Source organism: Vulpes lagopus, chromosome 3 (assembly GCF_018345385.1).
Source record: "Vulpes lagopus strain Blue_001 chromosome 3, ASM1834538v1, whole genome shotgun sequence".
Classification (NCBI taxonomy): Eukaryota; Metazoa; Chordata; class Mammalia; order Carnivora; family Canidae; genus Vulpes; species Vulpes lagopus.
Window position 1 is genome coordinate 127,135,639 of NC_054826.1, and position 64,458 is coordinate 127,200,096.

Consider the following 64,458-nt stretch of genomic DNA (forward strand, 5'->3'; position numbering starts at 1 on the left):
ACCAGTTTGGCCATATTTCATAAAGCTAAAGAGCATAACCTCTGTGGTAGATAAAAGACGGCTGCAAATTCTTTGTTACTCCTCCCATTGAGAGGTGGAATCAAACCCTTTCCCCTGCAGCCTGGATTGGCCCCAGTGACTTGATCAATAGAATGCCACAGAAGTGATGCTCCTGGGGCAGCCCCGGTAGCGCAGCGGTTTAGCGCCGCCTACAGCCCAGGGCGTGATCCTGGAGACCCTGGATCAAGTCCCACATCGGGCTCTCTGTATGATGCCTGCTTCTCCCTCTGCCTGTGTCTCTGCCTCTCTCTCTTTCTGACTCTATGAATAAAAAAATAAAATCTTTAAAAAAAAAAAAAAAAGAAGTGATGCTCCTTGAGGTTGAGGTTCTCAGCCTCCAAGGCCGAGTCTTAAGAAGCATTGCAGCATCTTCCCAGGCCCCTTGGATCCTTATGCTGGGGAAGCGGCTACCATGTAGAAGTCTGGGATAGCCATACTGTGAGCACATCCATGCAGGCCACAGGCAGGGGCCATGTGGTGAGGGAAATGCTGACTGGCCCCAGTTGATCCAGTGACCCAACCATCCAGCCCAGGTGCCAGATGTGGGAGCCAAGAAGACTTCTGATTATCCTGGCCCCAGCCACTATTTACATACAGTTGCATAGGAGCCCAGCAGAAAGAATCCCCAGCAGAACCCTGGCCGCCCTAAAACCTGTGAAACAGAAAATCAAATAATTGTTTTAAGCCTTCTAAGTTATGGGATGGTTGTTACACAGCAGGGGAACAATGGAACACCTCCCCTCTACTGATTCCACTTCTGGTTGGGTAAGAGCATAAGACTCCCATCCATGTTTCCATGGAAGTCTGTGTACAACGATGTGCATTAGAACGTTGTTTAAACATTGAAAAAGTGCCAAAAGACTAAGTCCTTCACTGATAGAAGAGTAGAGAAATAAATCAGGGCATAAACATTGGATGAAAAAACCATACAGTTAGTAAGAAACTACATCCAAATGCATCTTTGGGGATAAATCTTAGAAACATTCTGGAAAACAGCTGCCTGGAGTCTTTTTTATTTTAAGATGCTTTTATTCTTAAGTAATCTCTACACCCAACATGGGGCTCAACTTGACTCACAACCCCAAGATCAAGAGTCACACAGTCCATTGACTGAGCCAGCCAGGTGCCCCATGGAGTCTTTAAAAAAAGAAAAATCAGGGCATTTTTAAAAAGATTTTATTTATTTATTCATGAGACAGAGAGAGAGAGAGAGAGAGAGAGAGAGAGAGGTAGAGAGAGAAGCAGGCTCCACTCAGGGAGCCCGATGTGGGATTCATGCCCTGGGCCGAAGGCAGGTGCTAAAATGCTGAGCCACCCAGGGACCCCCAAGGGCATTTTTATTTTGGGGAAATTTCTTATTTAAAACAATCCTATCATTTTGGGGTGCCTGGGTGGCTCAGTCGGTTAAACATCTGCCTTCTGCTCAGGTTGTAATCCCAGCGTCCTGAGACTGAGCCCCACATAAGGCTCTCCCTCTGCTTCTGCCTCTGCCTTCTACTCCACTTGCTTGTGCTCTCTTTCTGTCAAATAAATAAATAAAATCTTAAAAAAAAAATAAAAGAAAAGAAGAAGAAAAATCAATATCCTGAAAGACACATAAAAAAGTAAGTAGAGGGATCCCTGGGTGGCGCAGCGGTTTGGCGCCTGCCTTTGGCCCAGGGCGCGATCCTGGAGACCCGGGATCGAATCCCACATCAGGCTCCCGGTGCATGGAGCCTGCTTCTCCCTCCGCCTGTGTCTCTGCCTCTCTCTCTCTCTCTGTGACTATCATAAATAAATAAAAAATTAAAAAAAATTAAAAAAAAAAAAAAGTAAGTAGAGGGATGCCTGGGTGGCTCAGCGGTTTAGCGCCTGCCTTTGGCCCAGGGCCTGATCCTGGAGTCCCAGGATAGAGTTCCACATCGGACTCCCTGCATGGACCCTGCTTCTCCCTCTGCCTGTGTCTCTGCCTCTCTCTCTGTGTGTCTCTCATGAGTAAATAAATAAAAGCTTAGGAAAAAAAAAAAGGTCAAGTAGACTCCTTTTACTTTTGTTTTTTAAGGAGGCTTTACACCCAATATGGGGCTCGAACCCATGACTATAAGACCAAGAGTTGCACACTCTATAAACTGAGCAAGCCAGGCGTCCCAACAAGCGGACTTTTTTTTTTTTAAGTTTATGTATTTATGGGACACCTGGGTGTCTCAGTGATTGAGGGTCTGCCTTTGGCTCAGGTCATGATCCCAGGGTCCTGGGATTGAGTACCACATCGGGTTCCCCACAGGGAGCCTGCTTCTCCCTCTGCCTGTGTCTCTGCTTCTTTCTCTGTGTCTCTCATGAATAAATGAATAAAATCTTTTTTAAAAAGTTTATCTATTTAGGGATCCCTGGGTGGCGCAGCGGTTTGGCGCCTGCCTTTGGCCCAGGGCGTGATCCGGGAGACCCGAGATCGAATCCCACGTCAGGCTCCCGGTGCATGGAGCCTGCTTCTCCCTCTGCCTGTGTCTCTGCCTCTCTCTCTCTCTCTCTCTCTGTGACTATCATAAATAAATTAAAAAATTTAAAAAAAAAAGCATTAAAAAAAAGTTTATCTATTTATTGAGAGAGAGAGAGAGAGGGAGAAAGAACAAGAATGCAAGCACAGTGACAGGCAGAAGGAGAGAGAAGCAGACTCCCCACTGAGTGTGGAGTCTGATTGCAGTTGGGGAGGGGGCGGTGGGAGCTCTATCTCATGATCCTGAGATTGTGACCTGAGCTGAAATCAAGAGTCAGGCGCTTAACTGATAGAGCCACCCAGGCACCCAATGGACTATTTCACAGTAAAGAAGACTGAAGAGAAATGACAGCTAAATATAGTATGTGGTCTTTGATTTCATCCTGGATCAACGAAAACATCATCTAAAAAGGGCATTAAAAAAAAATAAAAAGGGCATTACTGAGAACATTAGAACACGGGCTGTGGGCAGCCCAGGTGGCGCAGCGATTTAGCGCTGCCTGCAGCCCAGGGCATGATCCTGGAGACCCAGGATAAAGTCCCATATCAGGCTCCCTGCATGGAGCCTGCTTCTCCCTCTGCCTGTCTCTGCCTCTCATTCTCTCTGTGTGTTTCTATGAATAAATAAAAATCTTTAAAAAAAATTTTTTTTAAAAATGGGCTGTATATTAGGTAGATTATTGTATGTATTTTATCACCGTTCAGTTTGTCACGTGTGATAATGGTACATGATTACATAGAATATCTGTGCCCTCAGGAGATGACAGTTGAAGTAGCCAATGGTTTAGCAAAATGTGTGCGGGTATGTGCCGTGTAAGAGAGAGATAAAGCATATGTGGCAAAATGTTCACAATTGTGAGCCTACGTGGAGGTATTCTTTATATAATTCCCACAATTTTTCTTTAGATTTGAAATTTTTCAAAACTATTGATTTCACTAATACATACAACATGGATGAATCTCAGAAACTAAGAGTTCTGCTAAGTCACGGAAGCCAGGTGCAAAAGATCATGTACTATACATGATTCCATTTAGAGAGCATTCTGGAAAAGACAAAATGGTAGGGACAGTAAGCCAACCAGTGGTCGCCGGTTGCTAGGTATGGGAGAGAGGTTGACTGCAAAGGGTCATGGGGCTCTCTGGGATGAAGAAAGTGCTCCCTACTATGATTGTAGAAGGAGTTATACCATCACAGACATTTGTTAACTCATCAAATGAGGACACTAAACTTCGTGAATTTTATTCTATAAAAATTACTCCTGGGCTGCCTGGGTGGCTCAGTTGGTTGAGTGTCTGACTCTTGGTTTCAGCTCAGGTCATTCATGATCCTAGGGTCCTGAGATTGAGCTTGTGTTGGGCTCCTTGCCCAGCAGGGAATCTGTTTGGGATTTTCTCTCCCTCTCCTGCTGTCCCTCCTTCCTGGACTTACGTTTGTGTTCTCTTGAAAAAAAAAAAAAAAAGGGGATCCCTGGGTGGCGCAGCGGTTTGGCGCCTGCCTTTGGCCCAGGGCGCGATCCTGGAGACCCGGGATCGAATCCCACGTCAGGCTCCCGGTGCATGGAGCCTGCTTCTCCCTCTGCCTGTGTCTCTGCCTCTCTCTCTCTCTGTGACTATCATAAATAAATTAAAAAAAAAAAAAAGAATTTATTCCTTGTAGTGGGTTGAATTGTGTTTCCAAACAACAGATGTCCTAGTCCTAATTTCCACTCCCCGAGAATGTGCTGTTGTTTGGAAATAGAGGTTTTGCAGTTGAAAGTTAAAGATCTCAAGGGATCCCTGGGTGGCGCAGCGGTTTGGCGCCTGCCTTTGGCCCAGGGTGCAATCCTGGAGATCCGGGATCGAATCCCACGTCGGGCTTCCGGTGCATGGAGCCTGCTTCTCCCTCTGCCTATGTCTCTGCCTCTCTCTCTTTCTCTGTGTGTGACTATCATAAATAAATAAAAATTTAAAAAAATAAAAAAATAAAAAAAAAGAAAGTAGAGAGAGATCTGAGACCCAGAGACACAGAGACAACCCGGAGGGGGAGGCCAGGCCATGTGAGGAGGCAGGCAGAGATTGGAGCGGGGCCCCAATCTGTGGCCAAGGAACACCGAGGACCCCCGGCAGCCACCGGAAACTAGGAGAGGCATGGGACAGATTTCATCCTCAGAGCCTCTAGAAGGAACCAACCCTGCCCCCACTTTGATTTTGGACTTTTGGCCTCCAGAGCTGAGACAATAAATTGCTGTTGTTTCAGCCACCCGGTCTGTAGTACTTTGTCACAGCAGCCTTAGGAAACAAATACCTACTTGAATGAAGCTGAATTTTTTTGTGTGTTTTTTGTGATTTTTTTTTTGGATGGGAAGAAACTTGGAAACATCAGGTTAAGTGGAAAAAGTAAGCTGAGGAACAACGCATCCAGTGTGAAACATTTTATATAGAGGTTTAAAACACTCCAAACAATACGACTAATTGTTGGTGGACCTTGTCTCTGTGTAGAAGCCTGGAGGCGCCTGGGTCTGGACCTGGGCCATTCCCACGGGCTTGCCTGCGTGGCGGGGTCCTTCTGCCGGCCTGGATGCCAGCCTTGGCTGCCCCAGCTCTGCGAGGTCTGCGAGGGCCTCCCGAGGCTAGAGGCGCTGGAGCCAAGGCTTGGTATGGCAGTGGCCCAGCAGCTGGGGGGAAGGGTGTTAGGGTGGGCATGGGCCCAGAGGCTGCAGGAAGCTGGATGCCCGAGCGCGGGCCTGGAGACCTGTAAGGCTGGGTTATCTCCCCTGCCCTCACTGGACGTGTCCCAGCCCTCCTAGGGCCTCCCTGGGGCCACTCTGGCCCTTTTATCCATTTCCTTCCTGGAATGAGCAGGGAGGCTGGGGGAAGGCGGGTAGGGAGCGGGCAGGGAGGCCAGGCCTCAGGTCCAGTCTGGGCAGCTGGGTCCAGAGGAGGCAGGGCGCTGATCCAAACGACCAAAGAGTGACTGGGTCTGCCAAGCGGGGCTGGGGCCTCCGGTGTGGACACAGGTAGATCTCTGGGTCTCCATGAGCTGGTGTCTGCTCTGCGAACCGTCGGACCTCACAGGGTGGCTGTGAGGAGGAGCTACACCAGAGCACGCGTGGTGAGTCACCTCCATGGGCCTGCTCTGGCCCTGCTGAGGGCCACCACCAGGACTCGACCCTTCCTTTAGCCCCACAACCCTATAAGTTAACAATTATTATCACCCCCATTTTACAGACTGGTAAAGTGAGGGCTGCGGAGGTTAATCAGCTAACCAACACAGGTGTGCAACCAGACTGGGATTCAGCCCGAAGCCAGGTGATGCCAGTGCGCACGAGCCAAGCTCCTTTGCTGTGTGTACTGCTTTATCGGTCTTTCTGGTTTATAGATCTATGCCCCACCCCCACCCCAGCTCCTGGGTGGCTTTCGAACCTGGGAGTAAGGCCTTAACCACTTCATCACCAGGTGAGTCCAGCCCCCTACCTGGCAGAAGGGGGGTCAGGGAATGTGTGCTAAGAATGTGTGTGGGTGGGACTCATGGTGATCCTTGCATTTCAGGGGGTCAGGTGGTGGCACCAAGGGGAGATGGAGGCATCCCCAAAGTCCACCCGGCTTTCGTTGCAGGTGCTGTGGGAAAACATGGTGGCCTCCCTTGGCCCTGCAGCCCTCAGACCTCTTTGCAAAGGTAACTGGCACCCCTACTCTATGTTGGCAGGAAACCTTGTCCCAGCCCTCCCAGGACCCAGAAGTCCCAGCCCCTAAACCACGCATCCAATGAGTCCTTGTACCGTTTTTCCCCAGGTCGGGAGTTCCAACTCCCATCTTTCTTATTTCTCTAGGACCAGGCAGCAAGGCCCCCAGACCCCCCAGACTCAGGAGTCCTGGTGCCAGCCAGGGGTGTATGGGAGCCAGCCAGTACTGGCTGACAAAAGCCATAGTACACATCTCTGCCCAACTTCATGTTCCATAAGGTCATGTCCGTAGCTTGAAGTCAGCCATGCAGGGAGTCCTATACCTCGATATTGCCAAGTCAACAATCGGGGCTTTCTTTTTCCCCTGAAAGCCTGCTATTAAAAACCAGCACACCACTGTTCCAGCCTTCCGTGTGCCCCCGCCCACCAGGCCAGGAGGCCCCCCCCCCCCGCCCCCGTACTACCCCCAGGGAGCCCTGGGAGTCTAGAGACTCCCCAACAGCCACAAGGCCATGGCCGGGGCAGCCCCCCACATGTCCCGGCTGCCGGCCCTGAATCCTCCTGGTCTCCAGCCCAGTCCTCTGTCCTTGGACAGGAGCATGGAGTCCAGCCTCGAGTCCAGTTCGGAACCATACAGGCCAAGGCCTCAGCGAGGGAATCTGCATAAGAGCGTGCACCCCAAAGTCACACTGCTGTGGTTCCCATTCAAGTTCTGCCAGTGAGCCCCAGCAAGTTAGGGCACCCCCTAGCCTCGGCTTCCGCACCTGTAAAATGGGGATCATAGTTCCTGCTTCATTAGGATGTTGTAAAAGTAAAGTAGTTGTGTCCATAAAAGAGCTTCCTTAGCAGGGTGCTTAATATGTTCTATTCGTCCCTGTCGTTCTCATGCTGTCCGATTCCACAGGGCAGTTGGGGGGGAGGGGGCGAAGTCTGTGCCAGGCGCGGGGTCCGCACCCTACAGGCGCTCAGTTCACGGGGCGTGGCTTCCGACGGCAGCAGGTCAGTGGGTGCGGGGGAGCCCGCGGGAGGCCGCAGGCCGCAGCCCGGCCATTCGGGCCGCCAGGGGGCGCCCCAGTCCCGCCCGCGGCACCGCCCCCTCACCTGCGCTGGCCCCGCACCTGGCACCGCCTCCGGAAGAGGGGATCGGGGACTGCGGGGACCTTGGAGAGAGCGCGGCGGCGGCGGGTGAGAGCCTGGGGGGCGCCCCGGGCTGGCAGGGTCGGGGCGCGGGCGCCGGGGCACGGGGAGGCCTGGCCTGACTCCTGGGCCCCGCCAGCGGGGGCGGCGGCGGGAAGGCGGTGGTCGCTGCGCTTCAGGCGCGGGGGTCTGGGGGCTGGGGACTGGGGGGTCGAGTAGCTGGGGGCCCAGATGCCTGGGTCGGGGTGCCCACCGGCAGCTCGGTGCCTGAGGCGGGGGACAGGGGTCGCCCCCGGGACTCCGGAGCGGGTGGGGTCCACAGGGGCCGTGTCAGGGGGAGACTCGGGGTCCCCGCTGGGCTGGGACTACCCGGACCACGGGTCCCGCGGGTAGGGCTGGGCTCGGACACCTGGAGAGGTGAGAGGAGGAGGGACAGGTGTGTGCATGTGTGTAGGGAGTGGGGGGCTTCCAGAGGGCTGGAGGGGGGCCCTGCCCTGGAAGTCTGCTGTGTGGTCTCCCTCTGAGACCCTGGACCGCTGGGCCCTGAGCAGCCCCCAGAGAGTGCCACCAGGCTGCCGTCCCCCGGGGCTGGCTGGGAAGTAAACAGAAACCTGGAGTGGCCGGGCAGCACTCTGCTGGCACAACCTGTTACCTGGCCCTGCCCTGGGCCTGCCACCTGGGCCCCGGAAAACTGGGGCCAACACTCCAGAATGGGAGGACCAGGTCTGCGCACCTGCGTTCCCAAGGCCGGTATTCTTGGGAGGGGAAGGGGCTGCGCTCATCTGAGTCCTGAGTCTCTGAGAACTTGGTTTCTAGGAAGAGTTTCCCTGCTGCTGAGGAGCTGGGAGCCAGAACAGCTGAGGCGTGGGAAGTGGGGGGACACTCTCAGCACGGTGACCTGAGGTCCTGGGGCACCCGGGCACAGTTACCTGGGGGCAGAGGATGTCTGCCAAAGGCAGCTCGTTTCCTTGTGCTCCTTGCCTCAGTTTACCCCGGGGACATTAACGGAGCTAGGTGGCCAAGATACAGATCATTAACCCTTTGTGGCCCAGGGAAGCCCTGGCTGCAGGACGGAGAGGGCCAGGTCTTGACCAGCAGGGGGCAGGTCCCCCTGGCTGCAGAGTAGAGTGTGCTGTAGCTACCTGTCCCCACTGACCCACCTGTGCCCACAGACGCTGCAGGTGCCATGAGCTCCCCCCAAGGACCAAGCTTCCTGTCGGGGCTGCTCTCAGGAGGTGCCTCCCCCAGTGGCAATGAGGGCTTCTTCCCCTTTGTGCTGGAAAGGAGGGACTCCTTCCTGGGAGGGGGCCCAGGGCCAGAGGAGCCTGAGGACCTGGCCCTACAGCTGCAGCAGAAGGAGAAGGATGTGCTGTTGGCCGCGGAGCTTGGCAAGATGCTTCTGGAGCGCAATGAGGAGCTACAGCGGCAGCTGGAGACACTGAGCACCCAGCACGCTGAGCGTGAGGAAGTGAGCTGGCTGCAGGGGCAGGGCCGGGCGGGGGCTGTGGACAGGGAGGAGGCTCCAGGCCGGTGGGCAGGGGGAGGACGGCCAGGCAGGGGATGCCTGCAACTGGATTCAGGACTGGGCTGTCTTCCCGGGAGTATTCTCCATGGTGTAGGACATGGGCTCTGAGGTCAAGTCCAGATGTGGGTTCAGACTCTGCCTGGCTGTGTGACCCTGGGCAAGCCACCGGCCTTCTGTGAATCCTGGGTCTGGCTCCTCAGCAGGATGGCAGAACCCCAGCCAGCAGTTACTGAACACCCGCCCTGCCTGGCTCTGGGTGAAGCCCTTTCCATGCATTACCTCCACCGACTCTCACCTAATCCTGTGATGTAGGAAGAAATCCCCCCTCTGCCCAGGCTGTCCTCAGCCACAGTTATTCTGGGGGGTCACATCTGGCCCCCTAAACACCCCAGGCACCACCGATTCCAGCATCCAGGTAGCCCCAACCACTGCCCCGAGATGGGCCTGGGGAGCTTATGCCCCACACCCCCTCCCCAGGCCACCTAATGGGCATCTCAACATAAGCTGCAATCCTGATTCTCTGCCCCCATCACGTGTGGTCCTCATCCCGGCTTCCTACCTCAGGACCAGAGCCCGAGCAGCTCATGACCTCGCTTCTCCCCCGTGTGCAAGCGCTGTGGATCTTGCCTCTAAACTAGATTCTTTTTTTTTTTTTTTAATTTATTTATTCATGAGAGACACGGGGTGGGAGGCAGAGACACAGGGAGAAGCAGACTCTACACAGGGAGCCCGACGTGCGACTCGATCCCGGGTCTCCAGGATCATGCCCTGAGCTGAAGGCAGCACTAAACCCCTGAGCCACCCGGGCTGCCCCTAAACTGGATTCTTAATCCTCCCACTTCTCATGGTCTTTCCAGCTACCAAGCTAGCCGCAGCCAACATTGACCCAGCCCCGCAGCCACCTCCACAATTGTCCCTCCCTTCCACACTCTGCCCCCTGGAGCCCATTCTCCGTGCTCCATTCTAAGGCAGCCAGAGGGATCTCCAAAAATTGCAAATATGATCACTTCGGTCGTTGCCTAAAATCTCCCGGCAGCTCCCCATCACATTTACAATGACACAGACTCTTCATCAAGGCCTGACAGTCCCCAAGTGCGGCCTCGGCTGCTGCGCCACTGTCCTCCCACAAGACCTCTTTGCAGGGCCTTGAGTAACCTGCGTGTGTTCTCAGGACCTTTGCACTTGCCATTCCTCGGTGTAGTCCTCTTCTTTCCTGTGCTTTAGGTGTGAATTCGAACATTGCTTCTCTTTAAAGGACCCCAACCTACTCCTGTCCGTTTGCCTGTGACTCTCTAGACTCAGCTGCTGGAGGCAGGGAGCTTGGCGGTCTCACTGACTGCAGATAGCCAGACCCCACAACAGGAGGAGCTCAGGAAACACTGGGCGAGTCGCCACATGGCTGGAACCTGGAGACATTAAGGGAGTTGTCTAACCACAAAGCAGCAGCAGAGCGGGGCACCGTCCAGGACAATTGGATCCTGACCCTGGGGAGTCCAATCCTAGAGCTGTGTTGCTCCCCAATATTTTTTTTTAATTTTTTTTTTTTTTAATTTATGATAGTCACAGAGAGAGAGAGAGAGAGAGGCAGAGACACAGGCAGAGGGAGAAGCAGGCTCCATGCACCGGGAGCCCGACGTGGGATTCGATCCCGGTTCTCCAGGATCGCGCCCTGGGCCAAAGGCAGGCGCTAAACCGCTTCGCCACCCAGGGATCCCGCTCCCCGATATTTGCTTAAGAGTTTGGCCACCTGGATTGGAATCCCTGCCTCACTAATTTACTGTGTGTCCTTGGGCAGGGCCTTCAACCTCTCTGAGCCTCAGGCTCTTCATGTATAAAATAAGCACATTAACGATTCTAACTGTGGTTGATTAAATGAAATGATACCAGGAAAACAGTAGCAACAGGCCCGGCAGGAGCGCCTGCTAATAATTGCAGCAGCGATACGGTCAGTACCGTATCGAGTTTATTGAGAGTTTATAGGGGGGGGTGGGCCGAAGCTGCCCCCCCACTTGCTGCCTCCCCAAGCTGGGGACCTGGGCGTGCCAAGAGCGTCCCCCTGCTGGTTGGACAGGTTTTGGGGAGGGCACGTAGAGGCACAGAGCCCAGGCGGGGCTGGCCAGGGTTAATTAGAGGGAGCTGGCCAAGAGGCGCTGGGGGTGAGGGGCTGAGCAGAGGCTGAACCTCCAGAGCCCCTGGAGCATCGGTGTGTGAGGCCATGGGCCGGGGCTTCCATTCTGCCAGACTGAGACGCCAAAAACGACGCCTGCGATCTCAGCTCCAGAAGCCCAGGCAGCAGCCAGAAGTGAGTGGGCATCGGGGAGCCCCGCTCCTCTCCGGTCCCGGTCAGCTCCTCCTGACCTGGAAACCCTCCTCCCCAAGACTCTGCCTTAGGCTCCCTGCCTGCTCCTCCCGCTGGCTTCCCCACTTGGCGTGTCTGTGTGTCTGTGTGTCTCGGCCTGCTCGGACGCCCTCTGGGTCCGCGTGCTTACTGCCTCACCTCCCTGTCCCTGACTCTGTGTCCCTGCCCCACAGCGGCTGCAGCAGGAGAACCATGAGCTCCGCCAGGGCCTAGCAGCCCGGGGAGCCGAGTGGGAGGCCAGAGCGGTGGAGCTGGAGGGGGACGTGGAGGCCCTGCGGGCCCAGCTCGGGGAGCAGCGCTCAGAGCAGCAGGACAGCGGGCGTGAGCGGGCACAGGCCCTCACTGAACTCAGCGAACAGAACCTCCGGCTCAGCCAGCAGCTGGCCCAGGTGGGAGCACGCTGACCCCACGTCCCCAGGCAGGACCAGGGCAGATGGCTGTGTCCCCGTGTGGGGGTGGGTGCACTGGGCTTGGTGGTAAGGCTTGGACCAGAGAGGCCTCCCCCGCCTTCCCCTCTACAGGCCTCCCAGACTGAGCAGGAGCTTCAGAGGGAACTGGATGGCCTTCGGGGGCAGTGCCAGGCTCAGGTCCTGGCAGGAGCAGAGCTGAGGATGCGGCTGGATAGTCTGCAAGGGGAGGTGAGTCCCAGCTGGGGCTGGGGGCCGTTTGGGGCTGGCCCAGCACTTCCCCTCCAGCCCTGAGGTCTTTCCCCAGAACCAGATGCTGCAGAGCCGCCGGCAGGACCTGGAGGCCCAGATCCGAGACCTGCGTGAGGAGGTGGAGAAGGGCCAGGGCAGGCTACAGGCAACCCACGAAGAGCTGCTGCTGCTGAGGCGTGAGAAGCGAGAGCATAGCCTGGAGGTGACCAGTGGGGCTGGGTGGGGTGGGTGCATCTGACCAGGGCATTGACCACTGCCTCAGGGCTTCCTGGGAGATGAGGCCAAGCTGGATCACTGGGAGCCCCAGAAGCTGGGCCAGGAGAGCCTGGGCATTAGCCAAAGGGCAAGTGGGAGCCTCAGAAGGGTATTGAGCAGGGGTGGTATGCTTTTAGAGGGCATCAGAGCCTGGCACTTGGGAGGCCAGGGCGGAGGCTGGGGCCAGAGATGACCAGGACTTGGACTAGGTCTGGGGCAGTGGAGATGAGCAAAAGGAAATGACAAGAGGCACCATGGCCCGATGTTCCAGGTCTTTGTGGTCAAATAATATGGGCTCTTATCCCCACACCCCTTCTTACTATTGTGGGACGCCCAGCCTCAGTTTCCTTGTCTGTGTGATGGGATGGGAATGGTAAAGCGCCGCGGTGAGGGTGAGACACGAGTAGGGCGCTGGATGACCCATTAACGAGTTGGACCAACCGGTTGGGGGAAGGGGAGGGACTCCGCCAGGTGACCTGATGGGGCGGGGCTGGAGGGAGGGTGATGGGAAAATTTAAAGCGAGGGCACCTGTCCGCACCCTGCTTTATAGATGAGGAAATTGGTATCCGCCCCGGGGGCAACTGCGCGCCCTCGGCCGCCGGCGGTCCGGAGAGGTGCCAGCCGGTGGGGCGCAACGGCGCGCGGGCTGCCCGGCTCTCGGTGGCGCGCCGGCGCCCCCAGCAGGTCGAGGTGGGATGAGGCCGCCGGGCGCACGGGGCGGACTGCGCATGCTCCTGTCCGCCTGTCTGTCCCTCTGCAGCTGGAGCGCGCGCGCTGCGAGGCGGGGGAGGCGTTGAGAGCGCTGCGGGGACTGCAGAGGCGCGTCTCGGAGCTGGAGGAGGAGTCGCGCCTTCGGGACGCCGACGTATCGGCAGCCTCACTGCAGTCGGAGCTGGCTCACAGCCTCGACAGCGGCCAGGACCCGAAGGCTGAGGCCCGCGGAGCTGCCCCGGTGAGCTGGCGGCCCCCGGCCCCCCGTGCCCTGCAGACTCCGCCGCGCCCCCTTCGCGCAGGAGGTCCGACACCTCGCTGACCCATCCCTTTGGTCAACAGAACACTCCGTCCCCCGAGATCCAAGAGGCGTTCAGCCACCAGCCTTCGCCCCAAGAGGAGAGCCTGGAGCCTCCCAAGAAGCGAGCATCCCTGAGGCCAGGGGAGATACTAGAGGAGAAGGAGGCTGAAGTGGCCCGGCTGCAGGATGAGGTGTGGGAGTGGGAGCATAGCGCTGGACGCGGAGCCCGTCCCAACGCCAGTTTCTCTTGCCCATCTACACCTCTGAGCCTGCGCCCCTCTACCTGGATCTATCTTCATCCCAACAAACCTGTAGTCATGCTTCAAGAGCTGGCCGTACGCCACCTTTTCCAGGAAGACTTCCTGGACCGCATTCCCCTCCTTGGTCCCACCTCCTAGTGCTTTCCCCAGCATCCTTTCTGCAGACTTACACCACCCAACCGACCCTGCCCCACCTCACCCTGCGCCAGCGGGGGGGGGGGGGGGGGGGCGCTCAGCTTGCTCTCCAGCACAGGCTGCGGGGAGGGTCTGTGGGGCTGGCGGAGGGCCTGGCTGCCCCTCCTCACCTTTCCCTGCCCACAGGTCGCGCTGCAGCGGGCAGAGCTACAGTCTCTGCGGGAGGAGCTGCAAAGGCAGAAGGAGCTGCGGACGCATGGCGACCCCGACGAGGCCCTCAGCGGCGCCCTCTCGGACCGGGACGAAGCTGTGAACAAGTGAGCCTCTCCACCGTCCACCCCGGCCTCCGCACCCACCAGCGGCCCTCCGACCCTGTTTTCGGTGTTAGCCGCACCGCTCCCGTCCGGGTCCGGCAGCTCCCGCCACCCCCGGGCCCACTCTCTGCCCCTCTTGCCCGCAGGGCGCTGGAACTGTCCCTGGAGCTCGGCCGCGTCTCTCTGGAGCGGGACTCGCTCTCCCGGGAGCTGCTTCGCACTATCCGCCAGAAGGTGGCGCTGACGCAAGAGCTGGAGGCCTGGCAGGTGAGGGGCGGGGCCTGGCGGGGGCGGGGCCGGCGCCTGGGAGGGGCGGCCGACACGCGGCCACGCGGCCACGCGAACCGACTGAGCCGTCCGGCCCCCGGCCCCGCCCGCAGGACGACATGCAAGTGGTGATAGGCCAGCAGCTGCGCTCCCAACGACAGAAGGAGCTAAGTGCGGCGGGAGCCGCCCCGCGCCGCGCCGCCACGCGCTTCTCGCTGCTCCTGGGTCCTGGGCCCGCCGGCGGCTTCCTAAGCAACCTCTTCCGAAGGACCTGAAGGCCGGGCCATGGGGGCCGCCGGTGCCTTCTAGCTTCCTTTCCTCTAATGGCCCTGAGCGTCTTCCAGAGGGGGCTGGTGCCCTCCCCACCCCGGGAAGCTGGGCAAAGGCTCGTTGGGAGCAGGGACCAGCTTTGGGGGCCAAGGGCCCCAGGTGGGTGGCGGGGCAGGTGAGGCAGAGCTGAGTTTTGAATCTCTATCGGTCTATATTTTCTAAGGGCCTGGTGCGCTGCAGGGCAGGGATGAGGGTGGGTATTTATGTATCAAGATCAAACAAAGTAATATATAAAAATCATGACACCAACTCAGCCTCCATTCTTGAGAAGAACATGCATGGAACAATAGCCTAAAAATTTACTTATTTTATTAAATCAGAAAAAAAAAGCAATCTAAATCCCTGGGATGGATGGAAAGGGTGTTGCCAGATGTCAGAAGGACAGGGAGAAGGCGCGGTAGCCGAGATTGGTGAAGACATCTACTCGGCAGCTGTTACCTGCGGCTGTCAGGACCTGGAAGCAGGAGGGCAGTGGTTGGCATGTCCACACACACGTGCCCTACCCACCCCCATGGACCCCCACAGCCCCTTGCAGGACCCACCTTGCACTCGGGTGCTGCTGGCTGCTGGTTGAGACTGAGGCTAAGCAGCCCTGGGGAAGAGCCAGGCACCTGTGCCTTGAGCTCCCCACTCAGCTGCCACTGGTTGACACAGCGGCCCTGGCCAGCTGACAGAATCTGGAGGGCAGGGAGGGAGTCGGGAGTCAGGACTGGAGAGGGGTACTGGGCAAAGGTGGCAGAAGCAAGACAGAGGGCCTCACCAGGTCCTGGTAGAAGGTGACATGTTTCTGTGGCACCCGTATGGGGAAAATAGTTGTGGGTGTGGAGGATCGGAGGTGCCAGAGGGTAAGCGCTGGGCCTCCTCCGCAGACCTGGGCAGAAAGGTGGGGGGCCCCAACCACTGTGAGCATAGGCCCTCAGTTGGCAGGGCCCGGAGTGGTCACCCATTCTGCACTTTGCCCCGCTTACCATCCAGTCTGAGTCAGTTGCCAAACAGCCGATCCAACGCCCATTGTGTGGCCTCGAGCACTCCTAGGGATGAGGAAGAGAAGAGAGAAGGAGATGAAGACACAGAGGATGCCCAGGGCGGTGAAAGGGAGGACAGGGCCTGGTACGTGCCCTTACCTCATGCTTATATACCTCGATGGTCTGGACTTCCTTGGCTGTGCGGAGGTCTGTGCGGGAAGAACCATGAGAAGCATCCTGCTCGCCCCAGTCTCCCTTGCCATGTTTCCCTCCAACCAGACACTACGCTAACCTACCCCAAAGTCGCACAGCTCCATCCTCTCCACCTGACAGCACCTCGGGACTCCGCTCCCGCAGTGCCAGGCAGTGGACATAGTCTGTGTGGCCCCGGAGGGCCCGCTGCAAGAGGAAGCCCAGTGTCAGGAGGAGATCCAGGAAGAATGCCCCTACGACCATCCAGCCCTGACCACCCCAGCTCCATGGCCTTCTCACTGTGAAGGTCCCGGTCTCAAGGTCCATCGTATGCAACTGACAGTCTCCCCCTGCCAGGATGAGAGAATTCTCCTGCAGAAGAGGGAAGGGTGGAATCGCAAGTCAGCATCAAATCAGGACAGGGAGAGGGAAAAGGCTTTAAGTTTGGGCAGGGCAGAGCCCCGGTACAAAGGGCTCAGACCTTGGGGATGAGAAGCAAAGCATTGATCTCAGGCACTTCTAGGCTGGTCCTGGGAGAGAGAAAGCGAGGTGAGCTCTGGTGAGGCAGTCCCTTCACCCCCAAGTACCTTCTACCCATTACCCACATGGCCCTCGCTCACCTGTATGGGGGCTGACGCCGCCACAGCTCCTTACAACCCTTGGTGGAGGGAAATGCTACATGAGGTCAGAGGCTCTCTGGGACCAGGCACCCCAGCCCATCCCCCAATTCCACACTCCTTACCTTCTTGAGGATCTCTGCCCAAAGCCAGGCCTTCACTTCCCCATCCCCAGCACTGAGCAGATGTCGATCCGTGGAGACCATGCTGTAGACCGGCCCATCATGGGCTAGATGGAAATGAAGACCCTGAGTGACCCTGTCCTGCTGCCCTCCCCTACCTGGGGGTTCTCTAAGCCAGACACAATGGCAGCACCCACCTTGGAATGTCACCACTGGCTTCTTACTTTCTTCTTTGGCCTCAGAACTCAGAGCAGCAGACAAGCTGAAGGAATAGGGGAGGGGAGCCTGAGAGTCAGAAGCCGAGGGCGCCAGTGCCAGAGAGTACAAGTGCTAGAACTACTACTGGGTGGTGAAGCAGGGGTGAGGGTACCTGAAGATGGCTATCTGCCCGTAATTGTTGCCAGCTGCCAGGAACTTCCCGCAGGGGGAGACACTCTGGGAAAAAATGGTCATGTGGAGCCGCTGCAGAGCCTGAAACACTTCCATCTGTGGGGAGAGACTGGATGAGGGCCACCTGGGACATCTAGGACTCGAGATTCCGACTCCCTCCTGCCTGCTCGGCTCTCCCACAGCCCAGATCTCGCAGCCGGCCTTTAAGGCGCCCCACCAAGTGGGTGCCTGCGCGTATAGCCCAGGGGTTGGTCCAAGAACAGGGTGAGGAAGTGGGCAGGTGAGGCAAGACTTCTACGAGGACCCTGGCAAGCGCCCAGGCTGGCCCCCAAGGTTCCTCAAGGTCATATGGAGCTCCCAGGGGACTTGGTCACAAGTGTCCGAGCTACTGCACCTAAAGCTTCGCAGACAACTGTCTCATACAAAGCGCTTAACACATGGCTCCGTTTCCCCAGAACAGAGAAATATACTGACTTCTAATCCCTACCCTCCCACTTTCATATTAGGTCCCTAAGATCCTACTGGGTTACCCTCCCGCTCCCGGGTCAGAGTCCGAGTCCCGCGCAAAACAGGGCTCAGGGCACAACTCCCTGCCTGCCCCTTCCGAGCCGGGCATGGACTACAAACCCCAGAAGGCGCCGCGCACCACGCCCGCCTCACCTGACCCAGAGGTACCGCGTGTGGCACAGCGCGCTCCATCTCGAGAACTACAAATCCCAGAGTGCTCAGCGCGACGCAGCTTCACGAGTCCGAACGTGCCCGCGAGAGGATCCCCTTCTCGGCGCCGCACGGCCCCAACACCGCCAGCCTGTCCGGCGCGAAGGCAACCGCCGAGTACTCCCCAGAGCCTCAGGAGCCCAGGTGACCGCCGCGAAAATTCCCAACACTAAGTGGCGCCCCACCGCAGCCCCGCTACGCCAGATTCCCCTCCCCCCCCCACCAACCCGACCTGAGCCGACTCGCTTTCCAGCCGCGCGTCGCTCGTCTTCCGCGCCTGCGCGGAAGCTCGCCGTTGCGCGCGCCAAAACCCACGCCCCGCGCGCTGGACCACGCCCTCTGAGGCTCCGCCCTGTCCCCCGGATCCCACCCTCTGTTCGCAGGACCCCGAACCCAAATGATTCTGCAGCAACCCCTGGAACGAGGCCCCCCAGGCCGGGCCCAGCGCGACCCACGGGCCGCGTCGGGGACGCCCCGAGCCCAGGACGTGAGGTGTGTGTAGGGGCACCGGGTGGGTCTGGCTCAGGGACCCAGGAGCTTTGGCCGGGGGCTCAGGGCTGGTCTGCAAGATGACAGGCGGTGGGGCAAATCGGCAAGGCTTGGGCATAAGCCGAGACTGGGCTGAGAGTTCCAAGGCAGGCTGCTGGCAGGCCTGGGAGAGGGAGGTGACTAGGTGTCAACTGAGACGAATGGCCTGGGGGCTTCTCGGCTTAGAACTGCAGGCACTGGAGAGCAGATCCTGGGGATGGGGCCAAGAGGGTGGGGTGCACCTGGATTTCTTTTCTTCCCAGCTCCCCTCTCCGAGGAGCTGTGCCCATGAGCACCAAGCGGCGCCTGGAGGAGGAGCAGTGAGTTTGGGGGCAGGGAGGGACTCCCAACAAGACCTCTGTCACCTTAGGTCCCCATCAGACTGTCACCCATGTGAATATCCCAGCCTGCCTGTCTTCCTTCCTGTCTCTCCCCAGGGAGCCCTTGCGCAAACAGTTTCTTTCTGAAGAGAACATGGCCACCCACTTCTCTCGACTCAGCCTGCACAATGACCACCCTTACTGCAGCCCCCCCCTGGCATTCCCCCCATCTCTGCCCCCACTCAGGTAGGCACCATCCACTGACCACCGGCTGGGCCTTCTGGAGGTTCACACCCGATCTTTGGAGCCAATGTCTAGGCCCTGCCTCATCCTGCTATTTTTAGCTTCTAGCCAACCTCTGTTGTTTCCCCTCTTGGCTCCTTGGAAGGTGCTGGCAGCCCAAGAGCTCTTAGGGACCTGGACCTGGTGGGAGGTGGCTCTTCCAGGCCAGCCTCAGCCCCATGCTGTTATTTCCTTTAACAGGAGCCCTTGCTCTGAGCTGCTTCTCTGGCGCTACCCTGGGAATCTGATCCCTGAGGCCCTCCGGCTGCTGAGGCTAGGGGACTCCCCTACCCCTCACTACCCTGCAACCCAAACTGGGGAGATGATGGAGTTCTGAGTGCTGGTGGGCAGAAATACTGCCCACCCTCCCTCCCCACAACAGAGAAGACCAGCATTCCCACTAAGGGATCAGCTGTTCCGTGTATTCTCCAGACCAGGCCTCTGGGCCCCAGGACCTACCCTCAACAGAGGAGGACACTGAATCCCACAGAGCCCTGGGGTGGGAGGGGCAGAAGGGACAGGAGCATGAGAAGGGGGGCACTTCCCTCCCTAGAAACTGAATAAAGATTGCTGAGCAAATAAAGGCTTCAGTCTGGAACCCTGGGGCCTTTGGGAAGGAAGGTGGGAAGGCTGGAGTGCTGGATGGTTGGGGTTTCTCAAAATCTTCCCTGGAAAAAACGGTCAGGGCCTGGCTAGGTCCAGGCAGGCTGGGCTCAGGCATTGAGAATGTGTGAGTCAGAGCCTCACCCCCGCCCCCGCGGCTGACTCACTCCTCCCTCCAGCTCTGGGAAGTCGGGCTGGGGATCATGCCACACTCCGAACCATTTAAAGTTAAAGATTCTTTTATTAATAAATTCTCCCTCCCCTCCAAACTCTCTCCCCAAAATAAATATTTCCCCCCTTTGGGGGTTGGGGGGGACAGTGTCTTAGGGTCAGCCCCCCTAGAGGGCCAGCCCCCTAGTGTTAGCAACAGGTCCCTAACAACCCAGACAGAGACCCCAGGGTGGAATTTCAGCACATCTGAGTGGGTGGGCCTGGTGTTGTCTGGCCCTCAGGTCAGCCTGGCCCTGAGGCCATGGGGGCAGAGGGAGGGACCCTTTGTGCAAATGCTGCAGTTCCTTAGTGTCAGCTGTCTGGTGAGCCAGGTGGTCTCCTTTCCTGTCCTAGAGCCAGAGATAGGGCAGTCAGACACCTTGGAAGTCTTCTCTGAAGCCTGGGCCGGGGCCTCAAAGAGGTGATTCACCAGTCCTCCATCTCCACACCCCTGTGGTTGGAAGAGTCTGGCTCTGTTACTGGGGTGAGGAGACTGGCTCCAGAATGAATGAATCAATGAATGAGTGGGTGGGGCCTGGTGCTGGCAAGGGCTCTCACTGTCACTGGATCAGTGCGACGCCAGGACAGCCCTCACCGCCGGTCTCCTCGATGGGGGCTGCAAGATAAGAAGAGGGGTGGTCAAGAGCAGGGGTGATGTTGAGGAATGATGGGGGGTGGGGTGGGCTGGCACACTTACTGGTAAACTTCTCTCTCCTGCGGCACCGTCTCCAGACCAAGAAGCCAGAAAGCAGTCCCAGCACGAGGGCGAAGCTCAGAGCACCCCCCAAGATGGGCCACAGCAGAGGGAAGGAGGCTGGAGGGGCCGCAGCACCTGAGGGCGGGGCTCCGAGTTAGACCTCGCCCCTCTCGGTACCGGCCCCGCCCCCCCTTGAGCCCCAAGCCTTTCCCCGCCGCGGCTCCCGCCCGGATTCGCTCCCCACCCCACCCCGCCTCCCACCCCCCTTCCCGATTAACCCCCCAGATCTGAAGCCCACTGCTCCCCGTCCACCCTCCGCTCCCATCTGCGGCCCGCCTACCCCCGCCCCGCCCCCACTCACAGCCCAGGCAGAAGTCGCTGTGCGGTCGCGCCGGGCACGACGCGCAGTCCATGCACTTGTCGAGGTCCGCGCTCCAGGAGCTGCCGCGAGAGCAGGGGGTGGTGCCTGGGGAGGGGGCCGCGGGTCAGAGCTGGGGCGGGGCACTGCTATTCTGGGGGCTGAGGTCAGGGTCGGCCGGCTCGAATAACGTGAGTCACCGGCGCTCTCCCCGCGCATTCCTCACAGGTGACCGCACGGCCCGACAGGGACTCGGCAGCGCAGGGGAGAGGGGGGCCCAGCGCGAGACGCTGTGGGGGGGCGGTCAGGTCCCCCCCCACACACACACCCCCCGCAGCCGGCGGGTGACTCACTCCTGGGCACCGGGCCCGACCCCGGTCCCTCCCCCCGCATAGCTGGGCACTGAAGTCACCGGATGGAAGGGGGCACCCCACATGGTATAGGGGGTACAGACCCCCGTGCTCTTCGACCCCTGGGGCTACACAGACCAGGCACTGAACAGGCTGGGGGCGTGCTCTCTCACCCAACGAGACATGCCGCCCTCAAACTTTCTCCCGCTACTTCCGAGTGTGGACTTAGGACAGAAGCCGCCCCCACCCACCTCTGAACAGGGGGGAAACTGAGGCCAGGACTGCGGATGAAGTCCGGAGCGGGATGAGCCTCTCCTGGCCGGGGAGGCGGTGTCTGAAGACCGCCCAAGCCCAGATCCGCATGTCCGCCCAGTTCGCCCCAGTTCAGTCCCGTTCTCCGGCTCCCTGGCCCCGCGGCCTCCCGCCCGGCCCGGGCCCGCGTACCTGGCACTCGCTCCCCGGCCGCCGCGCCCAGCAGGGCCAGCCCGAGCCCCAGCACCAGGAGCCGCGGTAGCGGACGCAGCGGGCCCAGAACCATGGTGCGCGTCCGGCGGCCCCGGCCGTCTGAACCCGCCGCGCTCGGGCCAGGACGGACAGCGGCCGCCCCGCCTCCGCCCCCGCCTTCCGGGGCGGCGCCCTCTCTCGGCCCGCCCGGCGCCCGGCTCCTGGACGCCCCGCCCCGCCCGGCCGGCCCGCTGCGTTCAGGCATTCGCTCAACCAACGCTAGCGCGGTGCGCCAGCGGCTGGGACCCCGCAGGTCCGCAGTCCCGGCCCTGCCCTGTGGATGCTGAAGTCCGGGAAGTTGGGGGGGTGGGAATCAGACACGAAGCACCCGCCTCAACGATAACTGCAGCTTTCTTAGGGGCCCCGGGGTGTGATGATAACAACATAACCAATAATAATAATAATAATGTCTTTAATTTCTACCTTAGGACATAGCTACACAGTAAAATGTGGGCTTGCTGTCTCCAATTTTGCCGAGTATGAAGCTGAAGCTTGGGTGGGTTAGGTGAGTTCCCGGGGTCCCCACTAGGAAGTAGCAGAGTCCAGAGCCAGCTCCGTCTGGCTCCAAGCCCCGGGCCCTGGGCCCTGAGCTTCTGCGGGCCCGGCCTCAGCCGGCTGAGGTCCCGGAGCCTGGGCCACAGGCAGGCGGGGCGGCCCCGGGCTCCAGCGACCCCAGCTGAAGAGGCTGGGATTCGCGCCCCGGCGGTCCGGAATGGGGTCTCTGCCCCTCCCCGGGGCGGTGGTCCAGTGACGTCACTGCCTCTTTAAGACCCCCCGCCTCCGCCCCGGCCACACACTCGGCGGCTCCTACGAATCCTGGTGGGCCTCTTCGCAGGTGAGCCTGGGGGTGAGGGGAAGAGGCGGATTCCGCGAGGAGTGGGGTGCAGGGGGCGTGGCGGCGTGGGTGGGGGTGCGTGCAGAGAACCTAGACTAACCTGGTGGCGGACACCGGGCACAGCCCCCGGGCGGGGTCTGCCTGGAGCCGCGGAGCTCCTCAGGTCCTTCTGCAGCCACGGAAGGGTTAAACGCTCCTCCCCCCCCCCGGGACAAAGGCATCGAAACCCGGGCGCCCCTCCCCCACCTGCGCTGCTCTCCGGGGCGGGGCTCCCCTCCCCCTCCCTCTCCCCGTCCCCCTCCCCCTCCCCTCCGGGAGCGGACCCTGCTGATCTCGCGGCCATTAAGCCCGTCCCGCAGCGCGGCTCCGGGGCTGGGGGCCCGCGGACCCTTCCTCTGGTCGGACTCGCAAAGGAAATAGGGCTCGAGAGCAGGAGGGGGCGCCGTCGGCGCAAGCCGACTCCGCGGTGTGCTGAAAGAGAAGAGGTCGAGGGAAGGGGTAGGGTCTTGGAGGTGCGGGGCAGGTGCGGGGCGCGTGCGGGGCGCCTGGGCGGGCCTAACCCGGCCGGAGGCGCGGAGGGCCGACCCCGGGGTCGGGATGAGCGGGGTCTTGCCGTCCGATCTCCCCCGAGGTCATTACCGCGGGTTTGGGCGGGATGCACAGGAGGCGAGCCCGCTCCGGCCTCTGGCCACGCTGCTGGGACCCGCGCGAGGTTAAGTCCAAATCGTGCGCGGGAACTTTGGGTAATGGAGAGCCACAGCCGGACCCTGAACAGAACCGCCCCGAAGCCAGCCACAGCATTAAGTGGGATGTGAGGGGGCCCCGGGGCTGCCCCAGAGGGACCGGTTCACTGGACACACTCCAAGGGTTTAGGTCCTTTTAGCGGAATTGAGTCCTGAGACGATGGCATTTGGGGCAAGAAGGCACAAGAAAATGTTCCCAACTTTGGAGGGTATGCTCATTGTGACCCTGGAGGGGGGGGCACACAGCCTTGGGGAAGGAGTGATTTGGGGGGTGTTTTTTCCCTTTGGGTTGCTTTGTTTTATTTCTTCTGCTTCTCTAGAGTTTGACTGTAGCAAGGCTAGGGAGGCGGGGTCACCTGAGACACAAATGTCACTACCCGCCTGGGGATACAGAACCAGTGAGGGGTTTGGACACTGCTATTGGGTAGTGGAAGGAAGCCTGGATCTCTGATCTTGATGTTGAAACTGACAGGTTTGGAGCCTGACAGTCATGGCCAGAACCAACCCACCATCTGAGTCCCAAGGAGGCCATCTGGAAATTGCCCTCTGTTTCATCCTTTTTTTGCTACTTTGCTGTCTGATAAACGTACGCAAAGTGCAAAGTGGCTGGGACCATGGACTAACATGGGTAAAGGCTTTGTGTCTCATTTGCCCTCAAAACGGCCAGGCCTGGGTGACAATCGCATAACCAAGGTAAAAAATTACACACTAAACATTAAGTGTTTGTTTTCCCCATGAGAAAATGAGGCTCGAGGAGTGTGCCTTGCCCATGGTGTCCTTACTCCCTGGGTTTGTACTCTCTCGGTGCTCTGTGCGGTGGCCACGGCGTGTGGCATGAGAGTTAGCACTCACTGGGAACAAAGGGTCTGGACCAGCCTGTCCTCTCTCTCATGAGTCTGCTTCCTTGGTCTCTCAATGCAGCTCCTGTCCCCCTCCACCTTGCCATGGCTTCTGCCGGCCTGCAAATCCTGGGGATCATCCTGACGCTGCTTGGCTGGGTGAATGCTCTGGTGTCCTGTGCCCTGCCCCTGTGGAAGGTGACCGCCTTCATCGGTAACAGCATCGTGGTGGCCCAGGTGGTGTGGGAGGGGCTGTGGATGTCCTGCGTGGTGCAGAGCACAGGCCAGATGCAGTGCAAGGTGTACGACTCCCTGCTGGCGCTGCCCCAGGACCTGCAGGCTGCCCGCGCTCTCTGTGTCGTCGCCCTCCTCTTGGCCCTGCTCGGGCTGCTAGTCTACCTCGCTGGAGCCAAGTGCACCAACTGCGTGGAAGACAAGGACTCCAAGGCCCGTCTGGTGCTAGTCTCTGGGATCATCTTTGTCATCTCAGGGGTCCTGACCCTGATCCCTGTCTGCTGGACGGCCCACGCCATCATCCGGGATTTCTACAACCCCCTTGTGTCAGACGCCCAAAAGCGGGAGCTGGGAGCCTCCCTCTACTTGGGCTGGGCAGCCTCTGGCCTTTTGTTGTTGGGTGGGGGGCTGCTGTGCTGCACCTGCCCCTCTGGGGAGTCCCGGAGCTCAAGTCATTATATGGCCCGATACTCAGCATCTGCCGCACATGCCACCTCTCCGTGTGCCCCCGAGTACCCCACTAAGAATTATGTCTAATTCTCAGTCTAACCCCCTGAGCTGGAGAAATCGTGATGGTGATTTAGACAGCTTTGGGCTTGTATTTTATCTTTTTTGCTTTTTGGGAGAGGGTTTTCTTTTCTTTTCTTTTCTTTTCTTTTCTTTTCTTTTCTTTTCTTTTCTTTTTTTTCTTTTCTTTAATTCATTTGATAACCAAGAAACCCAAGTCTCTCATGGGCTCTGCTGTTGGTATTTCTCACCTTTGGATGAGGGAACCAAGGAGGTGATGCTTCAGAGTTTCTGGATATTTCTCCGCCCTGGACATCCCCATCGTGGAGGCCAGCCTGGAGCTGTGGGCCAACATAAAGGCTGCCTGCTGTTCAGGTGCTTTCAGCCTGTCCCTTACTGGTTAGGCCTCTGGCTCTTGAGCATTTAGAAGAGCAGATGATAAGTCACCAGAGAACTGTCCGCCTTCAAGTCTTCTGACCTCTGACTCCACTATCTTGAGCCCTGTCCCAGCTGTGCTGTAGACCCCTGACCCTCTCACCTTTAGCCCCCGCACACTTCTGCCGTGCTTCCCCCACCACACACACGCACCAGTTTTGCTAAATAAAGCTTGTCTTATTTTGTTGCTTGCTTTGGGTGTTGCTGGGGGGCTGCTGAGTGCCAGTCTGGCAGGGGGAAGAGGGAAGCACAAATGGCTCACCCTCCTTATCTTTGGACCCCCCGTGGCAAGGGAGGGAAGGCACCCACTGGACAGGTCCTGGAGCGGGCCTTGGACTGACAGCCCAAGGGAAGACCACCTGGTCTTCCCTGCCTGATCACAGATCAAAAGAGCCAAGGTACAAAATTCTGTTTATTTCCAACTAGCAGGTGAGCAGAGAAGGTGGGGCAGGTGATTGGCTGGGACTCCTGGCCTGGATCTCTGGATGCAGGTGGTGGCCAGGCTGGAGAGGACCCACCCCAGGGCAGGGATCCCCTCCTTGGTTTGGAGCCAGAGACCTGCTGCCCTTGGGGTGAAGCCCAGGTGACCTCAGAGGAAAAGGAGGGCCAGCCCAAGTGTGGACCACGGAAGAAAGCAATCTGTCTGGGGGTGGGGGCAGGGGCAGGCCAGTGTACCCCATCTGCTCTGGCTCTGCCTGGGTGGAGGCAGGAGAAGGACTTGTGGGGACCCCATTGGAGAGGGTCAGGGTTCAGCTCTGTAGTCGGGCCTGACTGGAGCTTCAGGGAAATGGGTTTCGCCCACGGGGGAATGGGTTGGCAGAATGGAGCCAGACAGCAGGGCATCCAGCACAAGGCCAGGGCTCATGAGGTCAGGGCTGAAGCAGCGGGCTTCCAGGGACACCACCTCACACGTAGTCCCTCTTGTCCAGCCCAGACGCCCCCGAACGGGAGGGGATGGAGTAACCCAGCCTGGGGCCTCGGGGCCGGTCCATCTGGGGTGGAGGGCACGTGCAGCAGAGGAGGCCCCCGCCCAGCATAAGCAGGGCGGCAGCGGCCCAGCCCAGATAGAGGGAGGCCCCCAGCTCCCGCTTGAGGGCCTCGGCCACCAGAGGGTTGTAGAAGTCCTGGATGATGGCATGTGCGGTCCAGCAGACAGGGATGAGCACCAGGAGGCCCGAGAGCAGCAGAAGGACCCCTGCGGTGAGCACAATTCGGGCCTTGGCGCCTTCATCCTCCACGCAGGTGGTGCACTGGGCCCCTGTGATGGCCACGAGCAGCCCGAGCAGGGCCAAGAGGAGGGCGACGACACAGAGGGCGCGGGCAGCCTGCAGGTCCTGGGGCAGCGCCAGCAGGGAGTCGTACACCTTGCACTGCATCTGGCCTGTGCTCTGCACCACGCAGGACATCCACAGCCCCTCCCACACCACCTGGGCCACCACGATGCTGTTGCCAATGAAGGCGGTCACCTTCCACAGGGGCAGGGCACAGGACACCAGGGTGCCCAGCCAGCCCAGCACAGCCAGGGTCATGCCCAGGAGTTCAAGGGCTGTTGAAGCCATCTGTCCCCTCAGGTCTTCTGAACCTTGAACAACCTGGCTGACTCAGGGGTGGGTCGGATCCTGCAGGGTGGGCGTCTTGGCGCCCAGCGCAAGGAGAAGTCCGCGTCCTCGGCAGGACAGTCCTCACATCTGTGGGCCTCTTGCAAAGCACGTCTCTCCGAGCCCCTCACGGGTGTCTCTCTCACCCCGACACGCACAGGTCAATCTCACAGTCCTGCTCCAGCCAAGTCGCAGTGTCCCCTCCAGGGGCCCGTTGCCTATCCGATGCCCAGTGGCTGCTCCTCCTGCCACCCTGCTGTCACGTCCTGGCCGCCGCCCGCCTGGCCCAGCTTGCAAAGACCCTCCAGACCCACCTTCAGGCTGAGGTCCTGCCGGCAGGTGCAGCTTCACACTGAGCAGCGCACCCTCTGTGGGTGTCACCTGGGGACTCAGACGGCTCCCAGGTGCAGGCGGGGTTTTGAGGTGGAGGCAGAGGGAGGGGCGGCGGAGCCGAGACTGGCGGAGGCTGAGCTACTGGGAGAAGGAGGGGCTGGGGGTGGGATGGGGAGCCTGGGAAGGGGTGCCGCCACCGGGAACCAGACGAAAGGACATCCGTGCTTGTGGGGATGCAGGGACAAAAGAAAGGAGAGGCTGAGGACCAGCTGGGGAGTAGGCAAGGGTGAGGGCGGGGCTCCAGTCGGTGCTGAGAAGGGAAGTGGAGGTTCAGCTGCCTCCTGAGCCGCAGCCTCCGCCCCCAGCAACTCCTCCCTGTGGGCTTTTCATTTTGTGTTGCAAACACACCCAGCTCCCCCAGTATCCACACCCCCAGCCCAGCTCCCGTCCCCCTGCCCGCCCCAGGAAACTGATCCGTCTCGAGTCTCAGCCCAGTGGCCCCAGCTGCTCTCAGGGGCCGGCCCCGCCCACACTGTTCCCCTGGCAACAGGTGCCTGGCGCCCAGCTCAGGTGGCATAGCCCAGGCAACGGCCTAGAAACCACCCCCCCCCAACTTCTACCGCAGCTCAGGTGTGCCCTTCCTACCCCCAGATACTGAAACTGAGGGCTGAGCCACCGAAGGTCTCCAGGGGCCGAGGCATAAAGAGTCGTCTGTGGAAGTAGGGGAGGGGCGTGCAGAGGTCTGTGATGAAGGGAAGAGTGGCGGAGACAGGAGACCCAGATGGGGGTGAAGCCCCAGGACCCAAGTCTTTTCCACGGGGAGTAAGTGATCGCTCTGGAAGAGACCCCACAGAGGAGGGCAAGGGGGAGAAGCCCAGGTGAACCCTGCCTCACAGTCCTCAGGAAAGACCCCCTCGGAGCCTGTGACTCCCTTTGTGGGGAGCAACCTGAGACTCATAGACTACAGTTCAAATCCTGCCTCCAACAAGGGACAGATTATGGAAGGTCAAGGTCCTTAACCTCCTTAGGTCAAAGACCCTCTGTGAGAAACCTGATGGGACCCACAAACATGGGCTCCTCATTTGGGGGGTCATGAACCCCCTCAAGCCCTTTCCTAGGTTCTAGGAGCTGAAGGAAAAGGAATGGGGGGTAGGGGACACTCATGACAATTCCTTCCATTCATATACTTTCCTGGGTGGCTAACAGACTCTTCAAGGAGCTGGGCCCTTAATCTGGAAGAGCCTCTGGCCTCTATGCCTCCCCCAGGAGGGCCCACAGCCCGTCTGCCCTATGAGGAGACAGCCCCTGATGGCCCGAGGGTTCCCCAGGCACACCTCATTCACTGCACTGCTCTAGGGCCCTGGGAGCCGTGCACACTGGGTGCCTCTTCACTTGCTCCGTGGGGCTTAGCCTATAAGAGATTTTCACTTCCAGTGCTTGCCTGCTTTTGGGAATGGGTTTTAGCCCTTTTTGGAAGAGAGGCTTCTACTCTCATCAGATTTGCAAAAGGGTCAGTGACCAGAGGAAGCAGAGAGCCGCTCTCCCTAAAATGGAGACGGAGGCCAGCACCACGGAGTAGGACTGCAAGGTGAACTCTGGTGGCCTGGGCTCTTCCTGCACACACTACCTCCTCCAGGGCGGGGAGTGGGGGCGCCACTGGCAAGGGGCCGAGCCTAGATCTCTCGGAGAGGAGGGGCGGCTGAGAGGAAGGGCAAATAGAGGCAAGCCTGGGGCCTGGAGGAATCCAGACACACAGGTTCCAGCAGGTGTCAGGAGGCAGCGGTGCCCCAGCGGGAGAGGGTCCCAGCGAGCTGCCCACGGGGCCTCCAGCCGGGTCTGCCTCAGGCGCCGAGAGGTGCCGGCGGCCGCTCAGCCTGCAGCGGGGGCCGGGCCCCCAGTCGCACAGGCAGGTGTAAACCCCCAGTGCCCGGCCCGGAGGAAGTGTCCTGCCCGGGGTGGCACCGGGACCGTCGAGGTTGGAGATCCCAGTTGTCTTGGGCTCCGCACGTAGGCCCTCCGCAGAGAGGCCTGCGCTCCCTGACGTGGCCGCCCCTGGAGCCGCTGCTCGTGGGCCCACACGCGGCTGTCACCCGCCTGTCCCCGCCGGCCGTCTGGGGGCTGCTGCAGCTTCCCACCTAAGTCTATTCTTTTCCGTGTTTGTAAGACGAGGCACCGCCGTCCCAGGCCCCCAGGGCGGGTGAAAGTGGGACAGGCCGTTGGGGACAAGGAGGGACGGCCGGCAGGAGGGGGCAGCCGCGGAGGAAGAGGCGCGTCCGGCCCTCAGCCGTGCTCGGCCCTCCCGGGTCCCGGTCACCTGGACGCCGCTGGATCTGGGAGCCAAACAAAGGGTTAAAGTTGGGGCCTGGCAGGGCCTGTAAATCGGGCTGGAATGCCATTGATATGGAGAGGTGGGGACTCCCTCTGCGCGGTCGCCGCCTCAAAGGCACTTCAACACGTCCGTCCGCAGGAATCCCCACCCCCACACCTCAGCCCGGAAAGAGGTGGGGGAGGGGAACCTGTCCCGCTGCACTGCTGTGGAGGGAAACTGAGGCACGGGGGAAGGGCCGCGCCCTGTTCACTGCTTCTGGTTGAGGCGAACTGGACGTGACCTTCGTTCTCTGGGTGGGGGGGCACCCATGGGGGCAGAGGAAACCCGGATGGGGCTTAGATGGGGGAAGGGCAGTTGTGGGTTAGCTCTAGTCCTCACGTCCACCACGCTTTTATTAAAAAAAAATTTTTTTTTTAATTTTATTTGAGAGAGCACACCAGAGAGCACAAGCAGGGGGACCCGCAGAGGGGGAGGGAGAAGCAGGCTCCCTGCTCAGTGGGAGCCCGATGTGGGGCTGGATCCCAGGACACAGAGATCAGGGTCTGAGCCGAAGGCAGACATTCAACGCACTGAGCTGCCCAGGCGCTCCTCTACCATGCTTTTAGAGAAAAGTGTGGCCCAAAGACAAAGGAGGGGAACTGAAGGTCCGGAGAGCCACCATGGTGCAAAGGAGTACGGGGGTGCACTGGGGGACAACCAGCCTCTGCTTTGCAGAGGTGCCCAAGGCCCCAGACTTTGTGGGTAGAAAAGCCAGATCCCTGGGCCCCTGAACCAAAAGGTGCAGATGAATCCTCAAGGTCCCTTGACAGTTCTTACTGGGTTACTACCCATTTTACATTTTACAGACAGGGAAACAAGCTCAGAGAGCTATGGGAACTTGGCCACAGGTACTTGTGAGAAACAGGACAAGCCTGAAGGAGCCCCAGACCCTGACTTCAAGGCCCAGAGCCCAGAGCTACAGGGTGAGCTGGGCCTCCTGGTGCCTCTTTCCCCAAAGGCAGCCCAGTAGCCCCCCCCCCCCCATCCTGCCCCATTCCTCCCCAGCCTGCGATCCCTCCATCCCACACCAGGCACCCTGCACAGGACTGCATCTGGATCTGCTTTCACCCAGAGCCACCCCCCACCTGCTGCACCTTCACCCTGTGTCCCGGGCACAGACCCACAGACTGCACCATCATTGCTCACCACCTGCTCTGGGCAGCCTAAGAGACTCTGGGCCAGACCTTGCTGGGCAAGTGACAATTGCAGTCATCTCAGGTGCCTCTTGGCTGGAAAATGAAGGAAGCAGTCTGCCTCACCCACCTCCAGGGTCACTCTAAGAATTTGTGCAGGCAGGGAGCACCCCACGCACCTTGGGATGATCATAGGTATTGACTTGGCAGGAGAATATTTTGTTAACAGTATCGTGGTGGTTTCACCTGTAAACCTGATCAGACTCCATGGATCGAGTAGCAAGCAATTAGCTTTATTATCTGTCATAACTGTCAGCTTTCACCAGGCAGCAGTTGTTCATCTGGGGTTCTGAGGGTGGGGTTGCCCTTCCCCTCACTGTGGTGATATCCTTCCAGTTTACTCTGATTCTTTGCAGGGAGAGGAGAGGAGAGCCCCAGAATGTAAAGGGGGTGGAGGAAGCAAGCCAGCAGTGGGCTGTGATTCAAGAAAGGGGAAGGGGAGTCATTAGTAAGGTACTTAGTGCCTTTGGCTCCTGCCCAGGACTGCTGGGCGCCCAAGGCTCCAGGTCAGTGAGAGACAGGGTTTCAGATACAGTAGGAAGAGACCGGTCTGGAGGTGGGCCAGTGCCCCAGGGGAGAGGACACTGTCTGTATGGATCGCATGGTGGCCCCCAACAGTATGCCTGGGCTTAAACCCTGGAATCTGTGAGTGTGGCCTTATTTGAAAACAGGGTCTTTGCATTTGTATTTACATTAAGATAAATTTAAAACCTCAAGATGAGATCCTTCTGGATTCAGGGTGGACTCCACATCCAATGACAGGTGTCTGAGAGGAAAATAGGAAGATTGGAGACACAGGGTAAGGGCTGGTGAAGACAGAGGCCAAGGCTGGATGCCAGGGGCCACCAGAAGCTCCGAGAGGCCAGGAGGGATCCTCCCCTAGAGCCATGGGGCAGCACAGCCCTGCAGCGCCTTGATTTGGGACTTCTGAGATGATAAATTCCTTTTTACTTCAAGCTGCCCAATTTGTGGCGATTTGCTACAGCAGTCACAGGAAATTCATATACTGCCTTTCTTGCTGATGGGTTCTCAGCTCTCAGAGGTCCCCCAAGGTCATTCTGGCTTCCTGATACCACTCCTGAGCTGCTGCAGAAGAGCACACTGAGATAGGACTTGTGCCTGGTTACCTGAGCCGAGCCACCTGAGTAACAAAGGAAATGTTTATTCTGACTTGCACAGGCTGGGGAGAATCTGGCAATGTGGGGGTGGAGGAGAGGCCAGTAAAGGTGGGGAGAGCAAAGGGGCTTCCTTTCATGAGTCACCTTGGGCGCTTTCCTGCCGGCGGGGGATGACCTAGCCCTTGCCTGTGATGCTGTGGCTCCAGGGCCCAGTATCGGTCGTCCATCAGCACCGCGGCTTTTCCGGGGCACCCAGGCCTGCAGAAGAACCCTGGGCTCTATTTCAGTTAAGTGTGACTCAAGACTTGGAAGGCAGCGTATGGGTCTCGCAGAAGCCATCCACACATAGTGGGTCAGGGCCTTAGTCATGCACCCAGACTCTTCGTTTTATAGTGGAAAATGCGACATTTTGCGAACGCAGAGCATTTTAATTTTTTTTTAGAATTTTTACTTATTTACTTATTCATAGAGACACACACCGAGAGAGGAGAGGCAGAAGCAGGCTCCCCGCAGGGAGCCCGACATGTGGGACCCGGTCTCCAGGATCAAGCCCTGGGCCTATGGCAGGCGCTAAACCGCTGCGCCACCGGGGCTGCCCAGGCAGAGCATTTTAAACGCTTGTTTTAATTTCCTGGAGCCAAGTGCGGTGCCCCCCGCCCGCCCCGGCGGCTCTGATAAGCCGCCCACTTATCAGCACAGGGGATGAGTTACATTCTCAAATAACCAGGCAAGAGGCTTGCTGTAGGGCAGCAAAGTGGAATAAAGACCCTATTCTTAAAATGAACTTATTTTTAGACTTGCTCCTCCCCCCCACCAAAGCTGGCCGGCTCCCCTGACACCGCTCCCGCCTCCCCAGCCCGGGCTCCGACCCTCGCTTTGCGCATCGGCCGGCGGGGAAGGCGGTGAGGGCGCCCCGGGCGGCGCTGCTTACTCAGCCGCCCGCAGCCCGCCGGGGTCCAGACCTCGGAAGGGCCGGGCGGTCAGCAGGGCGGCGACAGGAAGAGGTGCGGCGGCGGCGGCGGGAAGGCGGGCAGCAACCAGGGCGCGCGGGGCGCGGGCGGAGCCAGCAGGCCGGAGGGCGAGGGCCGCGCGGGCAGCGGCGGCAGCGGCTGCGGGGGCGGCTCGGCCAGCAGGGGTGGGCGGCCGCGCGCACCCACGGGCCCGGGCGTGGCGGCGACGGCGGCTGCGGGCAGCGGCGGCAGCGGCAGGTGCGCGGGCGGCGGCGCGGGCGCGGGCAGGCGCGGCAGGTCCTGCAGGGCGAGCGCGGCGGCGGGCGGCGCGGGCACGCAGGCCTCGGGCGGTAGCTCGGGCAGCGCCAGGTGGGCGCCGGGGCCCCAGGGCGCCAGCGGCTCGGGCCACAGCGGCAGCGCCGGCAGAGGCGGCAGCTCCGCCAAGGCGAGCGCCGAGGGCGGCGGCGGCGGCGCGGGGGGCAAGCCTGGCGGGAGGCTGGGCAGCGGCGGGTGCGGCAGCGACGGGGCGGGCGGCGGGGTCAGCGACAGGGACGCGCGGGCCTGGCCCAGCCGCGAGTGGGCGCGGGCGCGGGCGAGGCGCGGGCTCGAGCGGGAGCGGGGAAGCCGCGCCGCCAGCTTGGCCGCCGCTGCCACCCGGGGGCCCGGCGCCCGCCTCCAGCCGCGACCCGATCCCTCCCCCCGGCGGCCACGCGCGGTGCGGGGACCGGCCCAGCCAATCACGGGCCGACGCGCCCGCCGCCTTCGCGTCCGTCCCGCCAGGCGGCACGAGCTACTTCTGGCGGCCAATCAGAGGCGGCAGCGCTTCTGTCAAGCTCTTCCTCCCGCCCTCCCGCGGCCCCAACCAATCACGGCGTCCCGCGGAGCTCAGGCCCCGCCCCCGCCAGCCCGGGGGCCAGGCGCTGCACACGCGCCGTTGGCGCCCCCACCTGGCGGCAGGGCCCGCTGAGCCGCGGCCCCGCGGCTAACCACGGTTAACCTTAGTGTCTCCGGGATGAGGCGCCTGGCCTGGGTCAAGACTTGTGCAGGTTCTCGTTCAGTTATCTCAAAGAAAAAATAATTCGGAACCAGAATTTGATGACATGGAGCATTTACGCTATTGTTAACGGAGGATATAAACGATAGATGGGTGACAATTAGAAAAAAGGAGAGAATGGTCCATCTCTTTATAATCGGAATATAGGGGGCACCTGGGTGGCTCAGTGGTTGAGCGTCTTCTGCCTTTGGCTCGGGTCGTCATCCCGGCATCCTTGGATTGAGTCTCACGTTCAGGCTCCTCGCAGGGAGCCTGCCTCTCTATCTCTCATGAATAAATAAATAAAATCTTAAAAAAAATAAAAATAAAATCGGAATATAGAAACTTTTATTAGAATAATATTAGAGGGGCACCTGGGTGGCTCAGTGGTTGAGTGTCTGCCTTCGCCTCAGGGGCCTGAGATGACCCACAGGGAGCCTGCTTCTCCCTCTGCCCGTGTCCCTGCCTCTGTCTCTGTGTCTGTCTCTCATGAATAAATAAACTCTTTTTGAAAAAGAATAATATTAGAACATTTTTAGGTGGGTTAGGAAGGGATATCACCCATCGCCCTCACTGAGACAGTCTGCTGGGTGGCCCTTGTGTCCAGAGGTTGGGTTTTTTTCTTTTAAGATTTTATTTATTTACCTGACGGGTGGGGGAGAGAGAGAGAGAGCACACAGAGGGAGAGGGAGAAGCAGGCTCCCTGATGAGCATGGTGCTGGTTGACACAGAACTCCATCCCAGGACCCCGGGATCACGCCCTGAGCTGAAGGCAGACGCTCAATTACTGAGCCACTCAGGCATCCCCAGAGGTTGATTTCTAATCCTCTTTTCCAGGGTTAAAGAACAAAAATTCAACTGAGTAAATTTGCAGGTTTAATGGGCTTTAAGGATTCATGAATGGGGCAGCACCTGATCCACCAAGTAAAGAGAACTCCAAGTTGTGCAGCATGGAAGGTTTTTATAGGAAGGAGGAGGAGGGTGCAAGGACGTGATTAGCAAAAGAAAAGTTTGTTCCAGGCAAGGTCACCTTGTCTTTAGGAGGTGTGTGTGGGGAGTCTTAGGTGGTCTTAGGTGGATTACCTCATCTTCCTTGGGGGAGGGCAGATAGTGAAGGCCCATGTGACATCAACTCATTGGTGCTGACCTGAAAATTCTTGACTGACCCCTTAAGACTTTCTGGGGGAGGTGGAAACTGATTAACTTGGGTGTTAAGCCTTTCATTTGGGGACTTGGCCTAAGTGGCTCCATTTTTGGCCTGTAGTTTTCTAACACCTGTAAAAAGACATAATTTATTCTATTATCTTGGGACAGAGAAAGGTGAGACTATTTGGACTTTTTAAAAAAATTTTAAGATCTTATTTATTTGACGAGAGCTAGAGAGAGCCAGCCAGAACAAGTGAGAGGAATGGCAGAGGGAGAGGGAGCAGCAGACTCCCCACAGATTAGGGAGCCCCATGCAGGGCTCCATCCCAGGACCCTGAGGTCTGACCTGAGCCAAAGACAGATGCTTTACCCACTAAGCCACCCAGGCAACCCTGACTATTTAGAGATTTTAAAACAATTAGTAGTTCTGTGAAAAAGGAAAAATCCAGGATTCTCAAACAGAGCAAATCAAATGAGGTTGGCTAAGAAAAATCAGGCTGGAATTCCAATGTGCACAGAATCTCCTACAAGCTGACAACCTTAAGCCTTGTGCCTATTGCACTGAGGTTTTGGTCTACACCTAAATCCCATCTTTGTAAATCAGGCCATAAAAAAATTAGGGTTCCTCATAAGTTACCCAATCCTATCAAACTGGAAATGTCCAGATAAGTACTTCTGTCAGGTGGCAAGAGGTATGGGCTTGGGAGGGCACAGGGAGAGAACAGAGGCCGAGAGGGATGGTTCTGGGCCTGGCCTGGCTCTGAGTAGTTCAGAATAGCAGGTCAGTCCCCAGTTGTGCCACTACCCCCACCCCTGAGCTCCCCACCCCCCTTTCTGGAGGAGGGCGGGGAGGATTTTGCTTCCGCATTTCTGGGAAAGCAGGATAAGAAAAAGCAGCCAACTAGTAGCACTAATATGGATACTGGATTAGTCACTGGCTTTTTGAGACGTTTGAAAGCGTTCAGTAATCTGAGCTATTAAATGATTGATTTATTCATTTCCAAGAACCCCTTAAGTGCTTAGGAAGAAGTAACTGGTTGGATTTGTAGATCAAGGAGATTCCGTGTGTAACTGAAGCGTATAAGGAAATTGGGTCAATCAGGTTTGTAAGGTGCACTGAATGTTCAGGGGGATGTCAGATCTGTTAAACTCATAATCTTTTTTTCAAACTCATAATCTGAGCATTAATCAGAGAATGTGAAAGTGAGTTTTATATCCTAATTATAAAATTAATCAGTACAATAACACTGGGAAGCACGTGGAAGGCTTAAGAGAAAAAGATTTTTTGCTTTAATAGGTTGATTATAAACATGGACATCAATAATGCACAGGTCCCCTAACTGGGATGTGGCTCTCCCTCTGGATGGTGACAAAGCACTGCCCCGTTAGGGAACAGGTGAATGAGGTGACGGCCGCAGCAGCACACAGCACGCAGCCAAACAGTGAAGCACATCGCCTTTATTAATACTTTCAGCCTGCAGGAGACCCCAGGCCAGAAGCACGCCCCTGGGTCTGGGCGCCCTTGCCCAACACCCCAGGCTGCGTCCAGGGTTCTCAGGAGGGGTCAGCAGCAGGGCCTCAGGGCTCAGCGCCTCCCAAGAGGTCAGGGCCCTGGGGAGAGACAGGGCCCTGGTGAGGTCTGGACCCCTCCTCGCCTCCCAGGACCCCCAAGCTGTCCCTCTTCCTCCTCTGGTCTCTAAGTCACTCAACAGATACCCACAGGCGACCTGAGAGCCCGCTGTCCCTCCAAGGGCTGGGGAGCCAGCCTGGAGGGGCAACAGTGGTAACAGAGGGCAAGGGGGGCGGGCAGGGCCACCATGACCGTCTCACCTTCATAGCCGTTTCCCAGGCCGCTGCTGCCTCTCTTCACATCCGGGCTGCCTAAGGCACAGACAAGCCGGGGCACGGGGTCATCAGGGATGGCAGAGTCCTTCTGCCCTGCCCGGCTTCACCCCAGGCCCTGGGAGACCACCACTTACCGAAGGGTCCGGGACCCAGCTCTGGCCTCAGCTGTCCATAGGTCGCTGGGGGGAGGACAAAAGGTGGGAGCATAGAGTCCCCGGTGGCCCCCACCCAGGGTCTTCACCTCCCCATCCTGATCTCGTGTCCAGGCTCCTGTTCAGGGTCCCCTGCTCCACCTGTCTCTCCTCACACCCCATCCGTTCCCACCTAATCCCTCCTGTCCCTGTTCTACTCCTGCTCTCCGGGGCACTGGGTGGACCTAGCCCAAGCCCCTGCTCCCGACAGGCACCCCTACAAGCCCATAATCCTCCTCCATGCACCCCATTACCTGGCTGGCTCCCGACCCCTGGATACGCGCCTCCAGCCCCATATCCAGGCTTCGGGGCGAGGCCCCAGGGCTGGACGGAGGGCCAGGAAGAGCCGCGGAGGGCCCCGGCCTGACCTGCAGAGGAGGGCTACTGTGAGCACCCTGGCCTTCTGGAGCTGGACGTCCAGGATGCTGCAAACTTCCCGGGGCCTCAGAGGTCCCAGGCAGCGGTTCATCCCCTAAACACTCGTTCCTACCATTTTCTTCGGGGCCTGGAACTGCTGCTTTGGGGTAGGCAGGTGCTTCCTCCCCGTAGCCTGTAAAAGATCCAAGAGATTCCGGCCTGGCCCCTGGACATCCCTCGCCCTCATCCCCTGCCCTCTGCCCTCTGCCCCCCCACTCACCGTTCCTAAAGCCATTGGCCCCAGGGAACTCTGGAGGAGGGAGGAGGAAGTCAGACAGGAGTAGCCCCTGGGCCCCCACCCCACCCCACCCCAGCACCCCCAGGCACCTGGCTGCAGGAAGACCCCGGCTCCCAGACCATTCCCATAAACAAAACCTGCAAGACAGAAGGAGAGGAGGACTGGGTGGGCGGCGGGGGTGGTGGCTCAGGGTGACCAGTTCCTGGAGAGACAGGAGGCAGCAGGCAGACAGACAGACTGGCTCAGAGGCAACCTGGAGAGGGCCTCACACACTGTCCCGCTCAGCCAGCTGACCCTGTGCAAGGCCTCTCCTTCTGGAAGCCTCTCCCGGGCTCCCTGGGGGCAGTCTCCCTCTCGCCCAGGGCTGTAGGTCAGTCTGCCTCTGTGCCCTCCCCAGACGCCACACCTGTCCCTGGCTGGCCTGCTGGCCCAGTGGCGTGTGCCGGCTCAGTAAGGAGAGCCAAGCACAGGAGGGCTGGCTGCGGGGAAGACAGCAGCTTGCGCCCAGGGACCCAGGGGACTCACCGACTTTCTGAGGCTTGAGGCCACCAACAAAGCCTGAGGGGGAGGAAATGGCAGAGACGGGGTCGGAGAGAGCTGAGCGAGGGAGCGGGAAGGGGGCAGGGGAAGGGCCTCCTCACCCAGTTCTGTACCTGCTCCATAGCCATTTGGGAGCTGGGACCCTGTGAGGGGAATGGGGATCAGCTGAGAGCACCCACACTTTCCCTAACTCACCAGGGAGCAAGTAGGAACCTGAGGGGTTGGGGGTGGGGGACAGAGGGACACCCCCTACCGACAGGGAATAGAACAGGAAAAAACATGCTTCCCATTCAGCGAGAGAGCCTGCAGGTGGGTAGACTCTAGACTCGAGGAGGGACTTCCTGGCCTTGAGGAGCCTGAGCAGCTAAGTTGACAGGGGCCCAAGGACAGTGGAGGAGTGACCCTAGGAGTGACCCAGTGTCCTAGGAGGTGGGGACAGAGAGCAGAGTCACACCTGCTTTCTGAGGCTTCAGTCCCCAGGAGATGGCCGGAGTCGGTGCTAGGAGGAAGGCCAAGGGACAGGAGTGAGCCGAGGGCCAGGAGGAGGCCGTGCTGCAGCCTGCCCTGGGGGCCGGGGCGGGGGTGCTGCCAACCGGGGTCGCCCAGGGTCTCAGGGCCAGAGTCAGGCTTCCCCTCAGCTCGCTGTGACGAGCCTCAGTCCCGCTAGAATGGCTGTGGGGGCTTCCGAGCAGCCCAGCTAGACCCAGCCCCTCCTGGGACCAGGCATCCCTGGTGCCCCTCCTGGTGCCCCCCAACCCCCCACACTGACCTGGGAACTTGCCGTTCTGCACTGGGGGGGAGGGCTGAGATTTGGGACCCCAGTCGCCCCCTTTATCAGAAAGGGCCCCTAAGTGGGAGACTTGGGGAGAAGCAATGGAGGGACCCTCCCATTGCAGGGACCTAGATCGGGGAGGAAGCGGGAGGGCAGTGAACCCAGGCGGCGCCTTCCCCGGCTGCTCTCCTGGCCATCTAGCATGGCTCCTCTGCCTTCCAGCAACACCCTCCGGCCTCTCCTGATGTGCCTCCCTTCACCCCCAGCCCCGCCCAGGAGCCTCACCTGACTGGGCCCCCAACCCATTTCCGTTGCCATATCCTGCAGAGAAAAAGCAGGAACGTGACAGGGAGCAATACGGGGAGGGGAGGGTCCTGGAGGGAGGCAGGAGGAGGTGCAGGACCACAATGGGAGGGCTCTCACTTGCCTGGCTTTTGAAGTTTCACACCCCCTCCCAGAGCTGCAGGAGACAGCCTTCAGACTTCAGACCTCGAGCCCCCCACTTCAGTCTCCCCGTCCTCCCCAGCCCCCACTGCACTCACCTGCTGGGAGCTGCAGCCCGGGCCCCGGCAAGTATCCTGGGGGGAAGAGCAGGCGTGAGGGCAGATGCTGGGCGGCAGCAGCTGCAGGGCAGGGCAGAGGAGGGGCATGGGGTGGGGGGGCTCACCTGGCTTTGGAGGGCTCAGGCCCCTTCCCAGGCCTGCGGAGATACAGAAACAGGCTGAGTGACAAGTGGGCCTTCCCCAGGACCCAACTCTGCCCCAGGAGGCCCTATGCCCCCTCCTCCCCCGCCCCCTCCCCCCAGCACCCCAGGGCCCCCCCTGCCTCTCTCACCTGGCTGGGCCCCCTCGCCTGGGAAGGCTCCTGCTCCCAGCCCATTCCTGTAGACTGGGAGACAGGGTGTGAGTTGTGAGGGGGAAAGGAGGGGTGGGTGGAGAGTTTCCAGGGGTAGAGAAAGAGTAGGGGCCCCATCCTGACACCGACCCCAATTCCTGAGTTTTCCCACAGCACCAAGCAATTCTCCTGACACCAGCTGGATGTCTGACTATGTCACTCAGTCCTGGCACCAGCCACCTGCAGATGGCCTCCGACTCCCCATCACAGCCCCGTGGCCACCAGCACTTCTGACCCACTGGCTATGAACTGCACTCCCTGGGGGTGAGTGATTTGCTACAGCAGCTCACAGAACTCAGGGAAATGGGTTACCTACTAGAACACAGGCCTCTTACAGGGCCGAGAGCTCAGGATGGCAGATGAGAGGCATGCAGAGGGCAGGCTTGGGGGAAGGCCTGAGGGGCCTGGGCCCTGCCCTTGCCCCACCGCCCCCCCACCCCCGCCTCTCCGCACCTCCAGGGGGCACCTCCAGGAGCAGCTCCACGGGGGGCACCTCCAGGGGGCAACCGTCCCAGTGGCTCTCCCAACCTAGCCCTTCTCAGGGTTTGGGGAGGCTTCCTTGCACTGGCCCTCTGGTGACTCTTTCAATCTCCAGCCCACCCCCTCCGTAGAAGTCAAAGGTTGAACCTGAATCACAAGGTGGGTTCCCCTGGCAACTAGCTCCCCCCTTAGGTGACTTAGTGGCTCTGCAAGTCACTTCACTAGCCACAAAAGACACCTGCACCCCTCACTGAGGAGAGTCCAAGACTGAGGAGCTCTGCGCGGGAGCTAGAGACCCCACAGTTACTTCCTACTAGAAGTCACGGTATCACAGGGAGAGACTTCACCTGGCTTCAGCTTCCTGCCCTCACGGATGCCTGGAGAGATGCAGCAGGTGAGCTCCCGCCCCCATCTCCGCCCCTCCCCAGAACCCCTGGCGTCTGCCGCCTCCCTACCTGGTCTGTAGCCCATGGGAACCACAGGGCCTGTGGGGACAGGAGAGGCCTGGTAGGAAGGCCAGGGCTCAGACAAGGAACCCGGGCCTCCTGAGCCTCCTGCCACCTCCGCTCAGTCGCCAGCCCCGCCCTTGCCCTTTCCTGGTCGGGCAGGATGGGGCCAGGTGAGGACCAGCGCTCCCCTCCCCTCAGCACCTGCCCTGGGGCTGTGGGGAGCAGGGGGGCCCTGGGGGAGGAGGGATGAATGGGGGGTAGGGTGGGGGATGAGCAGGGGTCTAGGGTGGGGGAACCACCTGTGGTCCCCTCAGAGTTTAGCAGAATCAGGGGTCCTGGAGGCCCCATCAGCTGCTCCTAAGCTTTCACCAGCCCTGCCCCTGCAAGGCCTGGAGGGAGGGGGGTGAGGATGCCCAGACTTGTACCCCCCAGGCCCCTCCAGTCTCTCACCTGGCTGGGCTCCCAGCCCATTGCCATTTCCGAATCCTGGGGGGCAGATGGACAGGGGATGTAGTGGGGGCAGGGGAGCTCAGGTTTGGGGGAGGTGCAGAAAGGCAGGAGTGAGGCTGATCTGGCTTTGGGGTTTACTGCCCCACCTTGGCCTTGGCTGGGGGAGGTGGAAGCTGATGTTGCCCCTGCCCTGACCTCTCCTCAGGGTCCCCTATGCACCTCCCACACCTTGTTCCTGCTTTTCTCCCAACCCCTGGGACCCAAACCCAGCTATCCTCACATGGCTGGGCTCCTGGTCCATTTTTGTTACCACATCCAGGGAGGAGGAACGGACAGTGTTTGAGGGGTTCAGAAGGAGGCAGTGGGTGCAAGGCCGCCTCCTCCCTCTCCGGGCTTCAGGGGCTTCCCGCCCCTCCCGGCCACAGGCCAGGCTCTGCCCCACCACCACGTGGAGGCCAGCCCTCTGCCTTCCTCTGGCCCCGGGAGAAGCCTGGGACCCAGCCCTGGGAAGGCCATGCCCTGCAGCAGTTCCCAGACCCTTGGGAGTGACAGGGAGGCTGAGGAGGGGGTGCTCTGGCTTCAGGGGGTTCATGGATATAAAAGAGTCCGGGGCAGGACTCACCTGGCTTCTGAGGCTTCCTGCCCACCCCAAAGCCTGTAGAAGACACAGGAGCAGGTGAGGCACCTGGGAGTCCCGTCCCAAGGCCTCCCCAGGGCCTCCCCACTTTGCTCCTACCTGCTCCATATCCATTCTGGGTTGCTAGGCCTGTGGGAAGACGAAGGGTGAGTTGGGGTATTTGGGGTCCAGCTGAGGTAGATGTGAAGGGGCCCCCTTCAGAGCCAAGCCAGAAAGCTGGAATCCCAGAGGCCTCCTCTCAGCACTCCCTCAATTACTTACCAATCCTACTCCAACAAGGCCTGGCGGGAGGCGGGAGAGGAGCCCAGAGGCGGCTCCCTAGGCCCCCCAGTCTCTCACCTGGCTGGGCTCCCAGCCCATTGCCATTCCCGAATCCTGGGGGGCAGTTGGGGGGCTGTGTGAATGGGGTGGAGCTTAGGTTTGGGGGTGGAGATAGGCAGGGGCGAGGCTCACCTGGCTTCTGGGGCTTCATACCCCCTCCAAAGCCTGGTGGAGACAGGGAGCAGATGAGGGCCCAGTCCCCATCTCTGGGTGTCCCCAGAGCCCTGGGATACCCCTACCTGGTCCGTAGCCATTTTGAGTCACAGGACCTGATGGGAAGTAAGAGGGCCTCTGGGCCAGTGTCTCTGAGGCTCCCCCTGGAACCTGGACCCTGTGGCTCTAAATCCACTGCCACCCCCACCCAGTTGAGTCCCTGACCTCCTCCTGGAGCCCAGCTCCCTGGGGAGCCTGAATGCCACCCCCGCCGCCTGGATCCCATCTGGTGGGGTGTCACGGCCACCACGGGCATCAGCCAGCCAGGGAGATGGGCTCTGTGCCACGGCTTCGCCTCACGGAGCACAGGGTTAGCGCGAGCTCCTGCCACCTGGCCTCTGAGCTGTTCCAGTGCCTGCGCCCTCTGTCCTCTGTCGGAGGCCCCAGCTCAAGAACCCCCAGATTTTTCAGTGGGCCCCAGCCAGCGGTCTTCCCTGGCCTCCTCTCCCCAAATGCTCCTGGCTCCCCCCAGGGGGCACCGCAGCCCCCTTCCTCAAGCTCCTTTCCCATCTCCCATCTCAGCGCACCCCAGGTCCTGCAGCGTGGTCTCCCACCCGGCTAGCCCCTGGCTGTGCGCTAGGGCGGCTCACAGTAGGTGGGAGAGGAGGCAGTGGCAAGGGGGTGTCACGTGGCTTCTGTGGCTTTAGTTCTCCCAGGCATGGGGAGGGCCAGGAGGCTGGCTGTGTGTCCACCTAGCCCCTCTTCCTCCCTCGGAACTGGGGGCAGGCCCCGAATCATAACTAGGCCTGGGCCGCCTCAGTGACCCCCACGCTCCTGGAGCCCCAGAGCCTCACCTGGTTGGGCTCCTGCTCCTGGGAAGGCACTGCCTCCTAGCCCATTCCCATTCCTGAATCCTGGGGAGACAGAGCGAGAGGGAGTAAGGGGGTGTGGGGCTCAGGAGCACAGATGAAGACAGCTGACAGGGAGACAACTAGGGGGCTCACCTGGCTTCTGTGGACTTACACCTGCTCCCAGGCCTGGGGGAGAGGAGCAGGTGAGGGACCAAGAAGCTCAGCCCTGGCTTCCAGCTTCAACCCGCCCCCTCACTACCCCCCACTCCCAAAGCTGCACGATTTAGTGGCCAGGGGACCGGGGGCGGGGGGTGACACAGAAGAGCTGGGTGCCACTGAAACAGGCCTCCCCCCCCCCCCCCCCCCCCCCGCCTGGGCTCAGGCTCCAGGTGTCCTCACCTGGCTGGGCTCCCAGCCCTGGGAAGGCACTCATTCCCAGTCCATATCCGTATACTGGGGAGACAAAGCCAGAGGGAATAAAGAAGAGGGAGATGGGCGTCAGAGGGAGCCTGACAGAAGGCAGGCTGGGGGGGGGGGCATGCAGTGGTCATCTCACCTGACTTCTGGGGTTGCACACTACCTCCAAAACCTGGGGACAGAGATGTGGTAGGTGAGGGGGTCCCAGGGACCCAGCCTCTTTCCAGCTCCGTAGCCATGCTGGGCTGAGGAGGAGGGCAGAGGGCTTCTGGGGTCCCAGCTGAAGTGGGGGGTGAAACAGGGGTGCCCTTCTCCCCCTCCCCAAAACTTTTATGGCCTTTCTCTTCCATTTCCAAAGAGTCCCCAGGTCTGCCCTGGGGGAGCCTGGGAGACCTCCCAATGCTGACCCAGCCTCCTCAGCAGCCCCCCCTTCCCCTGTCTCACCTGGCTGGGTGACAGCACCCGGGAAGGCCCTGGCTGCCAGCCCATTTCCGTTCCCAAACCCTGGGGAGACAGGGCGGGAAGCTGTCAGGCTGGAATAAGGGAATAATGCGGGAGGGCAGCAGAGCAGAGATGGGGGGTGACAGGGCGGGAGGCTCACCTGGCTTCTGGGTTCTCACACCCGCTCCGATGCCTGAGAGGGACATGGGGATCGAGTGGGGGTCTCAGCTCCCATTTCACAAATACCTCTGGCATCCTGACCCCAGCTCCCAATCACCCCGAGCCCACCTCTTCCTGTGGGTGGAGGACCCACGGGGAGAGGGAGGGATGAATGGGGTGATTTGGAGTCCTAGCTGGAGTGGGGGTACAGGACCCTTGGACCCAGCCAGAAACAGCAAACTGAAAAACTCCCTACCTGCCCCTCAATCATTAAAAAATCCTGATCCTCCCCCCTCAGGCCAGGGAGGGAGGCAGAGAGAACCAACCCCCAGAGTCTACTGATCTCACCTGGCTGGGTTCCCAGTCCATTCCCGTTCCCAAATCCTGGGGGGACAGATGGAGATAAGGGGTGTGAGAGAAAGGTGGGGAGCCAGAGCAGAGCTGGGGCGTGCCCACCTGGCTTCTGAGGTTTAATAGCCCCTCTGCAGCCAGGGGGGACCCAGGGAGTAGGTGAGGGTCCCAGGATTCCCTCCTGCGGGGTCTCCCAGGACACCTCCCCCACAGCCATTCTGGCTCCGGTAAGTCCACCCCAGAGGGTGGAGGGCCCCGCTAGTGCGGGGCAGGGGCCCTGGAGCCCACTCCCAGCCAGCCCAGAGGGCGCGCAGCAGCAGACTCACGCCCCCACCCCCGCAGGGGCCCCACGGGGTGGCACAGAGAACAAGCAGGGACAGGGAGGGGTTGGGGGTGCCCTGGGTGCGGCACACGGGTGAGATGGCGCCAGAACAGTCTTGGTGTCCTAGGTGGAGGGCAGTGTGCACACGAGGGAAAGGAGACGCGGAAGGGGGCACCAGTTCGCTGCTCTGAGGGGGGTGGGGCGGAGTCAGCAGCGTCCCCACATATTGTTGAGGTGGCTGCTTCTCCTAACCCCAAGATCCCATTTGCCCATCTCTCACCTGCTCCCAGGCCACCGAGGGGGCCATAGCCTGGCGGGGATGGGGGGAAGAGATAAGAAGTTGAGCCCTAAGGACCAAGAGCTGGGGTCCCTTCCCCTGTTTGGAGGACACAGCTGCTCCCGCCTGCCCACCCTCCCCCAGCTTTACCTGATCTGTTGCCATTGGGGCTCCCTAAGCCTGTGGGATGTGGAGAAGGGGTTAACTTCCTTCCCGGAAATCTCACCCTCCCGGTGCCTCACCCCCTGATCTTTCTTTCCTGCCGCTCAGGTGCATCAAGTCTCGGGAGGGAGCCCCTTGGACTCCACAGATCCCAGCGTGAAGACCGTTCTGTGCCACTCTGCGCCCACCAGCCCCAGCCCTTGGCCCGTCTTCTTCCCTCCTGCTGCACCTCCAGGCCTTTGCCCCTCCTCACTGCCAGGGGGTCCTTACCCTCCCTGTCACAGCTTGGCCCCCTTGAAGACCCGCTTCCAAGCCTCTCCTCTGGGGTGTTCTCCCACCCGGAGTTGGGGTTCTGCGCATCTCACCCCGGTTCCAAAGACTCCCCACACCTGAGCTGACTACAGACAAGACTGTCTGCCATGAAGTCAGCAAGGGACCCTGACCCCTCCTGGGCCCTACATCTGGATCCCAGAACCAGGTAGCGAACATCTGGGGCCCTCCCTCAGAGATCTCCCAGACCCTTGGGGACAGACGAGGGCCTCTTCCTTGACCTCAGTGCCAGGAGGGACCACTTACCTTTCCCTAGGCCCGGAGACAATGGAGGTAGCCCTGGGGAGCAAGGAGGTGCAGATTCAGGGTGGGGACCCCAGAGATGGAGAGGGAGAAGGACCTAGGCATCTATCCCTAAGCTCCCAACACCCTGCCCAGGCCAGATCTCTCACGCCCGACCCCCTCTCCAGAGCCCTGGCACTGGCCCAATGTTATACCTTGACCTCCCAGCCCCCACCTCAGCTGCCCACCTCCCGCCCTCACCGCCTTGTAGGCTCTCAGAAGTCAAGCAGAGCAGGAAAAAGGCCGTGGGGAAGGCCCAGGTGCCCATGATGCCGAGTGCAGTGGGAGGGCACACACCCTTAGGGCCTTTAAACACCCCTGCTGGGTGGGGGCTCTCACCCAGGCCCCCTAGCTGTGAGTGGAGAGGCTCTGTTGGCAGACCCAGGGGGCTGGCCCCCCACCTCCCTCTGTGGCAGGACTCCAGACCCTGGCCTTCTCCTGCCCCACCCCTCATCTATCATGAGTGCTGACAGCCGGGACAGGCCCCCACCTGGCCCCTGAGGCTCCTCCACCCCTGTCAGGATTGGGGCCCTGGCGCCAGGCCTTGGGGGCTCGGATTCCCTCCCAGCAGCTGGCAAGGGGCAGGCAGGCACCCCAGGCCCAGCCCACATACAACTGGAGACAGGAGGGAAAACCAGGCCCAGAAATGTGGGGGTGGCTGACAGGGGAGACTCCGAATGACTTACTGTGTTACACAGAGAGCCGGGGGCAGAGGTCACCGAGTTCCAAGAGGCATGTAGAGAAGCAAGAGCGAAGGAGACGAGGTCTGACAGGTCAGCTGTCCAAGAAGAGCCAGGCTATTGGCTTATCTAACCCTGGAGACTCTAGGACCACACCAGGAGGTGCCCTGATCTTCGAGCTGAGGCTCTGAGTAGAAGCGTGGGCCCCAGCCTCCCTCTCCTGAGAGGTGGTGATTCACAGGGAGCCTGTCCAGGGAGCCCTGCCATTGCTTGAAGGCTCGCTGGGGCCCTCCTGCTGCAGGGCCCTCACGTGTCACCTACAGCTCCTGCTCCGCTGCAGCCGCAGTGACTCTAACTCTGGGGGACATGGCGGGGGCACTGCTTAGGTGTGATGAGGACAGTGAGCACTTTGTTTCTAGGTGGTGGCAGATGACCCTGCAGCCCGGGCCAGGAGCCAAGTACGGGAAGACAGAAGAGGCAGGCCTGGAAGTGCCAGGAGCAAACCCCACCGAACTGGCTGGGGACAGCAGTGACTCAGGCCCCCCAGGCGCTAGTCCAGAAAGCTCCACACCCTGTCTGCTGATGGTCTGACCCCTGCCCAGTGGGCCCCTCCTGGCACCTCTGGCGAAGGTGGGCAGCCTGCCAGGTCAGGCTGGCTGACAGGGTGGCGCTACAGTGGAGAGTGGGCAACACAGGAGTCTGTTTGCACACACAAGAACCACACTCATGTGGACACACCCGGCCATGCCCATGGTGTCCACCATCGTCCTCTCCCTCCCCCCAGCACACACACACAAGGTCCCCTGTTCCCACTGGGTCCCCTTGGCCCAGCGCCCCAGTGCAGCCCCCCATAAGCCCACCGCTTTCCCTGCCTGGCATAGAGCCGTGACCCAGAGTGCTGAGGACTGGACCTTTGACTGGCTGCTGGGAGGGGCCAGGGGCCACTCCACGAGAGCCCAGAACATCTGGAATAATCTATTCAGATTCCCTGGGAAGGGCTTTCCTGCCGGGCCACCTGCTCCACCGTATGACTGCAAGCACCCACTCCCTGGCCTCATTGAGGTCTTCAGAGTGGTCCTGCGGTTACGAGGCTGGGTGCCGGATTCAGATTCAGATTGGGTTCAAACACCCGCTCTATCTGCCTGGGATGCTGGAGCAGGAACCCAATCTCCCTGAACCTGTTCTCTTTCCTGTAAAATGATGACACTAACAGTTTTACTGTGTCAGGACTATTGGGGGAGCTGCTGCTCACACCACTTCACAGATGGGCAACAGGCAGAGAGAAGGAACATGCTTCAGAGGATACAACTCCTAAGCAGTGGGCCTGGCACTTGAAGCCAGGCGGTCTGCAGGCCCAGTCGCCCCAGACACTGCATTGCTCTCTCCCTGCCCTATGTCAGTCTGGGCCCGAGAAGTCTGCTTCAGACTTGGGAGAGCCCATGGCCCCCTATACAGACCCAGACGCAAGGCTTGCCCCACACGGTGCCAGGAAGCTTGGCCCAGGAGGTGGGCACAGACTATGAGGGGCCGTGCAGGAGGTACAGGCTGAGTGCCTGCTAGGCTACTGCCAAAATGAATGCTGATGCCCACCGCCACTGCCAGGCTGCCTGGGTGCTGGCAGGGCCTGTGGAAATGCCTGCCAGCCTGGGGACTTGGGCCAGCTTGATGCTGCTCAGGGGCTCAGGGCCAAGCCCAGTTGGGCACCCCAGGCCCACGCAATGGCGCCACCTCCACCCCAGCACATCCAATCCCTTCAGGTCTAGCTGTACCTAGCTGTACCCAGGCCAAGCTGGCCTAAGAGCATATGAACCATTTGGGGGCTGGGAGAGTCCCTGATGGAGCCCTGGCCTGGGGTACCCTTCCCCCTAGGGGTGAGGGGACATGGTGGCCCAGCTTCCAAGTAGAGGAGCAACTTTGAGAGGACAGAGCCCAGGGCAAGGCAACAGCTGGGTGTTGAAAGTGCAAGGCAGCGGCCCAGGAAGTATGTCACCTCAAGGGCAGAGCCCAGAGCCATCAATAGACCCCCACCCAGCTGCTCGGAGCAGCACCTGACAGGGTGGGAATTGAGGGAGGACAGCTGAAGGGGAGGGCAGGAGCCTTTGGGACGTGCAAGTGCACTGAAGTCCCCTCAGGTCACCCTCCTGGCCCTCTATCTGACAGCTCTTTTGCCCCATTCCTGCACTGGGACACCTTTGTCAGCACCCCCAGGCACTTGCATGGTGCAAAGCTGACCTCTATTAACTCCCTCTCTCCACTCACCTACCAGTTGGTTAAAACCTACCCCAATGTGAAGTAGAGCACGTACAGAAGCGTGCACAAGACAGAAGTGTACAATTGAACAAATACCCATAAAATGAACACCTACAGCAGCTGGCACCAAGATTGAGGAACAGGACATAGAACATATCCAGCTCCCCAGAAGCACCCATCACAATCTCCTCCTCCCTTAGGGCGGCCATGTGTGTGCTTGGGGCCCTCATTTCCTTCTTAAGTCACATCAGTCCTGTTTTGTGGCCGCATCCCAAGGGCTTCCCAGGTGAGCGGCGACTGTCTTCCTTGGGAGACTCTGGGTGCTGCCACCGTGCTGCTGCGGCCACGGGACACACGGGGGCGCCCGGGGCTCAGGCCGGCTCTCACCTGAGTGCAGGCAGGACCCGGAACCCCAGCGTCTGGGCGGGGCGTTGCGGGGGGGCCTTCCTCCCGGACAGAGCTCCAGGCTAGTTCTTTGGTCTCGGGACCTGCGGACAAGTGCCTCTGCCCCTGTGGTCCCGGGGCAGTGTGGGGTCTCGGTTCCTCTCCTCCAGGAACTTCCTTTTGGTGCAGGCACCTGCTTTGAAAACTGCAAAACACTATGTAAACGAGGTAATGTTACTGTTATTATTTAACAGTGAGTAAACTCTTACTGTGCGCCTGCTCAGCCTTGAGCTAAGCACTTCCCATTCATTTTTCTTATTTAGTTCTACCCTACGAGGAGGTAGGAACTATTATTTCTTTTATTTTTTTTAAAAGATTTTATTTATTTATTCATGGGAGACACACAGAGAGACAGCAAAGGGAGAAGCAGGCTTCCTGCGAGGAGCCCAATATGGGACTCTATCCCAGATCCCAGGATCACGCCCCGAGCAGAAGGCAGACACCCAACCACTGAGCCACCCAGGCGTCCCGGAACTATTCTTTCTACTTTACAAACATGGAAATGGGTCCAGAGAGATAAAACAACTTGCTCGTGATTAGCACAGTTTCTGCGTGCGGCAAAGCAGCGAAGAGCCCTAATTTTCCTAACTCTACGGCCCATGCTCTTACCTACTATCTGTACTTAACTTCACGTTACAGTCCTTCCACACAGTGAAACATCCATTGGAAGTATATTTTCGAATGTAAGACATATTTAAGTCATTGCAAATTAGGCCTTCGAGACTGGGCAGCTGGAAGAGGCCCTGGGTCCAGGACTCCTGGAGATGGGGCTGACAGCTGGAGAGGAGCCCACCTGCCTCCCCAGGCCTCCTGGGGACAAGCTTGGGGGCTTTCACAAGGATCCAGCCTGAGTCATAGGGGCTGTGGCTGCCAGAGATGCAAATGCAAAGAAAGGGTGCACGGAGGTGGGAGGGGGGGAATGCAGCCCCCAGAGAAGCTCTCGTCTAGGTTGTGGGCCTAACCTGGTGTGCCAGGCCCTTCCGTGCTGGCCCATGTACTGGAATGTTCGCACAAGGCACCACAGGGGGCTGGGAACCCTAACTGGTCAGTAACTTGGGGGACTGGTGGTCAACACATAGACCCGTAGAAAGAGAACAGAGTTTCAGATGGAGATAAATGTAATATGAAGATAAGGCGGAGGAAACGAGATGCAGTGAGATGGGCGGTGTTCTAGCGACGGTGGCCTGGAAGTCCGACTCCCGTCCACCCGGTCAAACGGATAAAAGCTGCAGCCAAGCATTGTTAGGAAGCGGCTCTCGCTCCGCCCCGGCTTCCCGCTAAGAACTCGAAGGGGATCATCCAGTTTGAACCTCCAGCTCCGTGTGGGAAGCTGCAGCAGCTCGGTTTTTTGCAGAAGCGACTAATCCGAAGCTCAGCAAGGCCCAGAGCGTTCCCAAGGTCGTGCCCCAGGAAGGGGCCGAGGCAGGGCTGAGATGAGCTCAAATCTCAAATGCAAAGAATGGCCGGGGCTGCCTCGGAGGTGGCTGCGGGCTCCCCGGAGGACCTCGCGGGGGCGGGGGCGGGGAGGAGGTGGCGTCCCGGGGCGGTGCGCGGCCGGCAGGACCGAGCCCGCGGGCCCAGGGCGCTCCACCCTGCACCCCGCGGGGACTTCCCGTCCGGTCCCGGGCACGTCCCCCAGGCACCTCGGGACCCCCGCACGGAACGCCCCTTTATAGTCTCGGGGACTACGGCTGCGGGGCGAGGGCCGGGGCGCGGGGTCTGGGTCTGGATACAGGTCTGTCCGTATCCCGGGAACCGAGCGGGAGAGGCGCAGCCGCCAGCCCCGCCCGCGCCACGCCTTCGCGGGGACTCCGCACCGCGTAGCCGCCCCCGCCCGCGGGGGCGCAGAGGGGACGTCGCGCCTGCGCAGTGACAGGGTACGGCCTGAGGAGCCGGCGGCGACGCGCACGCAGGGACGCGGGGGCGGGGCCGCGGTGCTCTGGGCGCCTTTGATAGGCTGCTTCGGAGAGAGGGCGGGGCCAGAGGCGTTCCTGGGCGGGGCCTCGAGGCCGGTTTGGAATTTTTGGCGCGAGCCGGTTCTGCGCGCGTTCGCGGGCCGTTCCCCCTCCGAGAGTCCTCCCGACCGGCGTCAGGAGCCGTCGGCCGCAGACCCCCGCCCGCCTGACCGCCCCGGCGGCTTCCGCGGCCTCTGCCCGCCCAGAGTCGGGGCCCCGGCCGAGCCGCGCCCCGCCCACCCGTCCAGGTGAGCCCAGGCCGGGGCCTGAGGGTCCTGGGCCAGGACGTCCCTCCCGGCCGCCCTCTGCCCCCTGACAGCCCGGTCCGGGGTCAGCCTCAAGCCCTCCGGGTCCCGCGGGGTCCCCGCCCACCGCCCCTCCGCGGCTCCGAGGCCGACCCAGGCCTCCGTCCTTCCCGGGCTTCCAGTCCCCGCCGGGAGCGCCCCTCCCCGGCGGCGGCCCCCCGCGGCCCCTCCCGCCCGGAGCCCCGCCCGCCTCTCCCCTTGCGCCCCCTCCACCCGCCCCTCCCCGTGACAGCCGGCCTCTCCAATGGTTCGCCAGGGTTTCCCCGCGTCCACGGAGCTGAACCAGCTGTGGCCCTGCCCGGGAGGAGCTCACAGTCTAGCGCGGTAGACCGTGGTCAGCAATGTGTCCGGCGCAACGAGAGGGTGAGGCCCCTGAGAGCTCCAGAGCTCCCGCAGGCCTGCTCGGGGCACCCCCTGTTCCTCCGCCCTCCTCTGTCCCCTGCAGGAGCTGGTTGGCCGGGCCAGCGGTACTCGAATGCAGGTGACACTGGGCTGGTCCCAGAGCTGGTTCAAGATGCAGGTGCCCGGTGTGCCAAATATGCTAGGACTGGGCCTGCAGGCTGTGCTTCTGCGGCGCCCTAGGGGGTTCCCACACCCTGGCTGTGCACTTTAAGACGCCCTGAGATGGGAATCCTGACATGAATACCGGCAGGGGATGTAGGATGTCTTACAGGCCGGCCCCCATGAGGGTCCCTCCCGCAGCCCCTCCCTGTCCCAGCGACGGGAGGGCACACTTCAGACGACTACTCCCTACCTTTCTGTTACTGGTTCACTCCCGGCTGGGTATGGCATCTTTTGATACACTGTGGCTTCCTCTCAAAATTGGAGGACCGCTCCCTCCTCCTCTTTGGTTTTCTTGTTTTTGTTTCTCTTATAACATTATAGCAACACACCAGCCCTTTCTCTCCCAGCAAACACCCTTGGGACCACTGCACTTTGTTCTTTCATTACTGCTCAGAACAGTGTTTATTATATGTTACTTATTATGTAACAGCATTTATTGGAGGATGCGTATGCCTGTCCCAATTCAAAATGTCTCTGATTTTAGAAAGTTAATAGGGTACACATATCATTTCTATGTAACACCACCTGTGGGCCTAGGACATCATCCCATAATCAGGCACATAAATATTTTTTCTTTTTCTTTTTTTTTTTTAAGATTTTATTTATCAGTTTGAGAGAGAGATAGAGCAGAGGGCCGAGAGAGGGAGAAAGAGGCTCCCCACTGAGCAGAGAGCCTGATGCTGGAGCTGGATCCCAGGACCCTGGGATCATGACCTGAGCACAAGATGGGCGCTTCACTGACTGAGCCACCCAGGTGCCCCCACATTAATATTTCTGTCAAGGAATATATGAATATTGACACTTAGATGGAAAAATAACTCAGATTTTTCTGCTAATTGATCTTTGGATGTAGAAATCCAGTTGTTCCAACACCATTTATAGAGACTTTCCAACTGAATTGTTTTGGCACTCTTGTCAAAGTCAATTGTCTATAAATGTGAGGGTTTATTTCTAAACTCTCAGCTGTATTCTGTTGATCTATATGACTGTCCTTATGTGAATACCACACTGTTCTGATTCCTGTAGCTTTGTTTTTAAGATTTTATTTATTTATTCATGAGAGATACAGAGGCAGAGACACAGGCAGAAGTAGACTCCCTGAGGGGAGCCTAATGTGGGACTCCATCCTAGGACGCCTAGATCACAACCTGAGTCAAAGGCAGATGCTCAGCCACTGAGCCACCCAGGCGACCCTGATTCCTGTAGCTTTGAAATCAGGAAGTACAAGTCTTCCAACTTTATTTTGACTATTCTGGGTCCTGTGAATTTCCATATGAATTTTAGGATCAGTTTCTCAGTTTCTGTAAGGAAACCAGCTGGGATTCTGATTTGGATTTTACTGAATCTGTAGATCAATTTGGAGAGTATTGCCATTTGATCAATATTAAGTCTTTGGGTCTATGAACATGTCACATCTTTCCATTTATTTAGGTCATCTTTAATTTCTTTGAGAAGCTGAGGGAAGAATGGAAAGTAAGTATATATGTATAATGTTTCTCATATTGACTTTTCTTATTTATTGCTCTGGTTGTCTTCATTTGTTTCTGTGGATTCAAGTTACCTTCTGGTGTCATCTTCTAGTCCAGTATAGTTCTGTTCTCCACCCCCCACTTCTTTTGGGCTGGTATTTGTAAGTATGTTACATTTCTATACCTTATACGGCCAGTGTATAATTACATTGTATTGTTTTGTCCAATTGCTTTTTTTTTTTTTTTTTAAGATTTTATTTATTTATTCATGAGAGACAGAGAGGCAGAGACACAGAGGGAGAAGCAGGCTCCATGCAGGGAGCCCGACGTGGGACTCGATCCCAGGTCTTCAGGATTACACCCTGGGCTGAAGGCAGGCCCTAAACCGCTGAGCCACCCGGGCTGCCCAGTCCAATTGCTTTTTAAATCAGCTGGGGTGGGGGGGGCTGCGGAATCCCTGGGTGGCTCAGTTGTTCAGCACCTGCCTTTGGCCCAGGGCGTGATCCTGGAGTCCCAGGATCAAGTCCCACGTCGGACTCCCGGCATGGAGCCTGCTTCTCCCTCTGCCTGTGTCTCTGCCTCTCTCTCTCTCTCCCTCTCTGTGTCTGTCATGAATAAATAAATAAAAATCTTTTTTAAAAAATAAATCAGCTAAGGGAAGAAATATGTATTTACATTGTCTTTTGTATCACATAAGTATTTTTACCAATTACCGTTTGGGATCACTTGCTTTTTGCCTGGAGAATTACCTTTTACTTTTTCTTGTAAAAAACTAGAGCCTATTAGCAATGAACTTTTTGTTTTTACCCGGGAACGTCTTTTTTTACCTATGGTTTTTGAAAGATAGTTTTGTTGGATATAGGATTCTTGGTTGACAAAGGTCACCCTCCAACACTTTGAATATGCAACCCGACTGCCTTCTGGCCTTCACTGTTTCTGGTGAGAAGTCAGCAGTTAATCTCCTGGGGTGGGGGAGGCTTGTGAGTGATTAGTGCTTTTCCTTTTTTTTTTTTTTAAGATGTTTATTTATTCATGAGAGATAGAGGGAGGGAGGCAGAGGGAGAAGCATGGTCCATGCAGGGAGCCCAAAGCAGGACTTGATCCCAGGACTCCAGGATCACACCCTGGGCCGAAGGCAGGTGCTAAACTGCTGAGCCACCCGGGACTCCCAGTGCTTTTCCTCTTAACACTCTCAAGATTATGTCCTTGTTTTTGGTTTTCAGCATTTTAAAAAAATATATTTATTTGACAGAGAGATAGCACAAGCAGGGAGAACTGCAGAGGGAGAGGGAGAAGCAGGCTCCCCGCTGAGCAGGGAGCCCAACACAGGGCTAGATCCCAGGACCCTGGCATCATGACCTGAGCTGAATGCAGATGCTTAACTGACTGAGCCCCCGAGGGGCCCCTCTTTTGAGCATTTTTAATATGATGTGTCTGCATGTGGATCTCTTCACTTATCCTACCTGAAGTTTACTGAGCTTATTGGCTAAGTTAATTCATTTTTCTTGGGGCAGGGAGGTTTTTCTGGGAATCACACTTGGGAAGCTTTCCTCTATTATTTCTTAGCATATTTTCCCTGCTGCTTCTCTTCTTTCCTTCAGTGTGCCATTCTGTACATGCTGGTGTATGTACTGGTATCCTACAATCCTCCAAGTATCTGTTCCCTCTCTTCATTCTTTGTTCCCTCTGTTCTTCAGACTGCATAATCTCTGTTGATCTATCTTCAAGTTTGCCAATCATCCTGGCAGTTCAAATCTACTGTTGAGCCCCTCCAGTGAGTATTTTTATTTCAGCATTTTACCTTTCATTTTCATAATTTCCATTTGGTTCTTTATTTTTTAAATATTTTATTTATTTATTCATGAGAGACAGAGGCAGAGGCATAGGCAGGGGGAGAAGCAGCTCCCTGTAGGGGGCCCAGTGTGGGACTCGATCCCAGGACCCGGGGATCACACCTTAAGCCAAAGGCAGGTGCTCAACTGCTGAGCCACCCAGGCATCCCATCCACTTGGTTCTTTTTATAATTTCTATCTCATTATTAATATTCTTTATTTGGTGAGATGTTATCATCCTGATTCTTTTTGGTAAGCATGGTTTCCTTTAGTTCTTTGAAAATATTTATAGCAGCTACTTTGATGCCTTTATCTGTGAAACCTGGCATCTGGTCCCTCTTACAGGTAGTTTTTTGTCATCTGCTTTGTTCCTGTGTGTGGGTCACACTTTCCTATGTCTTTGTAAATCTAGTAATTTTTTGTTGTCGAAAACTGGGCATTTCAGACAATGTTATAGCAACTGTGGCTCCTGGTTTCTCACCCCCCTCTGGGGATTGTGACTATTGTTTGCTTGTTTATGTGCTTCGGATGGACAGGCTGGGCCATTGGAGTGATGTCTCTTTTACCTGCAGTGTGAAGCCTCTGCTGCTACTCCTCAGAGGGCCCAGGCTTGGGCATGTGTGAGGACACATTGGAATGCCAGTGGTTTTACAGGGGCTCTCTTTATCCTTTTCCACACTTAACTGTTAGGCTCCACCAATTGTGGGCTGATTGTTCTATTGCTTTTGACAATGCCTAGGACATCAGTTGCTCCGTAGACTGAGCTAAGTAATTTGGGGCTCTTTAGTCAAGGTAGCTTTTGAATTCAGTGTCTGAGGTTTGTTCTGACCCCAACAAAGCTCTTGTTAGCAATCTCTTTCCCCAGTTCTCTCTGCTAAACCAGCTGGCCTATAGGGTGCCTTGTTGCACTAATGTGATACAGCTTCCTCCTATTTGCTTACCACCGAAACCTGCACTAACTTTGAGAGTGCCTTTAGGCTTGAACTTCCTACACATCGTTTGAAATCAAGTTTTTTGTTTTTGTTTTTGTTTTTGTTTTCAGGGAGAGCTTCAGAACTTTCTTTCTCCATTGCCTGCTTCTCCGTAGGCAGAATCTCTGGGCCACATGTCTGGAGCTGAGGGCAGGGACAGTGGTGCCCATCTCTCTGGGTGACACTGCTGCATTAGGGTGGGGACGGTAGCTTCTGGCCTTCTCTGCTTGCCCTTCCCATGGGGGAACTTCCTTTCTGTGAATGAGCCTGGGCTGGAGCGATCAGGCCTCAGTGTTCCCTGCCCTCTGGCTCTGAGCTGGAGCTTTTGCCCTGTGACGGGGACTGATGGAAGAGGGAGCCCCCAGCCTCTCTGCTGCACCTGCCTGGACCTTAGCATCTGTAACACGGAGCTGGAAGTGGAGCCCCACTAAAGGAGTTTTAGCCCTGTAGCAGGGAGAAAAAAGTCAGAAAAGAAACTTGGTTTCAGACCTTTGTTTTTACTTTTGAATTAGAGATAAGGGCTGGTGGGCCTGTGTTAATATTTCCACTTTACATTTTTGGAAGAAGGTGCATATTTTAAGGCCAAACAGCTGGTTGTGATGTGGCAGGGATACACATTCAGGCGGTCCAGCTCCAGAACCTGCCTCAGCTTAACCTCTGCTGGACTGTGGAAGTCTCTAGGACATGGCCGTGGGTTTTTCAGTTCTTGCTTCTATGACCTCCAGGGTACAGACGACTCTGTCCAGGTCTATGTATATCTGTCCCCTGCCTTCTCCCAGCAGGTGCTCGTCCCTGTGGCCTCCATGTGTAAAGCAGAACGTGTGAGCAGAGTGGACGTGGCTGTCTTCCGAGGCCTCTTTGGGGCCACAGAACCAGGCACTGTTTGAGTGGACACACTGCTCCGTGCTGTGCACCTCAGTACCTCCTGCGCTGGTCATGCCTGTGCCCACAGAGGGCACCCCTCCACCCCTGAGTGGTACCCCTGTCCCAGTGCCAGCCTACTTCCGTCACGCAGAACCTGGCTTCTCCCTCAAGAGGCCTGGGGGGCTCAGTCGGAGCCTCCCGCCCCGGCCCCCTGCCAAAGGCAGCATCCCCATCAGCCGCCTCTTTCCTTCCCGGACCCCAGGCTGGCACCAGCCCCAGCCCCGGAGGGTGTCATTTCGAGGCAAAGCCTCTGAGACCCTACAGAGCCCCTCATATGACCCAAGCCGGCCAGAGTCCTTTTTCCAACAGAGCTTCCAGAGGCTTGGCCGCCTGGGCCATGGCTCTTATGGAGAGGTTTTCAAGGTGAGTGGGGTGACGACTCCTTGGGCTTGCTGGGGGATGCCCCCTGCCCCGCCTCCTGCCCCTGCCTGGATGGGACTGTCCTGGGCAGCCTGCTTCTCACGGGTTGACATGCTCCGTTCCTCAGTGCCTGATTCGACTGCTTTCGCCTTCCCGTCCCACAGGCCTCTCAATACACACTCACCCCTTGTCCACAGCCTGGCACGCCTTACAGGCTCCTGGCTGCTTTCTCTCCTGCCCTGGAGCCAGCCCTGTCTGTAGGGCACACGCTTCCCCACCCCTTAGGCCGGCAGGCACTCAGGCTACCCCCTCCATGCCACTTTTTTTTTCTTAAAATATATTTCTAGTCATTTATATTTTCTTTAAAATGGTGATTCTGCTTACACAAGTACTACATGGAGATAATTTTGTGGTTAAAAAGTACAAACAACATAGGTCTGTAGACCAGTTCTTCCCAGAGGAAACTACTGTGCTTCTCAGGTGGGTGTCCCTCCTTCCAGACCCTTCTCTGTACATCTCCAGAGTTGACCATATAGAGACAAACTCATCTTCAACACAGCGGATCATACTGCCCACATGGTTCTGTAGCCAGCTTTCTTCATATAACTGCGTGCCACGGACACACTTCTAGGCCAATGCTTAGAGCTCATAGTTGCGCACAGGTCTCTCTAAGGTAGATGCCATGCTGCAACTTCCACACTTGTAAATTCTTAATAGAACCCGCCAGATAGTCATTCTAAGTGCTCATGCCACCTCCCATCCCACCTGTGGGTGCCGCCTCCCTTCCAGGTGCGCTCCAAGGAAGATGGCCGGCTCTATGCAATAAAGCGCTCGATGTCACCATTCCGGGGCCCCAAGGACCGGGCCCGCAAGCTGGCCGAGGTCAGCGGCCACGAGAAGGTGGGGCAGCACCCGCGCTGTGTGCGGCTGGAGCAAGCCTGGGAGGAGGGCGGCATCCTGTACCTGCAGACCGAGCTGTGTGGGCCCAGCCTGCAGCAGCACTGTGAGGCCTGGGGCACCGGCCTGCCAGAGGCCCAGGTCTGGGGCTACCTGCGAGATACCCTGCTGGCCCTGGCTCACCTCCACGGCCAAGGTCTGGTCCACCTTGACGTCAAGCCTGCCAACATCTTCCTGGGGCCCCGGGACCGTTGCAAGCTGGGTGACTTTGGGCTGCTGGTTGAGCTGGGTACGTCTGGAGCTGGTGAGGCCCAGGAGGGAGACCCCCGTTACATGGCCCCAGAGCTGCTGCAGGGCTCCTACGGGACAGCAGCCGATGTGTTCAGGTGAGGGCTAGGAGGGGGGCGGTGCCGGGGGTGGGGGCTGCAGTTGCCCGAGGGAGGGAAGCGCCACCCTAGCCCAAAGTCAGGAACCCGGGCCTCGGGCTGAACATCCTGCCCCAAAGGGGTGGAGGCCTGCCCTGAGGCTGAGGGGGTTCTGCAGTCAGGCTGTCTAAGCAGCAAACCCTCTGGAGCCACTTTACATGGATTTACCCACTTCCTCACTGCACCTCCACAGGAGGAATGATTACTGCATTTACAGGGACTGGACCTGGCACTGGGCTCCCTTGTCCCTGCCAGTAACGCTGTTCAGCCTCTAGCAGCCATATCCAGCTTTATCAACACAATGGGGACAGGAACATGAGCAGCCCCAGTGCCTGTCCAGTGAGCAGTGCAGGATGGCTCGCCGGCTGGTGGGCAGCCTGTGCTGTGTGTGGGCTCCATGCCCCACACCATGGTCCCACCATTGGACCTCCTGGGGCCTTCTCAGGACCCCTCACTGCTCCCTCCCCACTTCCCTGGCTCATGGTGGAAGACAGCAGCCCTTCTGGAGTCTGGGTCCCAAGGCCAACCTTGCCTCTTCTTGTCCCTGCCCCCGTCCTTCCCAGTCTGGGTCTCACCGTCCTGGAAGTGGCGTGCAACATGGAGCTGCCCCACGGTGGGGAGGGCTGGCAGCAGCTTCGCCAGGGCTATCTGCCTCCTGAGTTCACTGCTGGTAAGTGGAGGGCGGGGATGGACAGGAATGTGCTGCCCCCCACCAGGAGGGTCGTGGGGGATGGCATGGCTGGCGGTGGGGACCACTGGGCTCCAGGCCCAGTCGCCCCTGACACGGCCCTGCCCTGTGGACAGGCCTATCTTCCGAGCTGCGTTCTGTCCTCACCATGATGCTGGAACCTGACCCCAAGCTGCGGGCCACTGCTGAGGCCCTGCTGGCTCTGCCCATGCTCAGGCGGCCTCGGCCATGGAGCATTCTGTGGTACATGGCTGCCGATGCCTTCAGCCGAGGGTGGGCCCTGTGGCAGGTAAGTCAGGCGATGGTGGCAGGATGCCCCACCCTGCTCCCCAGTGCCAGGGTGTGACCTGCCTCCACCATCCCTGTCCCCACAGGCCCTGCTTTCCTTGATGTGCTGGCTCTGGCACAGATTGGCTCACCCCGCCAGCTGGCTGCAGCCGCCGAGCCCACCAGCCACCCCGCCTGGCTCCCCACCCTGCAGCCTCCTCCTGGACAGCAGCCTCTCCAGCAGCTGGGATGATGACAGCATAGGGTGGGTGAGAGCTGAGGGAGCTGGGGGCGGGGGTAGGGGTGGTCAACAGCGTCAGGTCCCAGACCCAGGAGGATTAGCAGGGAGAGATCCCTCCCACAAACCTGGCCCCCATCATGCCCTGGGAAGGGAATCGAGGCCAGTGGGGGTGCAGCCTGCCCTGTTTGAATGCAGCTGTCCCTTCCAAGCCCAGAGCAGGGAGCAGGGTCGGGGCCACAGCTCCCATGACAGCAGGGGCTGCCGGTGCCCACAGATGAGGTACTGTCCTCTCACAGCCTGGGGAGCTGCGCCCTGGGAAACTCCTCGGTTCTAGGTACCTGGTGGCCAGAGGAGAGGCTGTCATTAAGGAACTGTTACAAAACCACAGGCTTGGGCACCAGCCTCAGGAGGAACCATACCATTAACCCCTTCTTTAAGGAAATGTCACCCCTTTGCCATGGGGACACTTTATATCCACATGAAGTACCAGCTAAGCTTCATTTGCCACAAGGTCACTTCAAAGCTAGCTGTCCAAACCCATGTGTTCCGAAACGGAACAGAGGTGGCCTTTCAAAGTTGTGAAAGTGCTTTTCTCAAGGGGCACCTTGTTTCCGCTGGTTCCTGACAGTGGCCCTGCCCCTGTCCATGGCAGGAGGAGCCTGGCGCCGGCTCCCTGCCCCGCCCAGCTGTGGCGGCCTCCGGGTGCACTCCCCACCCCTCGACACCTTACTTGTCTGGCTACCCTGTGCAGGCTCTCACTCTCTGCAGAGACTGTCCTGGCCAGGGCTACTGGGAACACCTCCACCCCCCGCAGTGGCTCCCCCGCCCCCCGGAACAGGTACACACTGAGGTGAGCAGGCCCTGAGTCCAGGGGGTGGGAGGTGGTGGCTCTCAGTCTCTGAGTGTCATCTGTCTCTCTTCCCTCCCACCCAGGGATGCCCTGGACCTGAGTGACATTGACTCCGAGCCCCCTCGGGGCTCCTTCCCCTCCTTCGAACCTCGGAACCTTCTCAGCCTGTTTGAGGACTCACTGGGCCCAGGCTGAGTCCACAAGCCAGCCTTGGCGCTTTTAACCTTTTAGCCACCCCCCCAATCCTCCTGGAGGTGGGGTTCCCTCTGGGAACTCCACTGGTGCCTCCTGCCTACCCATGTCTAATAAAATGTATTTGAATCTTGGGAGCACCCAAGCTTGCTTGTGTGACAACACAGCGCTTCCTACCCTTTATTGATGTTGCTGGGGGTTTGTGGCCCCGAGGCTGAGCCCTGATACAGGGCCCCAGGCCAGCTGACTGGAGGTAGGATCCAGGCGCTGTGTGGAGCAGAGATTTCCTGAGCAGGCACGTCCCCACTGTGTAGGTCGAGCCATCAGAGCATGGCACTCGAGGTGGAGGGAGGGCCCTCAGCCCAGTGGCCACTCAGTGCTTCATGTCTCTGTGCTAGCTGCCTGGAAAAAACAGCTGCAGCCGCCCTCCTACCCCTTGGTCCTGGGATAAGAGACTAGTCCTGTTGCCCAAACCCCTCACTCCACAGTCTCTGGACGAAGGGAGAAGGGGTGGGTGAGCCTCAGGCTGCCCGGAGGGCTAGCATGCAGAGCAGAAAGGTCAGGAAATATGGGCTGAAGGCTGGGCAAGGCAGCCACGAGGTACCTTACATGTGGGGGAGGGTGGTGGGCTCATGGCTCTGGGCTGATAGCATCCCAACTGTCAGAGCCAGACGTGACCTCAGAGTCCCTCTGGCCACACCCTCACAGGTCACAGAGGAGGATAAACAGAGGCCTAGGAAGGAAGGTTTCCGTCTAGCCCACACAGACAGTACCCGGAAAGAAGGCAGGGAGGGAAGCCAGAGCTCCGAGACGTGCGTAGAAGAGGCTAGCCCACAGGGAAGATCAGATGAACGGGTGACGGCTGCCAGCTGGGAAGTCCAGTTTGCTGGGAGCATCCAGGGAGTCAGCCCCTCGCAGACCAGCAGGAGTGAAGCGCGATCGTCGGTCCCAGGTGACTGCAGAGAGGCCGACGTGGCAGGCAGAAGGTGGCTCAGTCTGGGGGGCAGGTGTGGTGGGCGGCCCAGAGCAGGTCTGGCACGACACCGGCGTGCAGCTGGAGGATGGAGCCCACGCTGAGCAGGTGCATGATCTGGTGGGAGTTGCCCCAGTAGTCGAAGCGGCCAGGTCCCCAGCGCTCTGGCAGGCGGGCCACATTCACCAGTCCCCCAAGCAGTGCCAGCGCATCCATGCGTAGGTAGCAGCGCAGGGAGCCCGGGGCGCCGGAGCCCAGCCCCACTCCCCGGGCCCCGAACACCAGGAGGCGGGCAGCAGCCTGCCAACCAAAGGCACGAAGCCGGGCACTGGTGGAGGGGGCAGTGAGGGCCCGCCAGCCAGCCACGCCGGACAGCACGGTGTAGCCCACCAGGGCAGCCGGACGCAGCCAGGGCCTACAGGCCAGGGTGCAGTGGATGATGGGCAGCGCCCCTGTATGGAAAGAGGCGGGAGGCACGTCACCCGGGAACTGCCTGCCCTCTACTTCAGGGACTCGTGTGAGTGACCCTCCCTCCACCTCCCTGGTGGCCACCCACCTCCCGTCCTTCAGGCCGCCCCGTCGCGTGGCTCACCAAGGGTGTTGACAAGGCAGACGCCACACATGTCCAGGGCGAGGAGGCGGGTATACACGGCGCTGCCCCCTTGGTGGCACATGAAGAGATGGTAGAGCACAGAGCCTGCGGGAGGGGCCAGGCAGGCCACACAGTGTGTCCCGCCCAGCCAGCCGTCCTGGCCCAGCTGGCCCCATGGCATGGTCATGGGCAGCAGCACCAGGAAGCCTAGCAAGGCCAACCCTGGGGGAGGGAGACAATTATCCATCACATGGCTTGAGCGCCGAGGACAAGCCACGTCCTCAGGGAGCCCACAGTCTAGAGATGATACAGGAGGGAGGAGACAAGATGGGTCTTGACGATGCTCTTAGCACGCTCGTGGCCAGGCCCCCGGCAGGGGCAGGCCCTGTGCCTTCAGTAACTTCAGTGACTTAGCAGAGCTCCCAAGAGTTTCTGGAGGTAGAGACCGTTGTCCACACATTCAGTTGAAGAACCCAAGCCAGTGCCCCAGGTGACCCCAGCAATGAAAGCAGAGTAGAACCCAGCAGTCTTATCTCCTCCCTGCAGCACATTACCTCCCCAGAACACAGGGGGCCCCAATCCCCCAAACTTGGTGTGTCAGCAGAAGCCAGAGGGAGGCATGATCTCATGCTGAATTTTATATAGGATATGTGGGCAATGATACTAGATCTGCAGGTCACTTAGCTTGCTTCTCTCAATCCCTGTGTCCTCTCTATAAGTGACCAGACACAGGGAGGCTTTGGGTCTTTCTGTCTTCCAGAAAGGGCAGACTCAGGCAGGGGAGACCAGCTGCAGGAGCTCGTTTCCTACTTCCCCAGGGAGCTTTTCCTGCCCTCCATTCCTCTCAGCCCCAGCCAGGCCCTTCCCACCCTTTCCCCTGGGCACTCTGGCACTGCCCTCCCAGGGGTCAAAGACAGGCACAGACGACTAGGCTGCTGGCTGCACATGGGCAAGGTCTGGCCAGGCCCCAGTCAGCCGGCGAGCCAGGTACCAAGGTTAGGCCCAGCGGGCTCAGGCCCCTCTCCTGGCCCGGACAGCCCAAGGAGTGGCAGGGCTGTGTCAGCAGATAAGGGCCGCGGAGGTGGGGAGGAGGGGCCGCCGCCAGGCGGAGCCCCGGGCAGAGGAGGGTGACAAGACCGCCGCCCCGGGAGGGGCTGGGGCCTGGCTTCTTTCCTGGGCCGCGAGGCCGAAGTTAACACCCATGTCCTGGACGAGCGCAGGCGGGGGAAGGTGCCCCGGACGCTGGGATTATGAAGGGGGCGGGCACCAGGCTCCTCCCCGGGGCTCAGAGGGATTAAGCGGACTCGGTCCCCCACTCTGTGTCCCCCGTCTGCCCCGGGGGCCCCGCCCGGGAGCGGAAGGACAGTTCCATTCGGGACAATGGCAGCTTTGTCACCAGGGCGCCCAGCCGTGCCAGGGCCCAGGCAGCCCGGGACCTGAACACTGGGCGCCCGCCGGCCCCCGAACCCCCAGGCCGGCTCGGGCAAGGCTGCCGCGGGTGTGGATGCGGGGCGCGCGGCTCACCGTGCGTGTAGATGTTGCCCAGCTCGTTGTGCAGGTAGAAGAGGCTGCGCAGACAGCCCGAGCCGCTGCTGGCCGGCCGGTAGCCCGTGAGCACGAACTTGTTGAACTGCAGGTGCGGCGGGGAGCTGGCCCAGTCCAGCAGGCGCGGCCCGGCCAGGAACGCCATGGCCCGCGCCGGGCGGGCGCCGCGCTCCTCTGGCCCGGCCTGCTGCTCAGGGCTGCCGCGGCGCGCGGAGGCTCATCCCGGCGCCCGCCCGCCGCCCGGCGCTCCGTCCGCGCACGCGCCGCCGGGGGTCCTGGCCCGCGACCCCTCCCGCGCTGCGCACGCGCGGCCGGGCGCCCCCACGCCGGGGCGGAGGCTGGGGCAGCGCGGGGCGCCGGAGCGCAGTGCGGCCGGCCTGGCAGGGGCGGGCGCACCGCGGGGACAGCGCCTGGCGGCG

The 64,458-nt window shown here is 59.3% G+C and overlaps 8 protein-coding genes and 1 long non-coding RNA gene across 11 annotated transcripts in view; 5 read left to right on the forward strand and 4 right to left on the reverse strand.

The window, feature by feature from the left end:
• The first annotated feature begins 5,423 nt into the window (after positions 1-5,423).
• On the forward strand, positions 5,424-6,904 carry LOC121486554. Its single transcript, XR_005986684.1, has 4 exons — positions 5,424-5,624; positions 5,741-5,968; positions 6,128-6,188; positions 6,791-6,904. It is a non-coding gene; the product is annotated as an uncharacterized LOC121486554 (long non-coding RNA).
• Positions 6,905-7,322: 418 nt separating this feature from the next.
• On the forward strand, positions 7,323-14,672 carry BICDL2 (BICD family like cargo adaptor 2). Its single transcript, XM_041750365.1, has 10 exons — positions 7,323-7,380; positions 8,505-8,800; positions 11,390-11,605; positions 11,738-11,854; positions 11,931-12,077; positions 12,892-13,083; positions 13,185-13,334; positions 13,725-13,855; positions 13,999-14,119; positions 14,233-14,672. The coding sequence occupies exons 2-10, from the start codon at positions 8,519-8,521 to the stop codon at positions 14,392-14,394; spliced, it is 1,518 nt and encodes a 505-aa protein (XP_041606299.1). The 5' UTR covers positions 7,323-7,380; positions 8,505-8,518; the 3' UTR covers positions 14,395-14,672.
• A 73-nt stretch (positions 14,673-14,745) lies between these two features.
• Positions 14,746-17,588, reverse strand: THOC6 (THO complex 6). Its single transcript, XM_041750366.1, has 13 exons — positions 17,396-17,588; positions 16,716-16,831; positions 16,543-16,607; positions 16,349-16,452; positions 16,227-16,264; positions 16,088-16,136; positions 15,907-15,978; positions 15,711-15,813; positions 15,574-15,623; positions 15,418-15,480; positions 15,210-15,320; positions 14,992-15,126; positions 14,746-14,903 (listed from the first exon to the last, which is right to left on the reverse strand). The coding sequence occupies exons 1-13, from the start codon at positions 17,432-17,434 to the stop codon at positions 14,823-14,825; spliced, it is 1,026 nt and encodes a 341-aa protein (XP_041606300.1). The 5' UTR covers positions 17,435-17,588; the 3' UTR covers positions 14,746-14,822.
• Positions 17,463-19,161, forward strand: HCFC1R1 (host cell factor C1 regulator 1). Of its 2 annotated transcripts, XM_041750367.1 has the most exons (5): positions 17,463-17,596; positions 17,836-17,944; positions 18,244-18,300; positions 18,418-18,546; positions 18,784-19,161. In XM_041750367.1, exons 2-5 carry the CDS (start codon positions 17,850-17,852, stop codon positions 18,917-18,919), a joined length of 417 nt encoding a protein of 138 aa, XP_041606301.1. In that variant the 5' UTR covers positions 17,463-17,596; positions 17,836-17,849; the 3' UTR covers positions 18,920-19,161. The 2 variants fall into 2 exon arrangements, with proteins under 2 accessions (XP_041606301.1, XP_041606302.1); XM_041750368.1 differs by lacking the exon at positions 18,244-18,300.
• Positions 19,162-19,406: 245 nt separating this feature from the next.
• Positions 19,407-21,395, reverse strand: TNFRSF12A (TNF receptor superfamily member 12A). Its single transcript, XM_041750370.1, has 4 exons — positions 21,245-21,395; positions 20,454-20,558; positions 20,093-20,227; positions 19,407-20,011 (listed from the first exon to the last, which is right to left on the reverse strand). The coding sequence occupies exons 1-4, from the start codon at positions 21,336-21,338 to the stop codon at positions 19,956-19,958; spliced, it is 390 nt and encodes a 129-aa protein (XP_041606304.1). The 5' UTR covers positions 21,339-21,395; the 3' UTR covers positions 19,407-19,955.
• A 2,431-nt stretch (positions 21,396-23,826) lies between these two features.
• CLDN6 (claudin 6) lies at positions 23,827-24,562 on the forward strand. The gene has a single exon (XM_041750733.1). The coding sequence runs from the start codon at positions 23,827-23,829 to the stop codon at positions 24,490-24,492; it is 666 nt and encodes a 221-aa protein (XP_041606667.1). The 3' UTR covers positions 24,493-24,562.
• A 1,240-nt stretch (positions 24,563-25,802) lies between these two features.
• On the reverse strand, positions 25,803-26,456 carry CLDN9 (claudin 9). Its single transcript, XM_041750456.1, has one exon. The coding sequence runs from the start codon at positions 26,454-26,456 to the stop codon at positions 25,803-25,805; it is 654 nt and encodes a 217-aa protein (XP_041606390.1).
• Positions 26,457-57,012: 30,556 nt separating this feature from the next.
• On the forward strand, positions 57,013-60,961 carry PKMYT1 (protein kinase, membrane associated tyrosine/threonine 1). 2 transcript variants are annotated; one of them, XM_041750432.1, is made up of 7 exons: positions 57,013-57,372; positions 58,159-58,652; positions 59,255-59,361; positions 59,496-59,668; positions 59,754-59,911; positions 60,639-60,737; positions 60,821-60,961. In XM_041750432.1, exons 1-7 carry the CDS (start codon positions 57,022-57,024, stop codon positions 60,930-60,932), a joined length of 1,494 nt encoding a protein of 497 aa, XP_041606366.1. In that variant the 5' UTR covers positions 57,013-57,021; the 3' UTR covers positions 60,933-60,961. The 2 variants fall into 2 exon arrangements, with proteins under 2 accessions (XP_041606366.1, XP_041606365.1); XM_041750431.1 differs by having other exon boundaries at positions 57,022-57,372; positions 60,639-60,725; positions 60,821-60,953.
• Positions 60,962-61,095: 134 nt separating this feature from the next.
• The window catches only part of PAQR4 (progestin and adipoQ receptor family member 4), a 3,389-nt gene continuing 26 nt past the window's right edge, over positions 61,096-64,458 (reverse strand). Inside the window, exons 1-3 of the mRNA XM_041750433.1 lie at positions 64,019-64,458; positions 62,495-62,716; positions 61,096-62,354 (exon numbers count right to left, since the gene is read on the reverse strand). The exon at positions 64,019-64,458 is cut by the window's right edge and continues 26 nt beyond it. Of these exons, the coding sequence (XP_041606367.1) occupies positions 61,921-62,354; positions 62,495-62,716; positions 64,019-64,184 (822 nt within the window). The 5' untranslated portion in view covers positions 64,185-64,458 and the 3' untranslated portion in view covers positions 61,096-61,920. The remainder of the gene's footprint in view (positions 62,355-62,494; positions 62,717-64,018) is intronic.

What these genes read in the sequence shown, in the direction of transcription:
- BICDL2 (XM_041750365.1), top strand. Translation starts at nt 8,519, where the DNA reads ATGAGCTCCCCCCAAGGACCAAGCTTCCTGTCGGGGCTGCTCTCAGGA. An exon ending in TGGCCCGGCTGCAGGATGAG is followed by an intron (nt 13,335 to 13,724) that starts GTGTGGGAGTGG and finishes CCCTGCCCACAG; the next exon opens with GTCGCGCTGCAGCGGGCAGA. An exon ending in CGGGACGAAGCTGTGAACAA is followed by an intron (nt 13,856 to 13,998) that starts GTGAGCCTCTCC and finishes TCTTGCCCGCAG; the next exon opens with GGCGCTGGAACTGTCCCTGG.
- THOC6 (XM_041750366.1), bottom strand. Translation starts at nt 17,434, where the DNA reads ATGGAGCGCGCTGTGCCACACGCGGTACCTCTGGGTCAG. An exon ending in ACGCGGTACCTCTGGGTCAG is followed by an intron (nt 16,832 to 17,395) that starts GTGAGGCGGGCG and finishes CTCTCCCCACAG; the next exon opens with ATGGAAGTGTTTCAGGCTCT. An exon ending in CGGCGTCAGCCCCCATACAG is followed by an intron (nt 16,137 to 16,226) that starts GTGAGCGAGGGC and finishes TCTCTCTCCCAG; the next exon opens with GACCAGCCTAGAAGTGCCTG.
- HCFC1R1 (XM_041750367.1), top strand. Translation starts at nt 17,850, where the DNA reads ATGATTCTGCAGCAACCCCTGGAACGAGGCCCCCCAGGCCGGGCCCAG. An exon ending in CCCCGAGCCCAGGACGTGAG is followed by an intron (nt 17,945 to 18,243) that starts GTGTGTGTAGGG and finishes TTTTCTTCCCAG; the next exon opens with CTCCCCTCTCCGAGGAGCTG. An exon ending in CGGCGCCTGGAGGAGGAGCA is followed by an intron (nt 18,301 to 18,417) that starts GTGAGTTTGGGG and finishes GTCTCTCCCCAG; the next exon opens with GGAGCCCTTGCGCAAACAGT.
- TNFRSF12A (XM_041750370.1), bottom strand. Translation starts at nt 21,338, where the DNA reads ATGGTTCTGGGCCCGCTGCGTCCGCTACCGCGGCTCCTGGTGCTGGGG. An exon ending in GGCCGGGGAGCGAGTGCCAG is followed by an intron (nt 20,559 to 21,244) that starts GTACGCGGGCCC and finishes CCCCCTCCCCAG; the next exon opens with GCACCACCCCCTGCTCTCGC. An exon ending in CAGGAGAGAGAAGTTTACCA is followed by an intron (nt 20,012 to 20,092) that starts GTAAGTGTGCCA and finishes CTTATCTTGCAG; the next exon opens with CCCCCATCGAGGAGACCGGC.
- CLDN6 (XM_041750733.1), top strand. Translation starts at nt 23,827, where the DNA reads ATGGCTTCTGCCGGCCTGCAAATCCTGGGGATCATCCTGACGCTGCTT.
- CLDN9 (XM_041750456.1), bottom strand. Translation starts at nt 26,456, where the DNA reads ATGGCTTCAACAGCCCTTGAACTCCTGGGCATGACCCTGGCTGTGCTG.
- PKMYT1 (XM_041750432.1), top strand. Translation starts at nt 57,022, where the DNA reads ATGCCTGTGCCCACAGAGGGCACCCCTCCACCCCTGAGTGGTACCCCT. An exon ending in GCCTCCTGAGTTCACTGCTG is followed by an intron (nt 59,362 to 59,495) that starts GTAAGTGGAGGG and finishes CCCTGTGGACAG; the next exon opens with GCCTATCTTCCGAGCTGCGT. An exon ending in CGGAACAGGTACACACTGAG is followed by an intron (nt 60,738 to 60,820) that starts GTGAGCAGGCCC and finishes CCTCCCACCCAG; the next exon opens with GGATGCCCTGGACCTGAGTG.